Source organism: Callospermophilus lateralis, chromosome 8, assembly GCF_048772815.1.
Source record: "Callospermophilus lateralis isolate mCalLat2 chromosome 8, mCalLat2.hap1, whole genome shotgun sequence".
Taxonomy (NCBI): Eukaryota; Metazoa; Chordata; class Mammalia; order Rodentia; family Sciuridae; genus Callospermophilus; species Callospermophilus lateralis.
In genome coordinates, this window is record NC_135312.1 from 140115579 (window position 1) to 140187667 (window position 72089).

Here is a 72089-nt window from a genome sequence, read left to right on the forward strand (position 1 = left end):
TTCTGGAGAACATCAGTGGCACAGAACCTGCCACAGCATGGTTCTCACCTCAGCAGGACCATCCTCAGATGATCAACTTGGGGGAAATGGTTGCCTCCTACACATGGGTCATGTGGTCCCAAGGTGGAACTCCTTGGCAGTTCTAGAAGCACCCTAGTGAGCAGCGGGGCACTTCTGGACAATGTTAGTGGAATTCAGCTAACATCTTTCACAGATCCCCACCTGACCAGGTAGCTCCTCTGGGCCAAGCCAGGCTGGACTTTGCACTGTACCATCAGGACTGACCTCTTTGAGTTTATGAAAGGAAGGAAATTGGTGACTCCCTAAGACGCCCTCTCATTCATAGCCTAGCACAATCTACTTCCTTTATTTTTACTGCCCCCCCCATTAAGTATGCTGTGCCATTTTGCTAACCTAACTTCCCTCAGGGGAATATGAGACTGATGTCCACACCAAGACTATGCAAAGTCTTTCATATGGCAGCCTCTACTTGTTTCTTAGTGGTGTGGGCCAGGCCCCAATTGTACTGAAGCCTTCTTTTTGTCTTCAGAATGCTCCTAGGATGTGAGTAGATGTATATAAATGTAAGATAGGGATCTATTTATGTTGCTGTAGCCATACATTGAAGGCCAACATCATTCATGGACAGGGAGGGTGAAATACCATAACAGTCTTTTGGTGGCTATTTTTTTAAGCAAAATTTGTATAAACGTTTCTTTTTGTTGGCTTTGTTTCCCATTTGTACACCAGTCCCTAGAACAAGTGTTAAGAATAGAAAATAAAATAAGCCAAACCCCAAATACCAAATACTGAATGTTTTCTCTGATAAGCAGATGCTGATCCATAAAGTGAGGTGGGGGGATGAAGAAACTGTGGATTGGGCAGAGTGGAGGGAGGGAAGGGGAGAGGTGTGAGGTGTGAAGGATGGTGGAATGAGAGGGACTGTAATACTCTCTATACATGTGTGACTACACTACTGGTGTGACTTTGCACCATGTTCAACCAGAGGAAGGACAAGTTGTGCTCCATTTGTGTACAATACTGTCATGTGTAACTCATTAGAACAACCTAAAAAATTAAAATTAAAAAAGATAATTTTTTCTTAAAAGAATAGAAAATAAAACTGTCATGAAGAAATTTATTGGCTAATTCTGAAGCCTAATTTTTAAAAAATTCAATTTTCCCTCTTTGCCATTTTGCAAAAATCTCTAAGGTAGGACAGTATTCTTAACTTTGATGTGCCTTTACAGTTTTCACAGGGAAGGGTGTATATTGCTGTTTAGTCTGCAGCATTAAAACTCAGGAGTCAGGATGGCAATGGAGAATTGGGCTTCTCTCCATCCTGGGTTTGAGCAAGATGGAGAACATTTTCTTTCACGCGTCTCCATCTTTGGTGACTGAGGCATGGAAAGCTTTTGTAAGAACAGAGGGCACAGTGGAGAAAAAGGCAGGAAGTACCCAAGGATACATTTAGTTAGGCTGCAAAAATCTGTCTCAGTGCATGTTCCCCTTTGAAGTACCCATCAGGGCCTGGCAGTCCATCAGCCTCCATCCTCAGTATAAAGAAGATCAAAATTTAAAAATAATTTGAAGATTTCAAAGGTGGGGGGTCTGTTTCACAATCAGTTGTGGGGATTGTGGGAGCGACTCCCTAGACTGTAATATCAAGCACTTTATTGGTTGTGGGACTCTAATCTAGAATCTGCATTATTATGTAAGTATCCCAGGTGATTTTGATGCAGACAATTTAACACACTGATGATTCTGATACAGGTGGGCCACAGACCACAGTTTAACACACATTGTGCATGTCATTGAGTCACAAAAATAAATTTATTTAAAAACCTTAATTAAAAATATCATTCCACAAATTTTGAAATAAAAATCTTAAAATAATCCTTCAGAAAATTCTTGTGTTCTTTCACCTTCCAGAATTAAAATAAAGCAATTAGTCTACAGTTATTTCCTAGAAATAGTTCAAAATAAATACAAACAATGACAGAACAAAAACTGTATACATTATCAACAAAGCCACCACCATTACCAGCAGCAACAACAAAAGACCCTTCAATAGACCACCCTTGTAGAGACATGGCCACTCCTGTGGGGAGATGTGAAGTCAACCTGTGCTTTACACTTGGATGTTTTAAGGATTTGCATGAGTGATTTTGGCTTTGAAATACAGAGGAATTTGTTGGTAGAATTAGCTGAATGGTTGAAAACTTCCCAGACCCATTACTGAATTTAAAGATAAATCAGCCAATGGTAAGAACCTCTGGCCCTCAGTTTATTGCAGCAGCCTGAAAATTTTCTTCCTTTATCTCTGTGCTTCAAGGGCTGGTAGCCTTGATAAAATAATCAGTGATCACAGGACAACTCAAGTCAGTTTACTAAGTAGCAACTTTATGATGACAACAACATATTACCTCTTGTAAGTCTGAAAACTGGTGAATACAGTCCCCAGCTACTTTTGGAGAAAACTTTTTAAAGCTATTGTATTTCCCCTTTTATGGTTGTAGAAAAATAACTGTTTGAATTAATAATGTTTTAAAAGGTGACAGCAAAATATCCTTGAGGCAGATTCTACAGTATGTAATTTTGTATAAGTATATTCTTTCCCTTTGTGTGGCAGAAACAGAACTTATTCTGTAAAAAAGAAAAGAGGAGGGCTGGGGATGTGGCTCAAGCAGTAGTGTGCTCGCCTGGCATGCGTGCGGCCCAGGTTCGATCCTCAGCACCACATACAGAGATGTTGTGTCTGCCGAAAACTAAAAAATAAATATTAAAAAAAACTCTCTCTCTCTCTCTCTCTCTCTCTCTCTCTCTCTCTCTCTTTAAAAAAAAAAGAAAAGAGGAAAACCTCCAGTCTATATGACTACCATTGTCTTCCAATTTTCTCTAATTCAAATAAAATACATGGAGAATCCTGTGAGGAAAATAGAGTGAAAGTCCATAAAAGGGAACAGAAAAGAAAATAGAGCACAAGTACCTATTGTAGTGTAAGGGCCCAGCGAAGTGTCGGAGGAAGAGACCACCAAGAGACCGACTTTATGCAATAAGCAAGAGGGAGTTTATTGAGGATCCGATTTCAGCGCGCTCCAGGCTCCAGGCAGGCTCGCTCAAAAAGGGAGAGCAGCCCAGAGCCCAGAACAGAGGTCAAGCAGTGCTTAAGTACACTTTTTGGGGAGGGTGGGGGCTTTGCATACATCAGAACAAATCATCATGAGGCGCGGGAAAATTGAACAACAACTCTGGGACATGATTAGTACATTCATTGGCGGGAACAGATTGGACAGGGGTGATTGGTCACTTCTAAGCGGGGTACACATTCAAACTGATTGTTTTTAGGGCCTAAATGACTACATGACATACTACGCAGAGTCCCAAGTTACTACACAACCAGGGAGTCAGTGAGAACATTTACTGAGCAGTTCGGGTATTGTCTTAACAGCTACAGGGATTACAGTTTTGGGGGGTAGCAGGGGAATTTAACAATACTTGATCTTTTACTCTTTAACCCAAGCCTCAAAGCTTTACAATGCCCGGCCTTTTACACTTTAACTCAGGCTTTTCAGTTTACAATCAGCTTAGAAATTTTACCTTTACAGTAGTACTTAAAAAATATAACAGTATCTCTTGATCTGCTGACCTAAGACCTTCAGGATTTACAGAGTTCATCATGTCCCCCAGATCTCCTCACTGCTGAAGTCAGAGAAAGTAGCACTAGTGCTGATTTTCCATCGCTGTGGTAACAACTTTCCACAAACATCACGGCTGAGAACACATCTCATTATGTTAGAGTTTTGGTTAGGAATCCACCAGGGGTCCCACTGGCCTAAAATCACTGGGGGACACAATCACTTGTTTACATTGATACAATCATTGTATCACCCGATGGAGGACCTTGGGCACTTCCTGCTTCCTTGCTTTTTCTGGCTCTAGAAGCCACCCACTTCTTGGCTAGTGGATGCTTCCTGCACCTTCAAAACTAGCAACAGCTGGCAGAGTGTCTGATCCATCACGAGACTTCTTTATCGCCTCTTCCATTTTAAAGATACATGGGATTACTTGGATTTTGTCGATTACACCATGCCATCCAGGATGGTCTTCCCATCTCATGTTATTGAATTACACAACTAAATAACATTAAGTAAATCCATGTTTTGGAAAATCATTATCACTACCCATCCCCAGAAGCTTATCACCCCAAACTAAAATCAAACAGTAAGGTTTAGTTTCTAACACTAACTTCCAATCTTTTTCTTCCCCCCTGTTTTTGATAACCAGCATTCTATTTTCTTTATATATAAATTTATCCACTCCTAAAATCTCATTCAATTTGAAGAGACAGTGTTTGTTTTTTGGCCTGTGCTTCTTTTGCTTAGCATAATGTTTTCAAGAATCAATTTGTTTGAGCATGTATCAGAACTTCATTTCTCATTAGGGTCAAAAATATTCCATTTCATGTCTAGACCATAAAATGACATGTTGCCTCCAGGATAACTACCAGGAGATACATAACTGTGCATGTAAGAAGTCAGAAGGCAGTCTTATCGGGGTCCCTGCAGTGATTAGATGTAGTAAATCCACACAGATGTACCACCATGTAAACAATGACAAAGCTCCATGGGTGGGTAGACATAAAGGTAAGAACATATTTGTCCTGAATAAGCATCCAGGTTGTAAACAAACAGAAAAGAACTGATACGGATGTGGGACTGTTGTTGATCACTAGACAATAAGATTAAGTATCTCTCTCTCTTTCTTTCTCTCTGAGAACTGGTAGCTCCCTCCCCACAAAATGGATAAAAATTTAGTAATCGATGTCATTTTTTTGCCCATGTGATTGGTGAAGATAAATAGTGTCCATTTTAGTGACAGCAAAGTGAAATGTATTTCCCCACTGGACTACAATTAGGCAATATCTGACAAGTTTAAATACACACAGCCTTAACCTAGAACATCAGTTTCACAAAAAACATACTGGTGAACACAGAATTCATGCAAAAGATTCCCAGAGAAGCATAGTTTGCTGCTAATTCCATCTCTTCCACTCCTCTTAGCTCATTTGGCATTCCCTGAAGATTTGCGTGGGGCAGCCATATACTCATACCATGGCACAGAAGGCCTGGCACATGGGCTTCCACCCTGAGCAGCCCCTCAGTCCTTAATTTGTTCCTCATAAGTGACCTCTTACTGAAAATGACCTCAAATTTTCTACTAGCAACTTACCTGTTTCCTATTTCCTAGAAATATGTCATCAGCAAAGGTAAATTCTGCAGTGTTCTCTCATTCACAAGCATTTGTGGCATCTCTAGCCAATTCTGAACCCAGCATGTACCCAGTTTGATATAATACAGTATGGTATGTGGCATGATGTTGGAAGCATGGGGAAGAGAAAAAAAACATATGGACAGACACAAAACCAGAGTAGAGAGAGGCATTCATTAGATATACCATCAAGGATTTACAAAGGCAACACAGGCACATGGACAGGGAAGATCTTTAATATTTATCTTAACACTTTATTATTGAAACTTCCTTCTGAACCTCATAAATAGTTAAAATTCTTACATGTAAACTGAAAAAAGTTTCCCATGTGAGATGAGATGGAGTGGAGATAAGAATGAAAGCTGGAGCCATACATATTGGAATGAAGGAGAATGGGTGTGATGACCACATAGATAAAAGTAACATTCAAGAATTACACACACAGAGAATCTAGAGGGAGGCTGCATTCTCTGTCACTCCATGACCTGGGATTCAAGCAGTGGGAATAACATTTCTCTGTGAATTATTAGAGGAACCCCAACAGCTGCTCCCACACAGGAATCCCGGCCTCTGGGTCAGCCCAGGACCCCTGGATCCTATTCCTGCCTGGGACCCCCAATCACCACTTCTACAAAGGACCTCTGGCCACTGCTCCCATGTGGACCCCCTTCTACCACCATAGGGCTATTTGGTCATTTCCATCTTGGGACACTTCAATCACTGCCATAGTTACCTGCATCTGGGGACACAGAACAGCATTTGGAGAAAGCTGCCAGCCACAACACTGCATGCCACAGAGCTACAACTTCTAACATGCCACCCAATGCCACTACTCAGCCCAACTCAACCCAACACCCCAACTCTGAAAGCAGACACCTCCAGCTTGGGACACTTTTGTTGCCATCTTTAGTTGGGGCAACTCTCAGCTTGGGAAACTGGCTGGAGCCTAAACGCAATATCAAGTATTTATAGTACTCCAACTCCCCCTTCTCCCCTTTAGCCACTAACCTGGCACAGCACTTGCAGCTATGTGGCCAGTATATAGCTTGTGAAGACTAGTCCAAGACTAGTCCTGCCTGATTCAAAACGGCTCCCTGAGAAAGGTGCACAGGCCCCAGAGTGCAGCTCACAAAAACTCCAGAGAGAGGTTCCTGATTGAGAAGTAGAAAGGGAGGGGGTGATTGAGATACAGTTTAAAGGCTACAGGAATTGTGAGATCTACAGGCAAGATAAGAAGACCAGGTGTAGGCCCCAAAAGATATCTTTGGAGTGCAACCTTCCAACAAGGACTGGAAAGTGCTATACCCCACCTCCAAGACCAACCCTCCCTCCCTGATAACCTTCACCATCCTGAGGGTGAAGATACCAGCAACCAGCAGACAATCCCTCTCACTGGATACGAAGGGAAGCAGGAAAGATACGAAATTCCAACAGGAAAAAAAAAATCTTTATTTTTTTTTCAGGATTTTTCTTTCCTCTCTCTCTTTTTTTGCCCAAATACTTTTCATGGATTAGGTTACTGAGGACTGTGATGTCAGAATAGTATATTACAGTTGTGTTGTATATTCTTTTATATATTATTTTTATATTTTTTATATTTCTTAATTTTTGTTTGTTTGGTTGTTTTTTTTTTTTTTTTGGTACACTTTCTATTGTCTTCCCACTTACCTGTCTTCCCCAAATCACTTTCTCTCTTTTCTCCTGCTAACAGCCAACTTCTTTCAATTCCTCTTTCATGCTTCCTAAAATCTAGTACCTCTGTATCTTCACCTCCCACTATCTTACCATCTTATCCTACACCCCACCCCCAGTTCTCTCTTTGTCCACCATCAGAAACTGTAGACCCTTGGGCTGGGGTTGTAGCTCAGTGGTAGAGTGTTTGCCTTGAACATGTGAAGCACTGGGTTTGATCCTAAGCACCACATAAAAAATAAATAAATAAATAAAGATATTGTGTCTATCTACAACTTAAAAAAATAAAAAAAATTTTTAAAAACCCTATAGACCCTTTTGCAAACCTACTGTTTATATTGTAGATAATAAGTGAACTCACCATTTCTGTATATTGTAACAAAAACATAAATGTCTTAATAGGAGCTATTTGGTTTAAGGCTGTGTATTGTTTGAATTGGGATCTGTTAATATTGATCTGCCCCTTAAAGGACAAGTACTGAAACCCTACAGGGACAGTATAAATCTATAGGGTAAAAACTTTAACACCTCAGATCCACAGTGCCAGGAGGGAAGACACAAGACCAACATGGGGAAAAAAAAAAAAAAAAAAAAGGAAGAAAGTACCCCAAACAAACCAAGATACTACATTATTAGAATCCATGGCCAGCACAGAAGAAGAAATGTCAGAGAAGGAGTTCAGGCTGTATGTGATTAAAATGTTCCTTGAATTAAAGAATGATATAAGAGTGCAAATACAGGCATAAAAGATCATTTTGATAAAGAGCTACATAAGCAATATAGAAGCAAGGCATTACATTAATATGAAGATAGAGATTCTGAAAAAAAAAAAACAAAAACTAAACAAACAGAAATCCTTGAAATGAAGAAAACATAAACCAAATTAAAAACTCAACAGAAAGCATCACCAACAGATTAAATCAGTCAGAAGACAGAACTTCAGACAATGAAGACAAACTATATAATCCTTAAAATAAAGTCAACCACACAGTGAAAATGGCAAAAAACCATAAGCAGAACATTCAAGAATTATGGGATATCATAAAAAGACCAAATTTGAAATTATTGGAATAGAGAAAGGCATAGACTTACAGACCAAAAACAATCTATTCAATGAAAAATTTCTGACTAAAAAATTTTCCAAACATGATGAATAAATTGGAAAATCAAATACAAGAGACTTAAAGAACACCAAATGTACAAAATCACAACAGATCTACACAAAGTCACATTATAATGAAAATGCCCAGCATACAGAATAAGGAGAAAAATTTAAAAGCCGCAAGAGAAAGGAATCAGATTACAAATAGGGGAAAACCAATTATAATCTTTGCAGAGTTTTCAAGCCAGACCCCGAAAGCTAGAAGATCCTGCAACAACATATACCAAGCTCTGAAAGAAAATGGATGCCAATGAAGAATCTTATATCCAATAAAATTAAGCTTTAGATTTGATGATTAAATAAAAACATTCCATGATATACAAAAGTTAAAAGAATTTACAACTAGAGAGCCTGCACTACAGAACATCTGTGGCAAAATATTTCATGAGGAGGAAATAAAAACAAAGAAAATCAACAAAGGGAGGTATTACACTAAAGAAAAAATCAATCAAATGAGAAATCAAGTTAAGTTAAAATACAAAAATGACCAGGAACACAAACTAGGTCTCAATAAAAACCCTGAATGTTAATGGCCTAAACTCATCAATCAAGAGACATATACTGGCAGATTGGATTTAAAAAAAAAAAAAAAAAGACCCAACAATATGCTGTCTTCAAGAGACTCATCTCATAAGAAAAGAAGTCCACAGACTGAAGATGAAAGGTTGGGACAAAACATACCACTCACATGGACTGTGTAAGCAAGCAGGGGTTTCCATCCTCATATCAAATAAAGTAGATGTCAAGCCAAAGTTACTCAAAAGGGATAAAGAAGGTCATTTCATACTGCTTAAAGAAACCATACATCAAAAAGACATAACAATTATAAATATATATGCCCCAAACAATGGAGCATCTACATTCATCAAACAAACTCTTCTCAATTTCAAGAGTTAAACAGACCACAACACAACAACACTGGGTGACTTTAACACACCTCTTTCACCACTGGATAGGTCTTCAAGACAAAAGCTAAACAAAAAAAGTATAGAACTCAATAATACAACCAATAACTTAGATATAACAGATATATAGAATATTTTATCCATAAATGAGTGAATATACTTGCTTTTCAACAGCACATAGATCCTTCTCGAAAACAGACCACATATTATGCCACAAAGCAACTCTTAGCAAATACAAAAACATAGGGATAGTACCCAGCATTCTATCAGATCATAATGTAATGAAATTACAAATCAACAAAACAAACAAACAAACAATAGAAGCTACTCCAACACCTGGAGACTAAATAATATGTAATTAAATAAAGAATGGGTTGCAGAAGACATCAAAGAGAAGATTAAAAAATTCCTAGAGGTAAATGAGAACAATGATATAACATATCAAAATCTTTGGGACACTATGAAGGCAGTAGTAAGAGGAAATTCATTGCATGAAGTTTATTCCTTAAAAGAAAAAAAATATCAACAAACAAATCACCTAACATTACACCTCAAAGCCCTAGAAAAAGAACAAAACAACACCCAAAGCAATAAAAGACAGGGGATAATTAAAATCAGGGTTGAAATCAATGAAATTGAAACAAAAGAAACAATTTTTAAAAATTGACAAAATGAAAAGTTGGTTCTTTGAAAAAATAAGTAAAATTGATAAACCCTCAGCCATGCTAATGAATAGAAGGAGAAAACTCAAATTACTAAAACCTGTGATACAAAAGAAAATATCATGACAGACACTACAGAAATTCAGAAGATAATTAGAAATTATTTTAAAAATTTGTACTTCAGTAAAATAGAAAATATTGAAGACATCAACAAATTTCTAGAGTCATGTGATTTACATAAACTAAATCAGGACATTATACACAAGTTAAACAAATCAATTTCAAGCAATGATATAGAAGATGCTATCAAAAGCCTACCAACCAAGAAAAGCTCAAGACTAGATGGATTCACAGCTGAGTTCTACAAGACCTTCAGAGAAGAACTAATACTAATACCCCTCAAATTATTCCATGAAATAGAAAAAGAGAGAACACTTCCAAACTCATTCTATGAGGTCAATATCACCAATTCCAAAACCAGGCAAAAACATATCAAGGAGAGAAAACTTCAGATTAATATCTCTTATGAACACAGATGCAAAAATTCTCAATAAAATTCTGGCAAATTGAAAGCAAAAACATATTAGAAAGATAGTACACCACTATCAAGTGGGGTTCATCCCTGGGATTAAAGCTTGATTCAACATATGAAAATCAATAAATGTAATTTATGACATCAATGGACTTAAAGACAAGAGTTGTATGATCATCTCAATAGATACAGAAAAGGCATTCAACAAAACACAGCACTGCTTCACGTTCAAAACACTAGAAAAAATAAAATAATAAGAACGTATCTCAATATTGTAAAAGCTATCTATGCTAAGCCCAAGCCCAACATCATTCTAAATGGAGAAAGATTGAAAGCATTCCCTCTAAAAACTGGAACAAGGCAGGATGCCCTTTTCTACCACTTCTATTTAACATAGTTCTTGAAACTCTAGCCAGAGGAATTAGTCAGATGAAAGAAATTAAAGGGATATGGATAAGAAAAGAAGCAAACTATCACTATTTGCCAATGATGATTCTGACAGGATTTGAAAAATTCCACCAGAAAACTTCTAGAACTAATAAATGAATTTAGCAAAATAGCAGGATATAAAATTAAGATCCATAAAAAATGCATTTCTATACACCAGTAACAAATCCACTGAAAGAGAAACTAGAAAAACGAGTTACCCCATTTATAATAGCCTCAAAACAAACAAACAAACAAAACACTGGGAATCAATTTAACGAAAGAGGTAAATGATGTTTATAATGAAAATTACAGAATGCTAAAGAAAAAAAATTAAAGAAGACCTTAGAACATGGAAAGATCTCCCTTGTTCTCGAACAGGCAGAATTAATATTGTCAAAATGACCATACCACCAAAAGCACTATACAAACTTAATGCAATTCCAATCAAAATACCAATGACATTCCTTATAGAAATAGAAAAAGCAATCATGAAATTCATCTGGAAAAATAAGAGACCCAGAATAGTCAAAGAAATCCTTAACAAGAAAAGTGAAGAAGTGAGGCAGGTGGCATCACAATACCATTCCTTAAACTATATTATAGTACAGTAGTAAGAAAAACAGCATGTAATCACACCAAATAGACTTGTAGATCAATGGTACAGAACAGAGGACACAGAGACAAATCCACATAAATACAGTTATCTCACACTAGACAAAGGTGCCAAAAACATATATTGGGGAAAAGATAGCCTCTTCAACAATCAGTGCTGGGAAAACTGGAAATCCAGATGCAGCAAAATGAAATTAAATCTCTCTCACCATGCACAAAACTCAACTCAAAGTGGATCAAAGACCTAGAATTAGGCCAGAAACCCTGTGTCTTATAGAAGAAAAAGTAGGCCCAAATCTTTATCATGCCAGATTAGGCCACTACTTCCTTACAAGACTCCTAAAGCACTAGAAATAAAATCAAGAATCAATAAATGGAATGAATTCAAACTGAAAATCTTCTCCTAGCAAAGAAAACAATCAGTGAGGTGAACAGAAAGCTTACAGAATGAGAGCAAATTCTTACCACTTGCACATCAGATAGAGAACTAATATCCAGGATATATAAAGAATGTAAAAATCTTAACACTAAAAAACATATAACCCAATCAATAAATGAACTAAAGAACTGAACAGATACTTCTCAAAAGATGATATACAATCGATTAACAAATATATTTTAAAAAAGTTCAACATCTCTAGCAATTAGAGAAATGAAAATCAAAACTACTCTAAGATTTTCTTTCACTCCAGTCAGAATGGCAGCTATTAAAAATACAAAGAACAAATAGTGTTGGTGAGGATGTGGGGGTAAAGGCACATTCATACATTGCTGGTGGGACTGCAAATTGGTGCAACCAATATGAAAAACAATATGGAGAATCTTTGAAAAACTGGGAATGAAACCACCATTTGGCCCAGCTAGCATACTCCTTAGTTTATACCCAAAGGACTTAAAAACAGCATACTACAGGAAGGCAGCCACATCAATGTTTATAGCAGCACAATTCACAATAGCTAAATTGTGGGACTAACCCAGATGTCATTCAATAGATGAGAGGATAAAGAAATTGTGGTATATATACACAGTGGAATATTACTTAGCATTAAAAGAGAATAAAATCATGGCATTTGCAGGTAAATAGATGGAGAATGTCATGCTAAGTAAAGTAAACCAATCTCAAAAAAAAAAAAAAAAAAAAAAAGTAAACCACAGGCCAAATGTTTTCTCTGATACGTGTATGCTGATCCATAATGGGGATGGGAGAGCATGGGAGAAATGGAGGAAGTTCAAATGGGGCAAAGGGGAAGGAGGGGAAGGGGGGGCATGGGGTAGAAAAGATGGTGGAATGAGATGGAGATCATTACCCCAGATACTTGTATAAAGACATGAATGATGTGACTCTACTTTGTACACAACCAGAGGAATGAAAAATTGTACTCCATTTGTGTACTAAGAACTGAAATGCATTCTGCTGTTACGGATAACAAATTTGAACAAACAAATAAATTAATAAATTAAAAAAATTACACACACATTATTACTATTTCCACAGTTCTCTTGTCCAGAAAAGTTATCATTAGATTGCAATGTTTTATATCCAAGTTAATTTAAATGAAATCAAAGTTTGTGGGTGTTTTGTTGACCCACAGTGCTAACACATGGAGGAAATATAGGATAATTTTTTTGTGTTTTTGGTGTTCATTTGAATCAAATTTTGTGTGTTTCTGTGTGGAGACATGTGCTACTGTACCTGTAAGACCTAAAAAGGGACAGGTTTAGTTTATAATATAAGGACTGAGATGTACAGATGTACTGGGAAAGCATGCCATATACTATCTATCCTATAATCTGTAATAGCCCTTATATATTATAAAGTAGAATAAAAGAGGTCTCTAAAATCAAAAGATACCTAATAAAATAAACTGTAGGAGTTTTAAATGTATATATAATTTTAAACTTTTTTTCTGGTCATATTTCCTTGTGGGGTGTCTAAGACTAAACAGGTGGTCCTATTCTGGGCTGTTTTTCTAAATTTTTGGAGGTCAGTCAGGAGTTACTCTTATTTATGAGGAATGATTGTCTTCCTCAGTCTTTTTTTCTCTACCGAACATGCCAAGAGCCATGATAGGCCAGTTTCTTGTTGACCAAGGATTTCCCATGCAAGCACTGAGAATTATCTCTCTCTTCAATGACTCCTTTAAATAAAATATGCACTGTAGGATCCTAGTCTCTGGGGTGTTCATAATCCACCTGATTGGGAGATTTTATGACTTTCCAGAGATGCCCAGCCTTTAGGAGTACTGTCATTCTATAAGGTAAGATATTAACATTGTAATTCAAAATATAAAGATCTAGGGCTCATTTTCATATCTCTATATCATTCTTATAACTGTCTTAATATCTCCACAAACACAAACAGAAAAACTATAACAATTTGATTTATGCAAATTATATTTCCCAAATAAGTTTGATTAATGTGTTAAATAATTAAGAGATGTTACAGTACTATTTACCCAATAGTATGTCTGTTACATAAATCCCTTAGTCAAGTGGAAAATTATGATATCTTTGAGATAATGACGTGATTCAATACATGACAGTGTTAACATATTAACATTCACTTATATTCATTAACATGTTGCATACATAATGTGAATATAGGTAAAAATGCACTGTAAACTGGGTGTGGTGGCCCATGCCTGTAACCCAAGCACATTGGCAAGCTGAGGAAAAGTTTTCACAAGTTCAAAGTCAGCCTTAGCAACTTAATGAGGTTTCGGGCAACTTAGCAGACCCTGCCTCAAAATTTAAAAGGGCCAGGGGGGAAGACTGGAAGTGTGGTTCATTGGTTAAGCATCCTTAAATTTAACCCACAGTACAAGAAATAAAGTTTAAAACATTAAAATTTAATGTAAAGCCTCTTAAAATTGTTTTCTCCAGTATTCAAAAGTGCAAATATTCAGTAATCTTTGATTTATAAGAATTGTGTATCCTTTCAAAGATGAGCTATTTGCATTCTGGATGTATAATATTTACAATGATTTTGTTATTTCTCCATATCTCCTAATAATAATTAATAAATTTTAAGCAAATGTTAAAGCCAGTTGCTCATTTTCTATATTTAAATGATTTTCTCTTTTACTGACTCTCAAATATATCAAGTTATGAGGTATGGATAAGGACTTTACTATACTTCTTTTATACTTGTCAAGGTTTTTTTTTATTGTAAATATTTTGCTGTTATATACAACACACATTTTGGACAAATGCTGTTTAACCTTCACTACAGGTATAAGGTTTCAGACGTTCAATAAATTTGAAATTTAAATAAAGGCTTAAAAACATTATTTAACTTTTTAAGATTGCTAAGCACTATGAATTCTCCAAAGTTCAATAATGTCTGAGCAATGGCTATGAGTTTTAAAACAATTTTTTCCACTCATACTCTCTCCTACTAGTATGTTTTCTCAGGTGCTGAGTAAGGGGTGACCAACTGTTAGAGACATTTTTACATTGTCACAGTTTTTTCATTTGAATAATTTTTCTCGGCTGTAATTGCTCTGGTGTGGAATAAATTTTGACCCACTCTTGTAGAAATGGCATAATGTTATCATTTGTAGATTTTGTCTCCAATATGAATTCTCTGATGTCTAGTAAGGTTTGATGGATGATTAAAAGTTTTGCCACATTCTTTGCATTTGTAAGCCTCTCCAGTATGAATTCTGCTGTGGTAATTAAGGGCTGATTTTTGAGTATAAACTTTGTCACATTCTTCACATTTGTAGGGCTTCTCTCCAGTATGAATTCTGCTGTGGTAAATAAGGCTAGTTTTTCGATTAAAAGCTTTGCCACATACTTTGCATTGATAGGGCTTCTCTCCACTATGACTTCTCTGATGGCGAACAAGACTTGATTTTTTGCTAAAACCTTTGTCACATTCTGTACATTTGTAGGGCTTCTCTCCAGTATGAAGTCTGCTGTGGCAAACAAGGCTTGATTTTTCATTAAAAGCTTTGTCACATTCTGTACATTTGTAGGGCTTCTCTCCAGTATGAATCCTCAGGTGGGGAATAAGGTATGATTTTTTAATAAAAGCTTTGCCACATTCTTTACATTTGTAGGGATTCTCACCAGTATGAATTTTTCTGTGGTAAGAAAGATTTGATTTGTCATTAAAAGCTTTGTCACATTCTTTACATTTGTAGGGCTTCTCTCCAGTATGAATTCTGCTGTGGCGAATAAGGCTACTTTTTCGATTAAAAGCTTTGTCACATACTTTGCATTGGTAGGGATTCTCTCCAGTATGAATTCGCTGGTGGCGAATAAGTCTTGATTTTTTACTAAAAGCTTTGAAACATTCTGTACATTTGTAGAGCTTCTCACCAGTATGAATTCTGCTGTGATAAATAAGGTGCATTTTTTTAATGAAAGATTTGCTACATTCTGTACATTTGTAGGGCTTCTCTCCAGTATGAATTTTCTGGTGGTGAATAAGGTGTGTTTTTTTAATGAATGCTTTGCCGCATTCTTTACATTGGTAGGGCTTCTTTCCAGTGTAAATTCTCTGATGGCAAATAAGGTGAGATTTTTCATTAAAAGCTTTATCACATTCTTTAAATTTGTAGGGCTTCTCTTCAATATGAATTCTATGGTGGTGAATAAGGGCTGACTTTTGATAATATAATTTCTGATGTTCACTCTCACTTACAATTTTCCATATTTTTCTTTGTTGTGAATAGTCAAGTTCATAATTTCCATATTTTCCATTTATTACTTTTTGAAATATATGTTTTATGCCCTGTTCTTGTGAAAATTCTTGCATATAATGAGAAGCCATGCCTGAAATAAACCAATATAGAAATTATTTTACTTACTAGACTGGGATGAATATATTTTGCATAGATAAGATATGAAATTATCACAATGTAAGGAAATCAGTGGGATAGCATATTAGTAAATCGAAGGTCATCATTACTCCAGAAATATATAAGTAAAAATATACAGACAAAAATTACCTTGTGAAAATTACTCAAACTATTGTAGAGATCATAGTATCCAAGATGAGTATATTACTAAGGAGAATAATATAGTAGAGAGAAAAAAAATGTAACTTTTTCCAAATACAGCTATTGCTTCTCCACAATATAGCATTGTTCAATTAGAAAAAATCCACCAGCTACCTTCATTCTCAGTAGAATAAGAAAAATATAAAAGACACACAAGCATTTGTGGCTTTTTTGAAGTGTTTGAAAACTATTTTCCATCTACCATGACAGAGAGATCTGGAAATAACAGATTTTGGATGATAATACCACAGTTATTCAACAAGAGCAAAGAGACTATGGACTCTTAAAAAAATAAGGACAAAATTTTTAATAAGAAAAATACACACATATTCTAGAAAATTCTCCATGAAAACTAGTTTGGGAGGGAATAAAACCTTACACAGCCTACATCCATATTATTTGGATGAAGCCAACATGGCACTCAAAACTAATAAGTTGTTTTTTATGTTTTTAAATTTGTGTTATTTGCTGATTTGTTTTATTGAAAAATTCAACAATAAGTATACCATGGTATTTTAAGGTATATATATATATATAAAGCAAAATGACTAAATGAAGTGAATTAATACATGCATTATTTCATATATTTATCAGTTTTGTGCTTACAAAGTATTGCATTCATTCTATTAGTACTTACTAAGAACATAACATACTCACCATGTGATACAAAAATACTCTTGACCTTCTTATGCCCATTCAAATAAAAATTTCTAAACTTTGACTAACAATATACCAACACTCCACAAAACACAGTACCTGGTCAGCACAATTTTACTCTGTGGATTTCTGACTTCCACATGTTAGTCAAATTTTCCTGCAACTGACTTTCTGTATCTGCAAAGTCCTGCATATTCATCCTATGTTACTTTAAATGACAAGATATTTTTATATCTAAATAGCAATGGCATATAAATACCACAATTTTACTAACTTGGTCATTGATGGGCACATAGGTTGAGACCATATCTTGAATATTGAGAACAATGTTTTCACTGAACACAATAGTGGAGCTATCTCTTCCACATGCTGATTTCATTTCTTATGGATACGTATTTAATATTGGCATTTCTGTATCATGAGGTCATTCTATTTTTAATTATTTATGTGTTGTGCTTGGGATTAAGCCCAAGGGTTCTATATTACTAAACTACAACACAGCTTTTAAAATTGTTTCAGACATGATGTTCCTAAATTTCTGTGACTTGCCTCAAAATTGAAATCTTTTGCATGGCCTCCAATTAGCTAGGATTACAAGCTTGTAGCACTATACTTGCCTTTTAAAATTTATTTTAAAACTATTTTCCACAAGGACTATATAATCTACTGTTGTCTGTTTTTTTTTTAATGGACAAATCAATTAACAATAGTACAGCATATAAAGATAAAGGAAACCGTGATTTAATCAAAGTAAAAACAACAACAACAAAAAACCCCAAAACATTAGGAATTGAACATTAGGATAGTGAGAGTTATAAATTACCCAAACTACACTAAGTAAACATTTGAAGGGAGATTAGATAACTAAATTTAGACAAAGATTGATAATATAAATAAGCAGAAATTGTGAATGTGAATAATTCCTCAAGAAAACAATGTCTGAAAGAGGCATTCATGGTGTGTAAAGCTGTAATCTTAGCAATTTGGGAGAGGCTGAGCAGAAAGACCATAAGCTCAAGTCCAGTTTTAGCAACATAGTGAGATCCTGTGCAAAATTAAAAACCTATAGAATATATAAAGGGAAGTGGTAGAGAAATTCAAGTATGCCACTATGAAAAGTGATAAGCCACAAGTTAAAGCATTAAGCAAAGTAGGAAAAACAATTATAAGAAATATAGAAAACAACTTTCAAAGTAACAGTAGCAAGTTTTTCACTTTTAAAAACTCATTTGATTATTAATGCATTATTACAAGCCACAAATCAAAAGGAAAAGCTTTACTAACAAAATTAAATCTAAAAAGGAAAAAGGAATTGCTGAATTAATTCCACAGTGTGGTAAAAAATGGAGCATGGCCTGCTCCCTAGGGTGCTCTGGGGTGCTCCAGCCCCAGGCTAGTGAGGAGCTGGGGAGCCCATGAAAGCCTAAAGTTTCTGCCCAGCAGACCCTGGAGCTCCCAATGTTACTGTCCACTGGTTGGCCAAGGCTGTGAAGAACCTGAGAGCTCTCCCCCTGCCTGGATGACCTGATGGTGGCAATGATCTACAGAACCTCAGACCCAGGATCTCTGGGCTGCCAAGTCTTCTGGCCCAATCCTGTCCATCCTAGCCAAAGCCAGCACTGAGAAAATGGCAACTCTGTATGGTGGGGGCATGGCATGTCAAGAAGAATAGTGGCCAACCAAATGCCTAGAGGCCATCAGGGGCTTTAAGGGCCTAAGAAGGTGAGTGGATGATGAATTCTGCAGCCAATCAGCACAGACTAGGGCTCTCAGTGACCACTCCAGGAGGGCTCCACGAGAATACAACTTGTCCTGACAAGGAAAACAAAGGCCTTATCCATCCTGGAAGGTGAGTGGAGCCCTGGAGCATGATGGGTGGAAGGGTGAACACCCTTGGGTATTTGGTGTTTATTCAACCAAAGAGAGAAACTGTAGGGTAACATACCATATTTGATCAATTGAAAATGTCTACCACACTTCAGGTAGATTTACTGGCCTGTTGTACATAATATGAAAAAGCCGTTCTCAAACTTTTAAAACTTTTGCCACATCTGGACATTCATTCTTTTTTTTTTTTTTTGAGAGAGAGAAGAGAAGAGAAGAGAGAGAAAGAGAGATAGAATTTTTTAATATTTATTTTTCAGTTTTTGGTGGACCCAACATCTGTATTTTATTTTATGTGGTGCTGAGGATTGAACCCAGTGCCCCGTGCATGCCAGGCAAGCGCATCACTGCTTGAGCCACATCCCCAGGCCACACATCTGGACATTCTAAATGTAAATAGTTTGACAACATATAATAGAGTTACATAATAATGTCTTGAAAATGGCCATTTGTTTTAAAAAATCAGAAACATCTTCTGGAATTCACCTTGAAATGGAGTTTTTAGACCACAATTTTTTTCAGTGGGTTAGAAGACATCACGAAGACTTGGACCACAAGAAGAAATTGTCCTGTGCCAGACTGGTTATATGTAAAAGAAATTTTTCATATATTATAACCATTATTTTGTATGTGTATTTTACTCCTCATTACTAAGTACTAATTACTAATGCTAAGTGCTTTTTAAAAGAAATATCTAGACTTTCTAAATGTTCTAAAGTACTTAATATATGTCAAAAGTAGAAGTGGTAAAATATAACACATTGTATAAATTTTTTTTAAATTCATATGAAATTTTTTTGGGGGTAGGGATATAGCCAAAACCCCTGTTGAGTAATACATATTGTGTGCTGATTCTCTGGAGCACCATGCCAGTGTGCTTATAATGAGGCAAGAGTAACCACTGTTCCTATGTCTCTGGGTTTTGTTTTACTGTGCTGTGTACTTAGTGTATATAAAGGACCAACAAGTCCTAATCTACATCTAGCTTTTCTAGCTGTTAAAGAGGTTGCCAGGGTATGACAAAAGTATAATTAGTAAACAAATTTTGTATGTTTTGTGTTAAAATTCTTGGGAAGAATTGTCTTCTAAAAATGTGATCATTAGAGTTCATAGGGTTGGGGAAGGGCCAGAATGATCATATTTTGAAGACATTTTCAAATTAGGACTATTGTTACATATGTGCAATTTATTCAAGACTGTCATGTATGTAGTAGACAAATTGAGTCCTTAATTGAAAAATCTAGTCTGTATAGATGCTTAGAAGTGACTGTTGTGTGTTAAATATAGAGGAAGTAAAATATTACTTCATAAGACTGAATGTTATCTCTGATATGCAAATGCTTATACACAATAAGGTGGGCAAAAATAGAAGTTCATTTTGGATAAGACAAAGGGGAATGAAGGGAAGGGAGTGGGATGGGAATAAGAAAGAAAGAAGAATGAATCAGCTATAACTTTTCTATATTCATATATTAATACACAACCAGTGTAACTCCACATTTTGTACAACCACAAGAATGAGAAGTTATACTCCATGTATGTAAAATATGTCAAAATACATATATCTACTATTGTATAGCTAAAAAGAACAAATAAAAATTTCAAAAAATAAAAAATAATAAATCTGAAAGTAATTTAACTGTAAGTAATCTACAGGGAACTCTAAATCTAAGGAAAGAAGTAGATGAAAGCAAGAAAATATGAGTGTTACATACAAAAGTCACCAAAAAAAAAAAAAAAAAAAGCTGGGGTTGCCAAATTATGATACAGAAACCATTTAAAACAATAAGTTATATGGCATAAAATATATTCTAAATTTAAAAAAATTTTAAAAGAGGCAAAGTAGATTATACAAAGATAAAAAGAACTTTTCCCTAGAATACTGCCATGAGAATAGATATATTTTCAAGTCTTCTCAGACATTAAAAAGGTAAGATTAAAAAAAGTAAATACAGAAATAGAAAGCAACACTATAATACTAGGAGACACTAATCCCTATTTACTGTAAGAAAAAGTCAAACAAAATGGTAATCACAAAACAAAAACTTTGAAAAATACTTTAAACATATTTGACTTATATACTAAATGTTCTCAATAGCAAATAGAATATTAAACTGGATTGACCAACTGGTAAGGAATAAAACAAAGGTTAATAGGTATAAAAATAGTAAAATTATTTTGTAAATATCATAGCATAAAGTTAGAAATCAAAAGTGGAAGGGATGCTCAAAAATCTAGAAATATTTGGCAATTGGTTGAACAATCTTGAACATGGTCTTGTTCCAGAATTGAAAGATAAAATTAAGAGACCTTTGTACACCTCAGTTAGCTGGAGACTTCATGTAAATATCTATCAAACTCCCATTTCCTTTTGCAAACAGAAAAACATATTCCAGAAATTTTATGGAATCTCAAATTGTATGAAAAGCCCCCAAAATTTCAAAATATAAACAAAATTGGGAGAATGTTGTGTCATGACTTAAAAACATTATAAGTTACAATATTCGATGGGTAGTACTGACATCAAGTTAAACAGGCATATTAAATTGGGAGTGTAATAATCTCTTGCATATGTAGCAAATTAAAACATTTGCATGCCATTGTTTGTTACAGTATTATCTAAAAGAGCTACCATGAGAAAGCACACTAAATATTCCTTGAAATAAGTGGATGAGACAATTTGTAATATAGAAACTAGAGAATATTTTTCACGTTAAAAAATCCATAAATTTTTGCAAAATCTATAATCAGGATAAATCTTCAGTATATTAGGTTAACTGAAATAAGTCCCTACCAAAAAGAAAAATATGGCAGAATTCTTCTTATATAAGATGCCTAAAACAAAAACAAACATACAAACAAAAACTTTCTGAACAGAAATGAGAATGGCATTACTTAGGGGAGAAGATAGAAATGAGCCTTTGTTTACATAAGAATTTATGTATTGATTTTTGAGATGTAAACTTTCTACAGATATATTACATAAAAATTTGAATTAACATTACTGAACAATATACTTGATATGGTGGACAGCAAGTTTTGTTTTGTGGTTTTGATTAAAATTTCAAACAACACATAAAATATAAAAATAATTGCAAAATATTTTAAAGCTACCTTAAAAATGTCATTATACACACACACACACACACACACACACACACACACACACACACAGGCACGCATGTAATCCAGGTACTAGGAATTCTGAGGCAGGAAGATTGCAATTTCAAGACCATCCTCAGTAATTTAGTGAGAACCTTCCTCCAAAAATAAATAGAAAGGGACTGGGGCATAGCTCATTATTAGATCATGCCTGGTTTTATCCCCATTACATTAACATATAGAAAATTTACATTACTCTGTACATAGGGAGGATGAAAAACTAATACAGATAAAATATAAATGTCATTAAAAGGGAATAATATTTATGCAAGCAAGTAAAAGCACATGTAATTTTATTGGCAATAGAAACAAGGATCACGCATATCTTAACTTCAACTTACATTGTCCTAATTTGTGAAATAATGGAAATTGTCATCTAATCATAAAAAATGGATAAAAATAAAGCAGAACCAAATTATGTGAGAAAATCTTCTCCACAACATAAAACCTATTCAATAAAATGGAAAAAAAAGAAAATTTAACCAAAAAAAAAGTTGTATATAACCACAGATATTCTATTTTACAAGCCCTTTTATGTAACTACATTTTGCAACTGTGACTACAGACCCCAAAAGAGCATTCATTGAAAACCTTGATTCACTTCACAGAAAATCCATTACAAGTATTTTAGAGCTCTAATAAGAAAATTTTAATAAATAAATATATGAATATTATTAGAGAAGACTGCTTCATAATATTAGTTTATTACAATGGTTTGACCTAGAGTTCTCCAAAAATGTGCATCATACCACAAATAATGGTATATCTTTTAAACCATGCTGATCCTCATAAGCTAAGGGGAGTTTGGATGGTTAATTTGAATGTACTGGTACATCACTGGAGAAAAAAGGAGACTTTAAAGAATCTGAAAGCATGATAAACATAGAGCATATGTGTTCAATGATAACAAGAGAAATAAACCTAAGCTTCTAAAAAAATATTTTCTGGTGGATAACTTTTCCATCAACATTTGAAGTTTGACGTCCTCCTTGACATTTGGGCCTCTCAATGTGTCCAATGCTATGTGTAGGCCACAATATTTTACATCACTGAATTCGTCTAAGTACCACTTATGTAAAGTGAAGAATATATAACTAACCAAGAAAGGAAGAGATTAAAGACTCAAAGGAATATCATTAACACTTATCTGTACCAAACAATGCCTTTTTCTTGAAAGCACAATCTAAAACTCATTCTTGCAGAGAAGTTCCCAGAAGATATATATTCTGCAAAGGAAGAAAATTAAATAACAATAATTAAGAATTCTGAATGGAAGTTATACATACCCAGGAAGACCATGTTTCTGTAGTTCTCTAACATTACATCTCTATATAATTTTTGCTGAGCAGGCTGCAGGCATTCCCACTCTTCTTCAGTGAAATCAATGGCCACATCCCTGAATGTCAACAGTTCCTGAAACAAGAATAGGTAAATAAATAGCACATTGACCAAATGATAATCCACAGAGTTTGTGATCTAATTAAAGTTGAGATGAGAGTTTGTAAAAAGACTCTCATGTAAGTGATGACTTTAATTATTTATAAAGATACTTTTAAACACAGTGATACCATTATCTACCTCTGAAGAAAAAGTGACATAAGTCCAAAAAGAGTGTATATGCTCCACTTTTATGAAATAAAATATAAAAATTCAGGCATCAACACAAGAATATACATTTGTTATTTTATATCAAAATCTAAGTTGTATATATCTCTCAAATGAGAAAGTTATGATGATTAAGAAGGGGAATACTCAATTTTAATTGCATAACCATGAATCAGAGATTTACTAAAATGCAGAATATGATTCAATAGTTCTTGGATGGAACTGAGTTTTCTGAATATGTAGCAACCTCTCTAGTGATTCCAATACCAGTGGTATAAGACAAACTTTTGAAATGCAATGAAGTAGAAAACTAAAGGAAATATTTACTTTAGTAAATACTTTAGTAAATATTGAATTTGAATTCAAATATTTTATGGTATTTATGTATATTATTAAAATAACAAATAGCAACAACAATCTTGTTTGAATATTTGTTTTTTAAATTTAAACTTATTTTTAATAATAAAATAAAAATTGTACATATTTATGCAATAAAAATTTTGATACATGATATAATATGTGATGTTTCTTTTTTTTATTTTTTATTTTATTTTATTTTTTTTGGCAGACACAACATCTTTGTTTGTATGTGGTGCTGAGGATCGAACCCAGGCCGCACGCATGCCAGGCAAGAGCGCTACCGCTTGAGCCACATCCCCAGCCCCAATATGTGATGTTTCTAACAGCATAAACTTATCTCACTCTTCAAACAATTTCATGTTTTATTTAATTTTATTGGTTCTTCTTAGTTCTATATGACAACAGAATCCATTGTGATGAAATTATACAAGCATGGGATATATTGTATTCTAATTAGGATCCTATTCTTATGGGTGGGCATGATGATGGGAGAATATTGGGAGGGAGGATGGAGATAAAAGAAGGTAATGAGGATTTAAAGAGAGCAAATCAAATTGAACCTTGTATGATTTTGTCAAAATAAACACAATTAATACATATAACTATAACGCTCTAATAAAAAAATTCCTTTTTAAAAATTTTTTTTTGTAGTGGTGAGAATTAAACCTGGGATGTTGCACAAGCAAGGCAACTTCTCTACCATGGAGTCACATCTCCAGCACAAATGTATATTTCTAATCTTGATTATTTCTTTCTGTTAAATAATCTAATCTCACTCTTTCTTATATTTATTGTTTTATTGTTTTATACCATTATTATTGTTGAAATGATTTTTCTCATATCTTAAGTAATATCCTATTATTATAATCATCATCATCATTATTATTCTTGTTATTATTAATTATCTTCAATACACATGCTAAGAATTCCATGTGGTCAACCACAATCTTGTACTATTTTACACATATGTCTTTTATAATTGCCTGTGTATCTAACTCAAAATCAAACCTTGTTTCCCTGATCAGTGTCATCAATCTCACCATGTATTCAGTACTCTGGAATAGTATTATAGTATTATAGTATAATAGTATTATAGTCTCCTCAGTCTTGCATTGGCTCCAATCTACACTAGTACATAAGCCCTACCTTTGTATCTACCACACCTAGACACAAAACTGTGCTGGGAAAAACAAACAAAACCTACATCTGATATTCCTGTACTAATACAGAAGCAAATGTACAAAAGGGACAGTCACCTGCATGAGAAATGAGCCATATTGACAATAAATAATAGAAAAATGAAACCTGACTAATAAGTAGAACATAAAGAAGAGATCTAACATGTTATTTTTAGATTGTCCTTATGAATATTGTAGACATATGCTCATGACAAAATCCAATTTAGATAGCTACCTGATCATTTTATTACCAACATCACTATTTCAAAATCCAACTCCCACAGGTTTTCCACAGTTTTATTCCAAGTTCACTATGATATTTGTAGGGATTCTGACTGTGGAAATATACAGAAAAGCATTCCTCTGGGGAGCAAACTACTGAGGGATAACAGGCACCGTTTCCAACCCTTAGAATGCTCTGCAGTTACTCCCTGGAACTAGTCAGATAACTAATACACGTGCAATGCCTAGCTGCTGTGGTAATGTCCTTTATGAGGAGGCTCTGTGCTAGAGTCTATCAGCCTTGACCTCGATCTCAGGCACACACTTCCTAGAAATAAAGGATCTCTCTTGTTAGACACCACAATGTTTCACTGAGCCTAAAGCTGCCAACATAACAGTAACTTTTTACAATGGATTTTCTTGAGAGCTACACAAAGCTCATAACATTGCACATTGCAACTTATTATGTAACTGAGAGATAAGCTGCATAATGTTGCTAAGTCTGTAACCTGACTATGAACAATATGTACTAATGAAGCCAATGACCTAAAGTAATCTATTGATATAAATAAAGCTGGCATCTAAGGTGAGCAGTTTTTGCTTTTGCCTCTGCACTTCACTTCTGTATCCATTTGCCTTCCCTACAATCATATGAAACTGATTTAACACGACCATATCTACCTTTCAAATGCAAAATCAACCCTAATTTTAAGAAAACAAATGGCTTGCATTCAATCATACTATAGATATAATGGAAATAATAAGGATCTATAAGATATTTTGAGTAACAATAGCTGATCACACTTTATTTTCACCTGCTCATGGAACTCTCTTCAAAATAAATCATATTTATGGCCACAAATAAAGTCCTAACAAATAGAGAAAAGTAGAATCAATGCCTTGTATCTTATCAGATAATTATAGCCTAAAATCCACAGCAAGAAAAATTAAGCTAGTATTCAATCATATGGAGATTGAATCACACACTTTTGAGTGTATGTCATAAAAATCAGGAGATAAAAATCTTAGAATCAACCAACAGAAATACAATGTACCAGAACTTCTGGGATACTCTAAAGGCAGTTCTAAAAGGAAAATGCAGTTGTGTTCCTAAATAAAATACCAGAAAGATTCAAATCAAATAATTTACATGTCAATCTCCCAGTCTTATAACAACAACAACAACAAATTATCCCCCAAATGAGCACAAGAAAAGAATATGAATCAGAGATAAAATTAATGAAATAAAGAATAAAAGAATATAAAGGATTGATGAAAAAAAACTAGTCGGTTCTTTGAAACAATAAACAAAATGAATAAACCCTTAGACAAACAACTCAAAGAAAAGAGAAAACTCAAATTCATAAAATTAGAGATGAAAGAGCTCACATTATCAAATAAACCAATGCAATTTAGAGGATTATCAGGGAATTATTTTGAAAACTCATATTCTAATAATTGGAAAATCTAAAAGAAATGGTTAAATTTCTAGGTACCTATAACCTACCCAAAATGAACAAAGTGGATATTGAAAACCTAAAATAACAATAAAAAGCAATGTAACTGAAGCACTAATACCAAGCCTTCCAACACAAACACTTCTGGACAAGTGAATTCAATACTGAATTCCATCAGATAATCAGAAGAAATTAACACAATGCTTCTCAAGTTATTCCTTGATATAGAAAAATAAAAACCCTCCCAAATTTATTCTATGAAGCCAGTATCACCATGATATTAAAAACCAGCCAAAAGACCACCACCTACATGATCCAAAATTTGGGAGGCTGAGGCAGGAGGATCACAAGTTCAAGACCAGCCTCAGTAACTTAGCAAGACCTTCTCTCAAATAAAATTAAAAGAACTGGGATTCTACTTAGTGTTAGAATTGTCCTGGGTTCAATCCCCAGTACTATTTTTTTTTTTTTTTAAAGAGAGAGGAGAGAGAGAGAGAGAGAGAATTATTTTTTAATATTTATTTTTTAGTTTTCGGCGGACACAACATCTTTGTTTGTATGTGGTGCTGAGGATCGAACCCGGGCTGCACGCATGCCAGGTGAGCGCGCTACCGCTTGAGCCACATTCCCAGCCCCCCAGTATTATTAAAAAAAAAAAATCCAAATCCCGACAAGAATACTTCTCTGATGAAAGAAAATGACACACCAATATAATTGATGAACTTAGATAAAATTCCCTCAATATAGTAGCAATTCAAATGAAATTCAATAGCATGTTAAAAAGATCATACAACATGATAAAGTTGTTTTCATTACAGGAGTGCAACAAACACAATTCAAAAGAAATTCTATATATGACAAACCTAAAGCCAACATCCTATTTAATAGGGAAGAGCTGAATGCATTTTTTCTAAAATGAGGAACAATAGAAGGATGTTCTGCCACTATTCCTATACAATAAATACTCAATTTTTAGTTGAAGCATTTGGCAAGAGACAGAAATAAAAGGGTTACAAAGAGGAAAGGAAGGAGTCAAATTGTCTCTGTTTGCAGATGATATAATTCTAAACTTAGAAAATACTAAAAGTTCCACCAGGAGATTCCTAGTGATGATAAACAAATTCAGCAATGTTGCATAATAAATAAATCAAGATGTGAAAACCAATAGCTTTTGCCCACAATATGAATCTGTTGGGAAAAAAATGAAGAAACTTGTTTCATTTCAAATAACTAAAAAATTCTTAGTAAGCCAGCTACAGGGCTGTATGCCTGTAATCCCAACTTGGAGGATCAGCAGTTCAAAGCCAACCTCAGTAACCGTGAGGCACGAAGCAACTCAGTGAAACTCTATCTCTAAATAAAAAATATAAATAGGGCTAGGAATGTGGCTCAGTGGTTGAGTGTCCCTGAGTTCAATCCCTAGTACAAAAAAAAAAAAAAAAAAAAAAAAAAAAAAGTTTAGTAATAAGTCTAATAAGTCTAACCAAAGAAAGGAAAGATCTCTACAAGAAACATTACAAAAAAATTACTAAAAAACTTAAAGTCATCTACATATAAACTAAAGCCACATACATTAACTACATTAAATAAACTAAAGCCATCTGGAGATTAAATAAAGACATCATATTAACTAAATCCACCTACAGAATCAATACAATCTTCATCAAAGTACCCATATTATTCTATACCTAGAAAAAAACAATCCTAAAAATCACATGGAATAATAAAAGAACCAGAAAAGCAAGGAATTCTGTAAACTATAACCTGAAGGCTTCATTATACCTGACTTCAATTTATAATACAGAGCCATAATAACAAAAGCAGACACAGAGAAAAATGAAACAGAATAGGAGCTCACAGACATATGAACCTTGACTCATCTAATTAGTGATAAAGGTCCCCAAATATACATTGGTGAGAAGAAATCCTCTTTACCCAATTATACTGGGAAAATGGGATATCCATTTGTAAATGTCAACCCAAAAGGTATCAAAGGCCTGAGAATAATCCCAGGAACTTAAAAACTGCTAGAATAAAACCTAAGGGTAACACCACAACATTAGGAGTAGGCAGCCTTTTCCTCAAAAATACTCATATATCTCAACAAATAATATCAAGAACAAATAGCATGGGAGCAAAACAAAAATGCTTCTGCAAGGCAAAGGGGAAAAATGAACAGCATGAAGAGACAACATACTGGATGAGATTTTTTTTTGTCATTTACTACTGACAAATGATTAATATATAAATATATGGTGAATTTTTAAAATCTCAACATGAAAAAAAATTATTCATTCATCAACTTGGCAAATAAACAGAAACTTCTTAAAGAAGAAGTTCAAATGGCCAACAATTATGTAAAATATTTCAACATCTTTAGCCACCAGGGAAATGAGAATCAAACCCCTACTGTGACTTCATCTCTCTCTAGTCAGAATGGGCATCATCGTGAGAAATGGTAAGCATCTGGGGAAAGGCAACCCTGCAAAATGTTGTTGGGAAAATCATTATGTGTGAAGAGCGGTGACAGTGATTGGGATATCAGTGTCTGAGATTGGGGTCCCTAATGACTTCACGGCTGTAGCATGCTTGGTGCCTGGGAAAGTTTCTGTGCAAAGGTGCAGGATGCCTGGTTGCTATGGTAATGCTTTCCATGGAGGCTCTGTGCTTGAGTCTTATTATCAGCCTCAACTTGCTCTCAGGCACAGAGCTCCTGGGAATGAAGGAATTCTCTTCCTAAGACAACTGCAATGTTTCACCAGTTCTGCTGCACCTGAACCTGCCCACATAATAGTAACTTTAAACAATGGACTTTGTTGAGAGCTACACAATGCTCCTAACATTGCACATTGTAACTGTAGAATATAACTGAGGAATAAGTTGCATAATGTTGCTTATTCTGTAATTTTCATGAACACAAAGAATAATGCTTGAATCTGATTAATGAGAAATATATAATAAAGATTGCTGGTGTGATTCTTTAGACCTGCTTCTCCATCAGAGAGCTTCACTCCACCCAATCCCAGCTGCTTTATTTTCAAGACATGCATATGTGAGTCCTATTTCTTCCAATTTCCCATCACCCCTCATGGAACCTCCTAATTTGGCCACACTGGTAGTGGCAATTATGAATACTTCCCTAGAAAACTAAAAACAGAATTATCATATGATACAGCTAATGTATACCACTCCTCACCATCTAAAAGACTAAAAAACAGCACATTATAGATATATTCCTGTGGTTACAATAGCACAATTCACTATAACCAAGTCAAGGAATCTGTCCAGATGTACATTAATAAATAAAGGGATAAAGAAAATGTGGTATATACACACAATGAAGCTTTATTCAACCAGAAAGAGCAAAAATCAGCTGTTTGTAGAAAAATGTATGTAAATGGAGAGCAATATGTTAAGACAAATAAGCCATGACCAAGTAAATGTTGTACGTTTCCTCTCTTATATGAAAGCAACAGAGAAAAAAAGAAAGAAAAAAAGAATCTCATGAAAGTAAAAGATAAAATATTAAGATAAAGGAAAAGAATTGAGAGGGGGCATGGGGAGATCCTGTGGAGTGACACTGATCTAAAGGGGCATTCTGCACCTGGAGTGCTGACCTCTTCCAGGCTGGTGGCCCAGGAAGATAGAGCAACAGGAAATAAGAAGTTTAACTACTTTGAACCCTTTTGTAGACACTCTTTTGCTGATAGTCCTAAGGTCAATTATGGTGAAGATTTCTGGAGAAGCTTAAGATTTTCTGTGGAGAGGGGGTGCCACTACAAGGTGAAATACTTAGATTATGACTGCAAACAAATATTATAATTTTTACCAAAATTAGACTTTTTTTTTTAAAGAGAGAGGGAGAGAGGGAGATAGAGAACTTTAATATTTATTTTTTTAGTATTTGGCAGACACAACATCTTTGTTTGTATGTGGTGCTGAGGATCGAACCCAGGCTGCACGCATGCCAGGCAAGCGCGCTACCGCTTGAGCCACATCCCCAGCCCCCAAAATTAGACTTTTGATCATTAAATATTAGCTACTCTCACATTTGTTTCAATACTTTTTTTTTTGCATTTGATTTTCACCTTTACTTTTTACTTTTCAGTGGACAGATCCTAAATTTATTTATTATTTTTCCTACATTTGTGAATGGATTTGTGTCTCAATTTTTTTTTTTTTTTTGAGAGAGAGAGAGAATTTTTTTAATATTTATTTTTCAGTTCTTGGCAGACACAACATCCTTGTTTGTATGTGGTGCTGAGGATCAAACCCGGGCCGCACGCATGCCAGGCGAGCGCGCTACTGCTTGAGCCACATCCCCAGCCCTGTGTCTCAATTTTGACATTGCTCATTGTTAGAGTAATTTATATAATTTTATGTCGACTTTATAACCTATGCTTGTACTAAACTGATGTAGTTCTAATGTTTGTTAGTGTGTGAAAATTCCTTAGAAGCATTATATAAGATAATATCATCTGCATATGCTATTTTTTCTTTGAAGTATAATATACATGTTTAATATTCTCAGAATAATATTTAGTAGAAGTCAGAAAATCATACTTTTTTTTCCTTTTTCCCAAACTAAGTTGTGAAGCACTTAGATTTCTATTATGAAACATGATTACTGAAGGTAGCTCTCAGCTGCCCTTTAGTGGATTAAAAAAAGAGTTTTCCTCTGGTCCTAATTTGCCATAGATTTTACCATAAATTGGCATAAGATTTGCCAAAAGCTTTTCTATATTAAAATGATTTTTTGAACATTATTATAACATATTGCTGAGTTTGAGAGATGTCCCTCTTAGTCATGAGGTCTAATTTTCTTTTTTATGTTGTTACGTTCAGTTTACTAGCAGTTTTGAATATATTACTAAACATCCATAATGGCAGATAGCCTATAATTTTCTTTCTTGTGATGTGTTATCTGGTAAACCTGGCCTTATAAAAAGAATTGGTAAGGTCTGCTTGTTCTCTTTTTAGAAGTAATCATGAATTATTATTAGTGAGTCCTTATTAAAAGTTTGGTTGAAATCACCAGTGTCAGTGAAGGGACCTTTAAAAAATATTAATATGTGTGTTTAGTTTTTTACTGGTTGGTTGATTTTTGATCTAGGTTACTACTCTGTTGTCCAGGTTGAACTCAAATTCCTGCTTTAGCCTCACAAGTAGCTGGGCCTACTGGCACGGACTCCCATGACCAGTTTTTCAGGTTCTTATGAGAATATTTGTAATTAAGTTAAATTTTATTTTTGTCTTGATGGGCAGAATGTGCGACTTATGCAGTTGAGAGGGAGAAACAAAGATGTCAGTGTGCTTCTGCCTTTGTCAATGCTTTATTCACTTAATTCATTCAATACAATTTCACTCTAGGTTCTTAATCAAGAAAACGACAATCCTTAATGCTAGGCCCTGCAATAGACATAATCAATTAACAGCAAAAAATTCCAGATTGACTCTAAGCACTGCAAACACACTTAATCATGAGAGGCTCATGACAGACATTCCCTCTGCAGGCTGAGCTCAAGTGTCAGATCAAAAGTCTCCAGCCTTAGGCTTTAAGTACAGCAGATGCCCACTCACTCAGACCGTGGTGACCACGTCAGGAACCAAGGCAGGCTTCTCCTGGGGTGGAGCTGGCAGCCAGTTGAGAAGAGGGTCTAGGAAGAAGTTGCAGTACAGTTTGACAGTGGTGTGGGACGTGCAGAGGATCAGGCAAACAATGGAAGTGTTGGGACGTCAGTCCAGGTCCTCATCAGGCTCTCAGTGTGAAGGCGCCGTTTTCAGCTGCCAAATGTCTGTTCATTTGCTCTATTATTTTATCAAATTTTGGGGCTTTTGACTTCCCTTTTAATCCTCATCAGCTGCCACTGGGCCTCTAAGTGACATCATTCACCCCGGGGTTAAAACATCTGGTGGTCCCCACCTTGATCTGTTTGCTTTTCCCTCCTATTGGGTGCCTTTCCCTCTCCTTGGATGAGGGCAGCCTGCCAGAGACTTCACTCTGAGTTTATCAGTGTGGGAATGCCTTGTTTGTGCCTGAGGGCCAAAATGGAAGGCTCCGTTAGGCAGGCCTGTGAGACTGCAGGTTTCAAACTGAAGTTTTTAAAATGGAGTTGCTTAGGCTCAGGCCTAAGGCCATCCTCACAATTTTGTAGGTCTTTCATGTTATTTTTCTTCACATCTAAGTCTATTAGTGTATTCTATATACTCATGCTATCTAGTAATTTATCTATAAGCTGTTATTTTCCAGTTTCTAAATTTTCTTGGCAATTAAGATGGAATAATGAGAAAGAATAATGTGAGGAAATGAGGGTTCAGCATTTTGTGAACTAATGCCTTCTGTAGGATGGAGAATATATACTATTTAGCACTCATACTTCTGTGAGATAAATGAGACAGAGAAGCTAAATTATAAATTTGATTGGCATTTCTATAATGATTAATAATGCTTAGCACCTTCTACATACCTTTATACATTTGTTTAATTTTTAGGAAAATGTCTACTTAGGCATTTTACCATATTTTAATTATTAGTTTTCTTTTCTTGTTTTTATTTTTTGATGAGTTGTATGATTTTCTTATATTTTGGATATTAAACTTTCCCCAGATATGTGGTTAGCAAATATTTTCTTCAGTCCATGGTCTACTTTAAATTTCATTGATTAATTCTTTAGCTATATAGAAACATTGTTAGCTTCATATAGTCTCACTTGTTTATTTTTCATTTTCTTGTACATTCTTTGTCCTATTACAAACTATTACTAACACTAATGTCAAAGAATTTTTCCTATTTTCTTCTGGGAGATTTATGGTTTCAGGTTACATCACAATGAGCTATCACCACATGCTTGTTATGATGGCTGTTAGCAAAGTCATAGTAGATAACATGTACTGCAGAGTATGTGAAGAACAGCAGACTCCTGGATTCACTTGTCAGAAATATAAACTGGTACAGATATCATGGAAAACAATATGGGTGTTTTTCAAAAAATGGAAACAAGATATACCATATGACTCAGATATTTTGCTGAGCTTATGCATATCAGAGTTTTTCAGAAAAAACAAAACTAATAAAATATGCAATGTATAAGTGTACATAGAAGGGGATTATTAGATTGATTCACATCATTATGTAATAAAATTCCCCAAACTCCTTTCTGCAGGCTGGCAAAACTGGGGGACTGGTAACAGCTCAGTCCAAGCAATTGGAAGCCTCACACTCTAAGGAGGTCAATAAAGCACCTATAGTCCAAGATTAAGGGCTAGAAAGACACTTGAGGGATTCAAGCCCACAATCAAAAGTTAAAGAATCTGAAGTCAGATGCTCACAGGTGGAAGGATATGGGAAATAAGTCCAAACACATTTTTCCTAAGCTTTTGTCATTTAAAATCCCAGTATTCAGCCAGAGGGAAGAAACACAAAATGAACTCTACCTGACTGGCATCTGGCCCCAAATCCTAAAGGGTTACTTGAAACCAATACAGTAAGCCCCAGGAAATTTCCTATTCACATTCATGTATCACCCTAATGGTTCAGCAAGACCCCAATACAATGGACACCAGGAATTGCCCTCCAGTCCCACCCTAATGGGTCCACAGGACCCCAATACAATAAACCCCAGGTATTGCCCTCCTGTCCCAACCTAAACAAAGCCTATATAACCCAGATTCTTGCTTCAGTGAACCACCATTTTTTTTGTCCCCAAAATAAGCCACACCAGGGTTCCATCAATTGGAATAAAGAATGGCTTGCTGATCCGAGGTTTGCTTCCTGTCTCTAGACTTCATATTATGTGTGTCGTTTGTCCTAATGCAGGTAACACATCAGAAAAAAGGACCCTTTCAAGAAGCTTGGATCTCAAGCCAGTGACAGGTTCCCCTTCTGCATTTTTTAAAACATAAACCTGTTGGTTGGTAGTACACATTCATGAAGGTCTTTCCCACTGAAAGACCCAATCTTCTGAAAACACACCAACAGACACATTTACAGGTGTTCTATACCAATTTTCTAGACATACCTCAATCCACTCAAGTTGTAATTAATCATTAAAATAATTTAAAAAGATGAAATACGCCTTTAGAAATATATACTCTACCAAGTTCATTGCAACAATATCCAGAATAGCCATTTCATAAAAATGACCTAAATGTCCATGGAAGAATAAAAATATATATACACACACATAGATTTAGCTGTGTATATATACACACAAATTTTACATACATATATAATAATTTTTTTAGTTTTTAAAAATTATTTGGAGACAGGGTTTTTAAGATGTAGAGGGTCTCACTAGGATGCTGAGGTTGGCATCAAACTTATGGTCCTCTTTTCTCAACCTCCCAAATCCCTGGGATTACAAAAGGCATGTATCACCACACTTGGCTTATCATTCGGCTTTTAAAAGAAGGATGTTCTTGATGGGAGTGGTGGCAAAAGTTGAAGGGAACCCTCAGTAATTTAGGAAGTTTTGCTAGTTAGATTTCATCCTTAACCAATGTAATATAAAAGGCATGTATAATCTCTGCCTCTGAAGGCTGTAATCCCCATGGCTTAAGAGGCAGAGGCAGGAGGATTGCAAATTCAAAGCAACCTGCCTCAAATAAATAAATAAATAAATAAATAAATAAATAAATAAATAAATAAAAAGGGCTGGTGATGTGAATTAGTGTTTAAGCACTCTGGGTTCAATCCCTGTTTTTTTTTTTTTTTTTAAGGAAAAGAATGCAATCCCTGCCAGGAGGGGCCAGGAGGGGTGACACACACATGTAATCACAGCTACTTTGAAGGCTGAGACCAGAGGATCACAACTTTAAATCCAGCCTCAGTAATTTAGAAAGACCCTATTCCAAAATAAAATAAAAAGGAATGGTGATATATATTGCAATGCGCAAAAGTGCGACTTATGCATTCGAGGGGAGAAATAAAGAATGTCCACATGCACCAGCCTGTGCAGGTCCGAGGTGCACAACAGACCTGGTCCACCCCTCCCTCTGCGGGGCAGATACCCACCAGAGCCTAGCCTCTGGTGCAGGACCACCCCTTCCAACCAATAGACTACTGAGGGAGCTGAGATCCAGCCCAGACCACCCACACCATCTCTCGCAGGACCCATGCTCTCAGTAGGCCCAGTTCATTCCTCCCCCAGTGGGGCAGACACCTGCCAGACCCTGACCTCTGGCCCCTTCCTACCAACAGACTACCATAGGAGGTCAAGCCTGGTGGGAGTTCAAGCCCAGCAGCCCAGATCCACCCCACCAGCCGATGCGGGTCCCAGGTAGACAGCAGGCTTGGTCTACCCCTCCCCTGGCAGGGCAGACACCCACCAGAGCCTCGCCTCTGGCGCAGGACTATCCCTTCTGACCAGCAGACACTGAGGGAGGTCAAGCCCAGCAGCCCAGACCCACCCACACCAACTTGCACAGGACCCAGATCCAGGATGCAATAGCATTCACTGGAACACCAGTAGGGTCTGAAGTCCAACATCAAGGTGAGATACAGACAATCTGCTCAGGTACTACAAGAATATAGGAAAGAAACTGTAATATCTCAGATCCACACTGCAAGAAAGGAAGACACATAGACCACATGAAAAAACAAGGGAGGAAAGTGCCCCAAACAAACCAGGACACTATAATAATAGAACCCACAGAGAGTGAAGTTGATGAAATGTCAGAGAAGGAGTTCAGAAGGTTCATAGTTAAAATGATTTGTGAATTAAAGAATGACCTAAATGAGCAAATACAGGCAAAAATTGATCACTCCAACAATGAGAAAAGAGAGCAAATACAGGTAGCAAAAGATTACTTCAAGAGAGAGACAGAGACTCTGGGAAAAAAAAAAGTCAGAAATCCTTGAAATGAAGAACACAATAAATCAAATAAAAAACTCAATAGAAAGCATAACCAACAGACTAGATCACTTGGAAGAAAGAACATCAGATAATGAAGACAAAGTATACAACCTAGAAAATAAAGTTGATCACACAGTGAAGATAGTTAGAAATCATAAACAGACTATCCCAGAATTATGGGACAGCATCAAAAGACCAAATCTAAGAGTTATTGGGATAGAGGAAGGCACAGAGTTTAAAACCAAAGGAATGCTTCAATGAGGTAATATCAGAAAATTTCCCAAGCATGAAGAATGAATTGAAAAACCAAATACAAGAGGCTTACAGGACACCAAATGTACAAAATTACAACAGATTTACACCAAGACATATTATATGAAAATGCCCAGCACACAGAATAGGATACAATCTTAAAAGCTTCAAGAGAGAGGAATCAGATTACATATAGGGGGAGACCAATTTGTATCTCAGCAGATTTTTCAACCCAGACCCTCTAATGAGATCAGTCTCTTGGAGGCAGCATATTGTTGTCCCCCCCCCCCGCGCCATCCACTAGTCTATGTCTTTTGATTGGTGAGTTCAGGCCATTAATGTTCAGGGTGAGACATGATTTGTATTCCCAGCCATTTTTGTTTATTTTTGGGCATTTAACATGACTTGGTTTCTTCTCTGATTAGATCCACCCACACCAACTTGTGCAACATCGTGAAAGGTTGGGAAAAATCATACCACTCACATGGGCTGCAAAAGCAAGCAGGGGTCTCCATATTCGTATCAAATAAAGTAGACTTCAAGCCAAAGTTAATCAAAAGGGATAAAGATGGACATTGCATACTTCTCAAGGGAACCATACACCAACAAGACATAACAATCATAAATATATATATGCCCCAAACAATGGTGCAGCTATCATCAAACAAACTCTTCTCAAGTTCAAGAGTCAAATTGACCATAACACAATAACCTTGGGTGACTTTAACACACCTCTCTCACCACTGGACAGACCTTCCAAACAATACTTGAATAAAGAAATTATAGAGATCAATAACCCAATTAATAACTTAGACTTAACTGACATATATAGAGTATATCAACCAGCATCAAGTGGATACACTTTCTTCTCAACAGCACATGGATCCTTCTCAAAAATAGACCATATATTATGCCACAGGGCAACTCTTAGAAAATACAAAGGAGTAGACCTAGTACCGTGCATTTTTTCTGATCATAATGGAATGAAATTGGAAATCAATGACAAAATAAAGATGAAAAACTTCTGCATCACATGGAGACTAAACAATATGCTACTGAATGAATAATGGGTTACAGAAGTCATCAAGGAGGAGATTAAAAAATTCTTAGAAGTAAATGAGAACACAGACACAACATATCAAAATCTCTGGGACACTATGAAAGCAGTATTAAGAGGAAAATTCATTGCATGGAGTTCATTCCTTAAAAGAAGAAAAAGCCAACAAATAAATGACCTCACACAACATCTCAAAGCCCTAGAAAAAGAACAAATCAGCAGCAAAAGCAGTAGAAGGCAAGAAATAATTAAAAATCAGAGCTGAAATCAATGAAATTGAAACAAAAGAAACAACTGAAAAAATTGACAAAACTAAAAGTTGGTTCTTTGAAAAAACAAATAAAATTGACAGACCCTTAGCCATGCTAAGAGAAGGAGAGAGAGAACTCAAATTACCAGCATATGTGATGAAAAGGGCAATATCACAACAGACACTACAGAAATACGGAAGATGATTAAAAATTATTTTGAAACCTTATACTCTAATAGAAAATAGGTAATGTGAAACAAAATCACATTATATACATACAATTAAATAGTGTTGATGAACACATGGAATAAATGCATTCTCATAAAGACAGAGTTTAAGCTGTTATTATCCATTTGTAGAAACTACTTTGTTATCCAACATATATTATACACCCACACCAGGAATACAGATTGAACTTACAGCACCTGTACATATGAGGATATAACCATATTCCTCCAGAGTTGAAACCCAGGAGCATGGTTAAAGAGGATGTACAGTTAGGAATAAATAAACAATAAACTGTGAGAAATAATAGTTTCTAGAAGCCAGACATATTTTAGTTATGTTATATCCAACTGACAAATATTATAAAACACTATGTATGTTTTATATAGATGTCACATGAATGTTGCATTTCATATGGAAGCATATTTAAAAAGGAAATGTGCAGAACTTGAGAAAATAAAAACACAGAAAAGCAAATAAAAGAATCAATTACACACCTTATGTATAGATGGTAAAACTCATCAATATAAAGATGACCATTTTGCCCAAGTTAATCTATAATAATACCCCATCAAAATTTCACCATTTTACTTTTAATTAAAGAAGGGACCAAAACAAAAACTTCTAAAATTCTCCTGGAAGGTTAATTATATATGAAATTAGCTAAGAAGTCTCTGAAATGTTAGAGCAAAAATACAAGTTATCATTACCTGACACTAATGTGTGGTATAAAATTATAATATTACAGTAATTTAAAGCTAATAAATATCAATACAGAGAATTCCATAGGTAAATCCATATGTATGTAAATATCACTTTTATTGTTAAGGGCAATAAAAGAGCCTACATAAATCTAAGCACATCAAGGAAAGTATTTAATGTGAATAAATAATGCAATCCAATCTAAAGGTAGGTATTAGAACTATAGGCCCAGATCACTGGTAAGGCTTGTGTGCAGAATGTGACCCTGGAAATATACCCCAGCACTCCTCAGAAAGCAGATAGTAAGACAGAGAATTTTAAAAATACACCAGAATATGAGCCTCCTGACTCTCCCTCCATTCATGGATACACCAAATAAATTATCCACTCACTTTTGAGTCCCTCTTAAAGTTATAGGCACATACATTAGATAATTGAAAAAAATATTTACCATCAGATGAGTAGAAAAAGTTGGAGTATACTTGGGCACTAGCTTGCCTTGGGCAATGTGCCATTTAACTAGGACAGAATCCCCAAATCTCAGGGGAGGAGTTAAATCTCCAGGGTCCCAGTTTATCCCTAAAAGGGATTTGCCAGCATACTCTGCAAACTCTGTTGACAACAGCTGAGCTTTTATCTAGCCAGCACCAAAGGGTTCACAGGGGAGATTCAGTCCACCACTGGCAGCCCAGGTGGTAGTTCAGCACTTCCTGAGCCCTTCTCCTTGCTCACCTCACTAAAAGCCTAACAATTCTTTCTGTAAAGAATTTGTCACAACTTCATCTTTTTTCCATTCAATGTATTATACCCTAAACCTTCAAGATTTGGGAGCAATGGCAACTGTGTGTGCATGTCTGCCTAGATCACAAAGGAGTGGATTCACACTGGTGTACAAGCATTTCCATAGGCTATACAATCCCTACCAGGACTGGGGGGGTGGGGGAAGAGAGATTAAAAGTACTGATCCCCATTTCTTTCTTTTTTTTTTTTTTTTTAAAGAGAGAGTGGAGAGAGAGAGAGACAGAGAGAATTTTAATATTTATTTTTTAGTTTTCAGCGGACACAACATCTTTGTTTGTATGTGGTGCTGAGGATCGAACCCAGGCCGCACGCATGCCAGGCAAGCGCGCTACCGCTTGAGCCACATCCCCAGCGCCCCCATTTATTTCTATAATAGGTTTACATCACCTTTTTTTCAGTGAGTATACGACAGCCTGGATTCTAACAAAATTGCATCAGGAATTTATTCCAGCCATCAACTATAAAACCTTCTGCAGCCTGAGCACAGCTGTAGAAAATGGCTAATATGAAAAGCTGAAGAATAACTAGTACTCCAATTACATGAACTTGGAAGAAAGCAACACTTGTAAGGCAAGGATCACTGGTAAGGCTTGTATGCTAGAATATGAATTTAGTAGAGCCATTTTTTTCTTTCTAAAAAGCATTGGAAGTTGAAAGTTCTATAATATCTAATACAATAATAATAATTCTGGGTGCATTTCCACAGTAGTTGAAATCAGCATGTTAAATAAATGGTTGCATTCTCATCTTCATTGGAGCAGTATTCACAGTAGTCAAGAGAAGGGAACAATTAAAGTGCCTTTTGGATGCAGGGTACACTGGGAGATTTCTCCCAGTTTTAGAGCACTCAGCTACTTCCCAGGGAAACTATATTCCCTAATTTTAGACTGCCCTCTAACAAGATGAGACCCAAGAACTCATATTTCTAGACTCTCAGGAGACATTAGATGTGTTAGCTGTGGGATCTTCATATCAGACAGTTCTGAAACACAGTACCAGGAAAATACCAGGAGGGGAAATCAGAACCCTCTGACATAAATTCCACAAAGGGGACACTCAGCACAAAGACTGACAGGCTGTCTGGCCTTGAGAGACAAAGGGAGAATACAAACATATATTATTGCAAAGGTCAAGTGATTCTTCTCTACTTTTCTATCATGTGAAACGCTCATAAACAACAACAACAAAAACCTTTGCTTTGATTCTTTCTATAGTACTGGGGATTTGACACAGGGACATGTTAAATATGAGCTACATACACAACCTTTGTTTTAAAATTTCAAGACAAATCTTTCTAAATTGCCCATGGTCTCCCTAAATTCCTGATGTTGACCTTAAAATTGCAATCTTCCTGCCTTAGCCACCTGAGTCTCTGGAATTATAGGCATGTGATATTACACCCAGCCAGTGGGGGAAAAAAATCCTTTAAATAATTTCACCCAATTCTTGGTAAAACAATTAAAAAATACTGTGCTCATTTGAAATGTAATATGGGAAAAATGACTGACAATACTGAGGAGAGGGGAAGTTATCATTGGGAATGTGGAGAGGGAGCTGGAATTTTAAGATTTTATTGACATACACATATAAAGGTTTAGGCTGGGAGACCCGGTTCTGGATTGACATTTTGTTTCCATACACTGAGATCACTCAGGAGGACACAGGCAGAGTGGAACTCTCCTGTAATCCCAGCAACTCAGGAGACTGGGACACAAATTCAAGGCCACACTCAGCAACTGACTCAAAATAAAAAAAGAAAAAGAAAAAAGTACCAGGGATGTAGCTCAATGATAAAGGACCCATGGGTTTAATCCACAATAACACTATCCTCCCAGAAAAAAAAAAAAAAAAAGCAAGCTCATCAGGAAAGAAAACCCGAGCTCACCACAGAAAACACTCCCCTCGTGCAGGAAAACAATACACGGAGTTGAGATTTGGATGATCATTCCACTCCACAATCCCCCACAATCCAGGAAGGTGCTGGAATCCTGGTACATATGTGCTCAGATAGGACTTCAGGTAGGGGCAGGGATAGGACAGGACTTCCAGAGTCCACTGCTGATACAAGCCATTTGACTGACCAGTGGGGATTCAGGGCTGAACTTCCCAGAGGAGGACCCAGGCCTGCAGACACTAGAGACTACCACAGGATTCCAGGCTACAGCTGCCAGATCCCACCATAATTGGGGCAGCCAATTTCAAACAGCCTCACCCCCTGCCTCAGGATGCCACTGCACATTTTCCATTTGCTAGATTTTGAGGGGCCCAGTGTCCTCCATATAGATCTTCCAGCACCTGCAAATCAGAGGAAACCAGGTCCCCTCGACATAAAAGAGGAAGCTTAGAGATGGATACCAGCACTGGTGGCTCCAGAGAGAAAAGCCACGCCAGATGGTCAGAACCCGCTCCTCTTTACTGGCTGTGTGCTGGATTGGACAATGCTTACCTAAGGGGTCCTGAGTGGACAGGGCTTACCTCTTCACATGCTCAGACTGAGCCTAGTGAGTCTTCTGAGTGACAGGAGGTGACATTAAATGCAGAAATGAATGAGGTCACGATGGCAGGTCCTTGCCTGTAGCTTTTTTCTTTTGAGGTGCTGGGAATTGAAATCCATATCCTCAGGCTGCAGCTAACTGAAGGTAAGGTTTCCTTAGAGATGGGGGATCTAGCCCAGCCAGGAGGACACTTGTATTTAACCTTGCATATAAGGCCTTTCAATTTCTGGATTATATAAGTCTTATATTATTCATGGATGGAAATAACAAAGTGAAAATCCTGCAAAATTTCATTAACTTCCCTGCTCTCTTCTCTTGTTAGGAAAGAGATTGACCTGGGAAGAATCACCCTAAGGCAACAATAATCAATACTAATATGTGGTGCAAGGGTAATTAAAAAAATTTCTAGTGTTCACATAAAACAATAAACAGTAGAAATTGAGTTTAATAACATTATCCAACATACCCATTATGTAAATATTACCAATTTGTGACCATAATTACTAATGAAGTATTTTGCAAAATTTTGCAATTTGGCCTTAGACCTAATGGCCAGTCCATTACAATTTTTCCTTCCTATGACGAGAGCCCCTCAATAAGCAAGGGGTTTGGAATCAAGATGAATTTTGTTGCGGGGCTGGGATTGTGGCTCAGCGGTAGAGCGCTCTCCTAGCATGGGTGGGACCCGGGTTCAATCCTTAGCATCACATTAAAAAAAATAAATGAATAAAGGCATTGTGTTGTGACCATCTACACCTGAAAAATGAATATTAAGAAAAAAGATGAATTTTGTTGCCATGCATGTGGCACACACCTGTGATCCCAGCAGCTTGGGAGGCTGAGGTAGGATTGCAAGTTCAAAACTGAGCAACTTAGCAAGACCCTGTTAACTAAATAAAATATTAAAATGTGCTAGGGATGTGCCTCAGTAGTTAAGTGCCCCTGGTTTCAATCCCAGTACAAAAACAAACAAACAAACAAATTGCATCTAATTTGAAACCCAAATACCTCCACTACACATGACTCATCCAACTTTTCTTATTAATTTAGGAGTTGTTAGTGATATTTGTTCAAAAAAGCAGGATTTCTATGTACGAGTGTGTACATACTACTATGTAATATATACACTTATACATTGTACACTATATTTACATATACATATATATTGCTTGCTGTCTGATATATGGAATGGAATGGATCATGGCCAGCATTTGGTGGGAAAATGTCTACTTCTGGAAACTTTCTGGGTAAACCCCCTGCTCTCACACAGGGCAATATCTCTCTTTTGAACCTGAGAAGAAATATTGGTAAAGAACTGTATTCCTCACCTAAAAAAAATGCACTCAGTAGACTTACCTGCACCTATGTGTGTGTGTGTGTGTATTAAATATGTATATATTATATATAATATGCACATATGTAATATCTACATATAATATATAAACAAAACCTTTTCATGTACCTGATTGGTTATGGGGCTCCCTTTCCAGGACCCAGGAAAGTCCTGGTTCAATTTATAACAAGGACAGACACCAGCCAGAAGTATTCTCAACCCTCGTCTACAATCAGCAAATAATAAAGGTTTCTATGTCATTTTCTAAACATAGCTAAACAGTAATAGAGGCATAAAGCAGAAAAATATTTTGTCAGGAACACAAAGTAAAAAGACAAGGAGAAACACAATGAATTTTTGCCACCTTGAACACAAGAGAATTGGAATCTGGAATTCAGACAAAGAAGATTCAATCTTTTATATTAGGGAATGTGGATGACATGGTTGTCTACAGTGAAAAGATTATTATAACCTTTTGAAAGAAAATTCATGTGAGTGGCAGAAAATGGTTAAACAATTAGTATCTGCACAGTGGTTTGTTAGATGTGGGCCACAGCACATACATGTATTAGTAGCTCCATGAAGAGCATTATTCATCTGTGTCCCCTAAAATTATTCCCATTGTAAAGATGAGAAAACACAGGTTTCTGGACATTAAATGGAAACTCGGTAGCACACAGAGAACTACCCAGAGACAGAACTGTATGAAATCCCTTCAAAGTTCCTCAAAGGCTGGTTTGCTCCTGATATAGGGGATGTCAGTCTGGAGAAATATTTTCTCTCCATTTTGAAGAGAGTGCCTAGAAAAGACATCCCAGGAGCAACACAAATGTTTTTCCTTCTTTAAGGTTTAGGAACTCTTCACCAGCACAACTATCAACCCAGATTCCTTATGAGGGTAAATGCTTAGAGCTTTCAGGGTGCATAAAAGCACACCACAGGACCAGAGTCTGTCTCAGAAAAGAAATACGTCTAAAAGGCTTATAACAAATTGAAAAAAAAATGATGTAACTATTTCAAAAAATAAATATGTCCTTTTGTAGTTATCTCTAAGCACATCATTCAGTAAACAATAAATTATGGATGAATATTTCTAGGATTTGCCAAATCTTATCACATATGATTTTGTAGTAAATTCCAAAATCCAGATAATAAAATGCATGATTCACTGTCAAAAACATTCAAGAAGAAAAACCTTCAAGGAAGAGGAGTGGATGTTTTAGTAAATGTGTCATTCAACAATTTATTTACTTACTAAATAATTTTGAGGAAATATATTCATTTTTCTGCAGCCATAGGGAAGGGAGATTTTCCTTATTTATTTTTCCTGTTAGAATTTCCAAATATAAGGGCTGGGTATAGCTCAGTTGGTCGAGTACTTGCCTTCATGCACAAAGCCCTGGGTTCAACCCTCAGCACCACAAAAAAATAAAAATGAAAGAAAGAAAAAGAATAGAATTTCTAAAGATAAGGTCCAGAATTTCATTTGAAATAACCTGTAAATATAAAGCAGACAAGAAACATACAATATATAGTCAGGGGAAGAAAAAAGGTGATTTTTTTAAATAATTAAAAGTAAAATTATTGGTTTTTTCTTGAAATCAAACTCTATCTGCCTTGTTGGATTTATTTTCTTATTTTTGAAGTCAGAAACCACAAAAGAAATACAGGGAAGAGCCTTGAACTGCCAATTCATACAGAAGATAATCTAAGTATTCAATAAAATCATAAAAAATTCAACATCTTTAAAAATTAGAGAAATATAAAATAAAATCCCATCACAGACAAAATTAAATATTGATGAAGATATAAAACAAATGAATACTCATAAACTCAAGTGCAATTTAAGTAATTATTACCTGCTTGTGGAGACTGTATGTTATTGAATATATACTCCCCATCATAGACTGACTGAAATCACAGCATATGTGACTACATCAGAGGCTCAATTACACATCCATGTGTACATGATAAAACTCATCATTATAAAGATGACGATTTTTCCCAAATTAACCTACAAAATATATCCCCCACCAAAATTGCTATTACATATATGAATATATCACAGTAAATCGTAGCTTTATGTGTATCTATAAAGCAGTAATTTTAAAAACTATAAATAAATGGAAGAGAGGGAAGGGAGGAGGGAAAGGGGAATCACTGGGTAATGGAGTGGAGCAAGTAATATTCCATACTTGTATGAGTATGTCAAATCGAACCCAATATTATGTACAGCTATAATGCCATAACAAAAAAATTCAACATTCTTTACTTTTAATGAAATAAGTAACCAAGGCATGAAGTTCTAAAATTCATCCACAAAGTTACATATAACTTTAGCCAAGAAACTTTTTAATTATAAGAGCAAAATAAGTACTTATCATCACCTGACATCCATGTAGGTTATAAAACTACACTATATCGCCATGATATCAAGGAATCACAATTCAGCAAGATCGATATATGAATCCACAGGTATGTAAAAAATATAGACTTAACTGCAATAGAAAAGTCTAGATAAATCAAAGCCTAACAAAGCCAACCTAGCAACTTAGCTAGACGTGTCTCAGTGAACCAATTCGGAAACAGTACAGGGTTTACCTAGCTCAGGAGTATAAGGCCCGCAGCTCAACTTCCAGAAACTAAAGGAAAAGAACCCGAGCTAGCTCGGAAGAAGTGCGGTCCCCATAGACGGCAGCTTCGCTCCTGCGGGAAAAGAACCTGCGGGGATGTGACACCTGTCACCAGCGCTCGTCAAGCGTCGCACACCTGACGCAGGGGCTGGGGACGCGCTGCGAGGACATCTCCCCACCTAGATGGCCGGTAGGACGGGGGCATCCTGCCCCAGTGAGGGCTCACGCCTGCAGGCTCCAGAGACTGCCGGAGTCCCGTCTGCGAGCTCCCGTTCTGCCCCAGCCGGTGCCCGGCTTCCCAGCCTCCCTCTCCAGCCTCCCTGCCCAGGCTCCAGAGACTGCCGGAGTCCCGTCTGCGAGCTCCCGTTCTGCCCCAGCCGGTGCCCGGCTTCCCAGCCTCCCTCCCCAGCCTCCCTGCCCAGGCTCCAGAGACTGCCGGAGTCCCGTCTGCGAGCTCCCGTTCTGCCCCAGCCGGTGCCCGGCTTCCCAGCCTCCCTCCCCAGCCTCCCTGCCCAGGCTCCAGAGACTGCCGGAGTCCCGTCTGCGAGCTCCCGTTCTGCCCCAGCCGGTGCCCGGCTTCCCAGCCTCCCTCTCCAGCCTCCCTGCCCAGGCTCCAGAGACTGCCGGAGTCCCGTCTGCGAGCTCCCGTTCTGCCCCAGCCGGTGCCCGGCTTCCCAGCCTCCCTCCCCAGCCTCCCTGCCCAGGCTCCAGAGACTGCCGGAGTCCCGTCTGCGAGCTCCCGTTCTGCCCCAGCCGGTGCCCGGCTTCCCAGCCTCCCTCCCCAGCCTCCCTGCCCAGGCTCCAGAGACTGCCGGAGTCCCGTCTGCGAGCTCCCGTTCTGCCTCAGCCGGTGCCCGAGTTCCCAGCCTCCCTCCCCAGCCTCCCTGCCCAGGCTCCAGGTGCCACTGCACACTCACCATTTCCTGGTGCTCAGGAGCCAGGCTTGCTCCCTAAGGATCTTCAGAACCTGCACAGCAGAGCAACCCAGACTCCGAAGCTTGAGAGTGAAACTTGGAGACAAATGGCAGAAATGGCGGACTCGGGTGGGGGGGGGGCGGGGGAAAGGACCCGATTGCGGAAGCCCGCCCCCTCCTCGCTGGCTGCACACCGGATTGGACAGTTCTCACTAAGTGCTCCTGAACGGACAGGGCTTCAGACTGTGCCCCTGAGTTTGAGCCCAGTAACCTTCTTTTTGAAGGAAATAATACCCAGTCCAGTCATGCATAAGGCCAGAATGACAGATTCTTGGTTGCAGGTTCTTTTTTTCTTTTTCTTTGAGGTCTGGTAATTACACCTCAGAGCCTCAGGCTGATGCTATTTTATGGCAAGATTTCCTTCCAAACGTAGGATCTAGACCAACCAGCAGAACATTTGCATCTAACCTCGCATATAAGGTCATTTCAGTTTATGGATTATATGTGCCTGCATATGATTCATGAATGAAAATAATGCATGACAATTAGTATAAAATTTCATTTAACTGTTCTGGCCTCTGTTCTTGTTAGGAGACATTGAAATTTGACCTGGGGAGCAACCCCCAAAACAACAATGTCCAATGAAAACAAGATGTAAGGCACAAGGCTAATTTAAATATTTCTAGTATTCACATTAATAATGTTAAAAGTGACAGTTGAAATTGATATTGCTAACATAATTCAGAATATCCAGAATATTATCTTTCTGTGACTAAGAATACTACTAATGAAGTATGTGTGCTTTTGGAACTACATCCTCAAGTTTGACTCTCTCCATCATATCTCAGTTCACAGGAACCACATTCCAGATTTGAGTGCTATGGGTCCCCTAATATCAGCGACTTTAAGGGCATGGTCTATCTCTTTATATGCTAGAGCTGAGCGGTACAGTTTCTCACTAATATTTCTCCTCAAGCCCCCAAATTAGGAGAAACGATGCCCTGAGTGGAAGCAGGAAGCTCCAACCAGGAAGTGTCCAAAAGTAGATCACTCTTTCCACATCATACTGGTGTCAGGTTCTTTCCCATTGTAGGTATTCTTTCTTGGACAGCAAGAAAAGGAAGATGGAGGCTGGGATCGTGGCTTAGCGGTAGGGCGCTAGCTTGCACGGGCAGGATCCAAGTTCCATCCTCAGCACCACATAGAAATAAAGGCATTGTGTTGTGTCCATCTACACCTTAAAAAAAATAAATATTTTTTTTTAAAAAGGAAAGGAAGATGGGATCCCAGGAGGTTAGGAACACATAGCCTGTAATCTTCAGCAGTCTTTATTGTTTAAATACATCAAATGCAAACATATTTGGCAATTTGGGTTTACACCCAATGGCCAGGCTGTAATATATGTTTTCTCCTGTGGACAGACTCTCACAACTAATAATCAGGTGGGCCGGGACACAGAATGAGCTGTGTCTGATTCCGAAACTGAAACACCTCCACCAGATCACAAGACTCTTGCAACATTCCTTATTCTCATCAGACTTGGAAAGTGACTTATTCAAAAGAGCAGGCTTTGTGATATATGTATATAAAATGCTGTCCTGCATATTACATAGTGCCACACAGACAGAGCATTCTCATAGATCTCTGCTATCTTGGGGCTCCCATTCCAGGCTCCATGGAATCATGTTTCAGTTTACCTCAAGGGCAAACACCAGCTAGAATTTAATCAACACCCTTTACAAATGAAAATATAGGTTGATATCGAATATATGTAAGTTTAATCAGGGTTTATAAATTATAGAATAGGCTGATCTAGAGGGATGTAAAGGACCACTAAGCTCCATGTTTTCAAAGCACATTTCTTTTGTTGATGGCATAGAGCAAAAGGAGGCCAAGGATGACATATAATTATTGGCAGTACACGAAACATCAGGGAATTGGAATCTGGAGGTCAGACCAGGAAGATCTGAAATATTGTATTGAGTGCCCTGATGAATAGGTTATAAACTTCTGAAAGAAGACTGATATGGGGTCAGAGATGGTCTAGCAGCATCTACACAACAACTTCAAGGTGTTTTGCCAGCTGTGGAAGCACAGCACCTACTTATATCAAGAGCCCCCATGAAGCCATTATCCACCTGAGACCTCTAAAACATCCAGTTGTAGAGACGAGAGAACACGGGCTTCTGGTACCAAATGGCTTCTCAGCCGGCAGCTTGTGTCAGAACCGAGAGCTGCCCAGGGAAGAACTGCGTGACATTCTTTCTAAGCTTCTCAGTCTGGTTTGCTACTGATATAGGGGATGTTGCAGGTTTGTCTGGTTTGTCACCTCTCAAATAGAGAAATATTATTGCTTCTCCATTTTAAAGAGCAACCCTAGTGAGGATGTCCTAGGAGGTCCCTCTGACTTGAGAGACTGTGGCTTATCCTGCTTTCCTGTTAAGGGAAAGAGCTATGTCCACCCAGGTTCCTCACTGGGGCAACTGCAAGAGAGCACAACACAGGACCCAAATATGGGTTGGACTCAGGGAAGAAAAAAGTCTAAATGGTTGATAAATCAACTGAAAGGTGACTCAAGTTTTCAGTTGGGAAATTGGAAAAAAATAGAACAGTGTGAATTTAGTTGCCACATGGAAAAGAGATTAATCAAGAAAAATAATTTTTAAAATGCCAACACCCAGGGAAGCCTGGCTGCAGAGAAGCAGCTGCAACCAGAGATTTCTTGTGGCAGTGTAACTTCAGCAGCTCTTCTGTGCTGTAATCTGATTTTAGCTATTAAAATGTTACCTGTGCATATCCCTTCACTCAGTATTCCCTTTCCAGGAAGTCTGCCTTCAGCAGGAGACTAGTTTATGTTCTTAGCTGAATTGTGTCCCCTCCCCAAGTCTTATATATTGTGGTTCCAAATACCTAGTGCCTCAGACTGTGAATCTATTTAAATATATATTTTTTAAAGACATTATTAATGTTAATCTAGTTAAGTGGTGTAAAGTCTAATTCAATTAAATTTTTCTCCTTATAAAAAGCAACAATAAGGACACAGAGAAGCACAGAAAAATTTCATGCAAACTTAGAGACAGAAGATAGCAATAGACATGTCAGAGAGTGGACCTCAAAGGAGATCATTCCAGCAAGCACCTTGATATGGAGACTATGGAATTAGCTCAAATGAATTTCTGTTTCACCTCATCTGTTGCATTGCCATGACAGACTAGTGGTACTGATGCAATCCACTAGGACATGTATACTCTGTCCCTGCAGCGTGGCTGAATGAAGTCACAATCGAATCACATCACATTCCACCCTCACGGAAAGGCTAAATTGCTGCAAGAAATGACATTTTTTACTGGAGTATTATGAAGGCTTGTGAGAACACACTCCTTATCTGATGGGACCATAGAGAATTGTTTTGTGGTATAGTATATGAAAAACTTATCTCACCTCGTTTGTTTGTGAAACCCTCTCTCTTCTTTGTGCCAATACTTCCCTGGTAAAGGAGTTAGTTTTCAAGCCTTGAAAAGAAGTAGAAGTATAGTGATGACTGGTACATGCGCTACCTGGGGCAGGTAGCTAAAACAAAAAACAGTAGCATCAGAAAAGAAATATTTAGTGCACAGTAAACATTGAAAATGATGTGGAAATAGTTTCTCTGTTATTTCCACAAGTATGTAATCTAGAGTTTTACACCTATTAGGTTGCCAGGGGAAATAACACAGTCTAGATTTCTTTGGGAATTGGAATGTAAGTCTTTCAAGTGGTAAATTCCTGGTATAGGGTTTAGGGGAGTCTCCATATTTGGTATTTGTTCTGGACCTATCTTGGCTATCTCCAATTCCTGGCTGTGGAGACCCTTCTCCGGAACTCTAATCTAACCTTAGACCAGAGATATTGTTGGTTGTGTAGTGCCCTTGTTCTTTCCCTAAGATACAAAATGAATAAATAGCTCCAAGATGATCTACATAGAAGTCTGCAAAGAGATTGTTTTACATGTAGGAAGATAATTAACTCTGGTCATCTGGCTACCTCCACAGGGAGCACTTCCATTGAAACTTTTTATACCTAGATTAGCTATATACGAATATAGGACTCCATACATTGGCGACACTGGGTTACGGGGTTACTTGAGTTCCATTACCTCATTCCATTACATTGCTAGAGGAGCAGCCAGAGTAAAGTATTCACTTGTGAATATCCACCCTGATGGTAAACTCTTTGAGGTCAGGGTCAGTCCTCAATGCCTAAGCAACACTGACACATTCGGTCCCATACGAATGTTAATTTCTAGCCTGAATATTTAGGGGAAAACCCATCAAGATGATTTGGATTCTGCAAAATTCAGTGACATTCTTCTTGAATTTCACCTTCCATGAGGCAAGGAAGGCTAGGTGCACCTGGATGAGCTTCCAGGCCTGAGTTCCCAGGGACAGCTGGGTAGGACATGCAGGGCAGAGTTGGGTTCCCAGGCAGCTCTGAGGCTCTGAGTGGGGCAGGGACTATAATTGGGTTATATCTTTCTATATTTCTACATTGCCCCACATGCTCATTAATACCACCACAGTTGTATAGGCTTCAGGCATTTTTCTCAAGAAATGCAGCATCAAATAGCACAATAGTAATCTCATCATACATGCAATTTACTATTTTTTACATTTATTTATTTTTTTAAAATATTTTTTTAGTTGTTGATGGACTTTATTGTCTTTATTTTTATGTGGTGCCAAAGATGGAACCCAGTGCCTCATGCATGCTAGGCGAGCACGCTACCATTGAGCCACAATCCCAGCCCCAATTTTTTTTACATTTAGCATTACCTGAGTTACTCAAACCATCCATATTTTTGAACCATTGTTCTTAACTCTGCAAATGTTGTAGGACAGCTGTACCATGGTTGATCTAGCCATCTTGTTCCTTTTTCAATATTTGGGTTCCTCCTAGTTTTTAGCTATTATAAAAATAATCTATAAAATATGAAGAACTTACCCAAAATAGTAAAACCAAAGAGTGAGGGTGGAGGAAGTATTTTTGGTTTGAGGGAGGATTTCTGTTCTCTCCCATCATTATCCCACAAGACCAGCCTTCCTTGGAATTCTGTTTCTTTGGTACATCCTCTGCCCTTAAGTTGTTCGCACCCTGTCCCCTTAGACTCCTTCTGTCTCTCATGCCTGCTCAGCTCTCCATCTGTCTAGCTGTGCTGAATCTGGGCAGGCGAGAAGCAGTACCCCCTCATGCCATCCTCCACCCACAGTGGGAGAGGAGCCAGAGGTGGCCAGACTGAAGCTCAGTTGAGGAAAAGGGCTGAGCAGCAGGGAGCAGAGTGGCCTCCTGTGAGAAAAGCACCCACCCCACAGCCTAAGTCTTCTAAGTCCTTTCTAAGAAAAATGGAATTTAATCTATATGCTGGCTTGAGCTTCTCCACCCATAGAATGGGAAGTCCTGGAGTCTTCAGGATGGGAGTGGGTGGGTGGCGCTCTGTAGATCTTTTTAGGTGACCCAAGCCTCTGATTTCTTTTTCATTATGATCATTAGAGTCTATCAAGTCATGTGGCTCATCTCCCAGGTGAGAAAATGTCTTTGTGACTACATGGGCGTACCACAGAGCCTAGATTATTCTAGAGTGAGGGGTTTGCACTCTCTGTCCTTGAAACCATGTGTTTAATGTAATTTGGGTTGGACATATTGTCATTTTAATAAGTGATAAACTTATGCCAGCAGTCTGGGGACATTGATCCAATACAGATCTGTCTCAGATGATTGTGCAAGATTGGGAGACTGTAAGGGTCCGGCGAAGCGTCGGAGGGAGAGACCACAAGAGACCGGCTCCATGCAATTGGCAGAAGGGGTTTTATTGATTCAGCATGCTGAGGCTCCAGGCTCATTCAGGAATATAGAGCAGCCCAGAGCCCCGTGCAGAGGTCAGGCAGAGCTTAAGTACACTTTTTGGAGAGGGCGGGGGCTTTGCATACAACAGAACAAATCGTCAGGAGGCACGGGAAAATTGGACAACAACTCTGAGTCATTCATTGGCGGGAACAGATTGGACAGGGGTGATTGGTCACTTCTAAGTGGGGTGAACATTTAAACTGATTGGTTCTGGGACCCGAGGTGCCTACGTGCCATTTTACACAGAGTCCCAAGTTATCAGACCACCAGAGGAGCCAGGGAGAATGTTTACTGGGACAGCTCCGGTATTGTCCTAACAGCTACAGAGATCAAAGGCTCCAGGGTAGCTGAGGAATTTAGCAATAATAAACATATCAATGGTCTCTTACTTCATAACACAAGCCTTGCAGTTCAGAAACTTCACAGTGTCCCGTCCTTTACATTTTAACTCTGGCTCTGAGGCTTAGAATCAGCTTAAAATTTTACCTTTACAAGACAAGGGCCATTAGGACTTGGCTTCCTTCTCCGTACAGTGAACTCGCTCTCTCCCATGCTCTCAAAAACTCTTATTGCCTTTGGAATTGGTGGGTCCTCTATAGTCTCATGGAGATTGGTCTCTGGCAGACATTTTAGCAGCAGCTGAACAGAAGGACAGTGGGCAAAGATATGACTGTGCTCATCCTCCTACTGCCTGGCTTCCTGGGGACACTGTGCAAACCCTTCCCAGAACACTTAACAAGTAATAATGACAAAAGAGGTAATTTGGGAGTTATATGACTAAATTTTCATGCAAAAAGTGCCAGAAGGTGCCAAAGCTCCTGAATATCATAGGTTGGCAAGGGTATGTGGTCAGAAACTAAGAATGCAGTGACCAGAACCAGGAGCCTGGTGATGCGGCCACATTTGGGGTGGAACATCCTGGCCTCCTCAATGAGACAAGCTGGGACTTCCCTCATCTGCTCTGAGAGTGCAGGGAGACTGCAGCATGCCTGAAGGTGGCTTGTGGCAGAGGAGCACAGAGGTCACTTATGTTCTGGTGTGACCTGCTAGCTCTAATTTTCCAAAATGAGCCTGAAGACTCTGCAACAGGTGCAGGGTGATTTTGAATGGTGCACAAATGGGACCACTTTATAGAATTATTCTCTTAACTTCATGTACTCACAACTCACATCTCTCTGTCCCCTATTATTTAGGAGGAAGCAGTCTTGCTTTAGTCACACTATGGTTGAGAATGGGTTTCCAAGAGTGGGTTCCAGACCAACATGGTTTTCACCAGGAAACTTGATAGCAGTGCAGATTCTCAGGCCACACACAGACCTACAGTTATCGGATGCAGGGATCCTAATTTTCATGACCCCTCCAGTGCACACTTGGGGATTACCTCCTGTTTTGGTCTTTCCTCCAAGAACACAATCTTTTTCACCACTTAAAAAATAGCCTTTTTGTGATGGCCTAACACCCCAGCCAGACTGTGTTCCAGAGTTGGTCAGTTCCAGCCAAGACAGACAGACCCTGAGATTCAAGGGGCTGCACATGAGGTTCCCATGTGCCCAGGAGTCCAGAGAATCCTGTCGCAGTGTCCCCTTTAAGACTCACAACCAGACCCAAGCCTAATAGTCAAAACCCTGTAAACATTTTGACCTTTACTTCTCTTCCAGAGGTGGAAGCAGTACCTAATCTGTTGTTTAGGGCCTGAAATCCATGTCACTCTTTGTCCATGATTGGGAGGACCACGTTTTTCTTATGGAAGATCCTGGGTCATGGTGTGGAGGTCCCGCAGCTGCCCCTCGAGACCACTGCAGGGAGAGAGTCACTTTTCTTCTGGTAACAAGGAGCACTTCACAGCCAGGCCACTGACTTCCCTGAGTCCCATCAGATTCCCTAAAGTGTCATGTGCTGAGGGCAACTTTATCGCAGTGTCCAGGAGGTGATGTGCAGCTAGTGGCATGGAGCAGAGGCAGCAATGGCCATGGTACTGTAGCAGGAAAATCCATTAGAATTTTACTGGTTGTAGTCCCTGTGCAAGACAGGCTGACCATTTCCCACAGTGCTGAGTCCTGAGACTGGTCGAGCTCTGGTCACAGGCCTGATCATACCAGTCAGGAGGAGGAGGTCATGAAATCAAAACAGGCTGTTTCCTTCTCATGGGAAGTCTAATCTGATTGTAAGGACACCCAGAAAAGAAAATAACCTGCTTTTTTAATGCTTTAAAGTGTTCATCGGAAAGGTAATTGAGAAGGTGGGAAGAAAACTAGCATTTAAATCTTGGATTCAAGTCTAGCTCTACTTCAGATTATTTTGTCTGCTCCTGTGCGTCTTCTGTGACCTAGCTAAACTGTAGCACCAGAGTTGGTCAGGAGGCAGAGAGTATGGTAGGTGAGGGAAAACATGGGAAAGAGACTTTCTTTTACTTGTGCAGGAAGAAAAGATGAGCAGATTTAGGTATGTTTGTAGCCATGGCAGAAGAGAATTTGTACAACAGAAATAGTGCTTGCACAATTCCCACATTCCAGGTGCAGCAGCCTTCCTCCCCTCCCACCTCCAACAGCCCTTCTTATTTCTCAGCTCTCTAATGGGGAGGGCCCAACAGAAATCAGAGGACTGGGTGCACCCCCATGACTCAGGCCCAGGGGTCCAGGGTATGAATGCAATTGACCTGACCTTTTGAGAAGCTTGGCAAGTTTGGCCTTGTTGTAAGGGTACCTTGGGTGTGTTTCAATCTAGTATGGTAAGACTCACAGAAAGAGATTGGACTCACAGATTTCTAGTTTCCTCAAACAGTTGTAACACACCATACAGGAAGCACCAGGGTTGGTCAGGAGGCAGAGAGTGTGGAAGGTGAGGAAAACATGGGAAAGAGACTTTCTTTTATTTGTGCAGGAAGAAAAGATGAGCAGGTTTAGGATTATTATGTTTCAACAATTTCAGTGGACTCTAGGGGACAAGGCCCATCTCTGGTTCTCTGGCATCTGGACCTGTGCTGCAGTCTGGCTGGGCACAAATCACGAGCCATTCAAGCAGGAACAAACTTTATTTCCGAACTCCTACAGCACTCCACGCACACTCCCCGGGAACTCTCCCAAACACCACCCATGTGGCTCCTCCAGGAACACACCACACACCAACTGGAACTCCCCCCAACCCCAACTCTCCTGGAACACCACCGGGCTGCGCACACTCTCTCTGCACATTCTCTCCGACCCTGCGAGAACTCAACGGGAACTCCAAAGTAGCGGGCGCTGGAGGCAGCAAGAGCTGCCCTATTGCCGGAGAGTAAAGGTCATATATACAATTGAATACACAGCTTAACATAACCATCATCATCTCAATGGCTCACTGGTTCACCTCTCAACCACTTGCTTCTGGCAAAATGCCATGCATCATCCCGACTTGGCTGTGGCCCTCAACAGACCTGGTATGATTAGAGCAGTAGGATAGTGGCCCCGGAGGGTGGGAGCCCAATAGGGAAGAAACTGGTGGTGTGAGAACTGGATCAGTTTGGGTAAGAGGTACATGCTGGAGAGAGGGCAGACTCTCTAGGAATTAGCTATCTTCAGGAAGGAATACCCTGAGTGCATAGGTAAATGTCTGTAATCCAAGTGACTCAAGGGCAGGAGGATCACAAATTTGAGGCCACCTGAGACCCTGCCTCAAAATAAAATTTAAAAAGGGGCCAGGGATCTAGTTCTATTGTGGATGAGTTGTAGAATGCTTCTGGGTTCAAGCTGAGTACCCACCCCCAATGTACACCTACACACTCACACACACACGCACACACACACACACACACACACACACACATTCTCACACACACATTCTCACACACACAAAGCAGCCTAGGAGGGCAGACCCTTCAGGGTCAAAAAGCCCCAGAATCAAATAAACAGAGTACCAATGGTGAATGACACGGTTAAGGCAAGCACTCTCCATCTCCTGCAGGTGCTCCTAGCAAGCCTGCTCTCTGGTCTCTCCAGGCCAGGGCCTGTGTTCAAGGTCTGTCAGATCACATGCTTCACAGACACCAGACAGACTTCTGGGGGACTGCAGAGCAGAAGGGCTCTTTGTTTTAATGGAGAAACTTCCAGTTTGAAATGAAGCTTGGCCAGCAGAGCAGAGAATGAAGATGCCGATCAAGAGTCTGTCCTTTGATCTTCAATCTGTCACCAAGAGACGCCTGTCTGGAGAGGGCTCAGCATGCTTGGGACAAGGACAGCTTCTCAGAGAGCAGAGGGCAGTGACTGGCTTAGCAAGGTTCTGGTTCTCACTGGAGCATATATTTTCTCTGATGGCAACTTGTAAGTGGAAGTGGAGCACTGCACAGAGCACTCTGGAATGCCTGCCACCAGCAGTCAACAGGTTTTCCTTGCAGCCGGGATGAGACCTTCCCAGTCACCAGCCCCAGCATGGAGCAGCGAATTCCAGTGACCCTGCTTGTTGATTTTGAGGTTCGCATGTGTGTGTGTGTGTGTGTACATGCAGGTGACTCATTCATTGTACATGCTTGGGATAGAGAAGGAGGAAAGACGACTTTCTCCACTAGAGGAAGGTCACTGTTGCCGAGTATTAAAGGAGGGACATCTGGCTTGACATCAACAACTGAACTTGGACTGGAAAACTTTTAGAAGTATGGTCAAACTGTTTGACAGAGAGACTGTAGCACAAGAATCAGGCTCAAATTAGTAATTCCCCTGCCCCAGGCTTTAAGTTTCTCCTGAGACTATGCGGTGTGTCTCCCTCTCCCCTTTCTTTTCTTTTCTTTTCCCCCCTGTTTTTCCTTCCTCACCTACCATGAGAAAATCACTGTGCTTGAAGCACTGGGGACAAAACAATGAACTGGAAAAGGCCGAGTGTCTTTCTGTGTAGCCTGTATGATCTAGACCAGGGTTCCTGAGCCTCAGCATGTTAACATGAGAGACCCGATGCTTCCCTTGTTGAGGGGCTTCCCTGTTCATGATGATGTGTTTAGTAGCATCCTTGGTTCCTGTCTAATAGGTACCCTAGCATGGTCCCCTACAATTTTTGACAACCAAAAATGCCCATAGACAGGCCCAATGTTCCCTGGGTGTGACCACTGCCCTGATCGACAATTGCTGACCACTGAGGCAGACAGCTAGGTTCATGCCTGCAGTGAAGTTTGCACAGATGTCTCTATGCCTACGTGGGGTCTGCTCAGGAATCTGCTACTGCTCAGAGTCTGGGTTAGTGGGACTTGCTTTGGTGTCAGTACATGCCTGTTTTGAGACAGTAATTGACTAGAGGTTACCAAATAAACCTCTGGTGAAGAGAGGTTCCACCTTAATATCATGGTGGGTTGTCATGAAGACATTTCAGTGACAGCAAAAATCAGTAAAGTTCAGTGAAGATATCTGCAGGTAAATTAAAAGTTAAAATGGCCTTCCCTGTTATTCCCTCTCAGACTTTCCTTCACCTTGAAATAACTGCAGGGTGGGAGAACGATCCCCCTGGTGGCAGACCTGCATCCTAAGTTTTTCTTTTCACATAAAACTCCAAGTCCTCCAAGTCCTGTCTCTGTGGCCTCCTAAATAGGAGGCAAACAGTGTAAATGGCTTTCTTTGTGCCTGATATAGGGGTGAGCCTCAGCGCTGCCAAATGCTTGACCCTATATGACACTTGTTGAAGGCTTATGTGTCTGTTTCCAATGACATCTCACAGAAGGTACCATTTGATTCTGGATTCCAATACAAAAGTTGCTGTCAATACCCCTGCTGTTCCTCTCCCTGTTGAGCTGAGGTTCTTTCTCTGTTCCACTCTACAATGTTGATAGGTAAGTTAATAAAACTATCATGATTCAGATATGAGATGTCTCCCAAAAGCTTATGAGACAATGCAGGGAAGTTTAGAGGTGAAATGATTGGGATTTGAGAAACTTAACCTAATCACTGGATTAACCCACTTGAAAGAAATCATTGGTTGTGTTTATGAACAATTCTTTCCTATTCTCTTTTAATGTAGGGAGCATTCATAAAAGTAGGATAGAGAGTTCTACCAGCAACCTCTCTGTGCACGAGTGTGGACATTGCATTATTTGTTATCCGACTGAAGTTTGTGACCCCCTTTCCTTCATGGCAATTCTCAAGGAAGTAACTGCTTCTCTGGTGTTCTCCTGCTGCTTTCTGCAGATAAATTTTATAGCACTATTTATACTTTCTGTAGGTGTCCTTCTCAGTTTGCTTATATGTTCTGGAAGGCTGTGGTTTCCTAAAGAGGACAGAATAAGTCATTCCTCTCTGTGAGTTTATTGCTAAGCGAAATATATAAAGGCTGATTTTTGAGTTAAATATTTCCCAAGTATAAGATTAAAAGTGTTAGATTGAGGCTACAATGTTTAACAGTGAAATAATGTGTTTTAGATGTTATCAGACTCAGATGTAAGTGCTAGGATATGTTGGCATCCAGGCCTCTTCCTTTTAGTCTTCTTCTGGTGTCACTATCCTTTCCATCTTAATGTAAGGAAGTCTGTGTGGCCCTGGGTTGCTTGGCCCTCCAGATTTCTACCTGACAACATCTTCTTTGTCTAAGGGAAGTTTTGTGTACAGTCAGAACTGTCCCCTCTCTCTCTCTTTTCTTGGTACTGGGATAGATCCCAGGGGTGCTGTACCATCGAGCTACATCATTAGCACTTTTTTTTTTTATTTTTTATTTTTTAAGTATTTATTTTTTAGTTGTAGTTGGACACAATACCTTTATTTTACTTATTTATTTTTATATGGTGCTGAGGATTGAACCCAGGGTCTTGTGCTTGCAAGGCAAGCACTCTACCGCTGAGTCACAACCCTAGCCCCAAGCACTTTTAATTTTTATTTCAAGACAGGCTCTTACCAAGTTGGTGAGGCTGGCCTCAAATTTGCAATCCTGTTACCTCAGTTTCTGGAGCTGTTGGGATTGCATGCATGTGTCACAGTGCCTGGCAAGGAGAGCTGTGTTACTTTTGGAAGGTGATTTTGCAGTAGCTAGGCTTTAATGGCCTATTGAACATTTCAGTGCTCCATACCATTAATAACAAAATTGGTCCTGATGAAAACTCGGCGGAGCTCTGCCATCTTACAGCGTCTCATTGTTGCCCTTCCCAATGGTACTGAATGATACACAGAGTGAGTGAATTGCTTTGTTTACTCAACTTGGGTTTGCAGTGTGAATCAACTGACTGCAAAATAATAGTGTGTTTATACAAACTAATATGAAAATGTACTTCTTCCTCCTTCCCTTGCTCTTTGCACACATCCATCATCCTCATTTTAGAGATATGCAAGTCTGGTTTTGGGAAGCTTTCATGAAGAAGAAGATTGCATGTGGCCCCTAGTTACCAGGTCCCATCCCTGGTCTATCTGTGCATAAACCCCTCAAGGTAAGCATTATGGGATGGAGTGGGTGAAGCCACAGCATTTGCCCATGTGCCAGCCATTCACCCTGAGTTAGTAAAAGGGCACAGTGAGGCTCCTTCCACAGCTAACCCAAGTACCCATTAAAAACTGAGAATGTTCAAATTAAGCCACAGGATTTTAGATCTTTCCTCTTTTAAGAAGAAAAAGGAAGGAGGTGAAAAGCATTCCATAGGACAGAAAGGAATGTGCCAGTTATTTCTGTCAGATTAACTCTTGCCCAAACTGCCCTCAAAGCCAAAGAAGAAATAGAAATACCTCTATCAAACAAGAACACAAGGGGAGCTAGCTGACCACTGATCAAGTCTGTTTGTGGCTTTGCTGAGGAAACTTGTAGGGGAACATCTGTGGGACAGTGGCTGCCTGAAAGGTGACGTTCAGCAGTGCAGAGCAGGCCAGAGGCTGACCCCTGGAGCAGACCTCAGAGAGGAGCTGGACCTCCTGGGCAGGAGGAGCAGGCGCAGGCTGCAGCTTCTCGCTCCAGGGTCCACACTCAGTGCCGTCTTTTCAGGCATGTTTGTGGCTAGTGATTCTCATCTTACTCATGTTAGGGATGCACATGAAGAAAAGCAAGCTGGTAACAAACACTTTGGAGCATCTAGTTTGCTTCTGTGGTTGTTACAGGAGAACTGGTTACAAGCCTCTGAATTCTTTTTAAGGTTCCTCCTCTAAAATGCTACCAGAATACCACTAAGCTGTCTTAAAGTGTTAAAAATATATGTATTATTAACAATCCCAATGAACCTAAAAGCATTTATTTGTGAAATTATTATAGTGCAGAAATAATAGTTAGTTTTCCTCTTCTTCAGAGAACTTGTCTGGTGGCTAATACTAAACCAGCTTGAGAATAGATTCTCAGTATGCAGTCCAGATGAAGTGTGGACTCACCACAGTTACGATGATGCAGACCCTCTCCCAGACCTCTCACTCCACTCATTTCATAATTGGAAATGAATACAGGGAGGTCTCTCCAGGGGCAGAGGAGACCTGTCCTCAGACCTCCCAGACTCTTGTCACATTGCAGAAAATGATTCATGAATGTACCGGCTATGAGTAGAGGAACAAGAGACTTATTGTAAAGGGGTGGTGCTCACTGGAGCTGGGAGTGCAGGAGATTCCAGAGACAGAGAGGGGGGCTGAGATACTAAAATGTGCAGAGCAGTTCAGGGGCTAGGCTGGAGGTGGAGTCACGGTGGGTTATACAGTTTTGCTATGGTTTCAAAACCAGTAGTCAATTCCCTCACATGCCTGTGACAATCTTACAGTTGTGTTGTTTTCTATGAGTGTAGGTTTCCAAATTTATTGTTATAAAATCCATTAACTTTAAAAATGTTTTTAGGCTGAGGACTAAGCTCAGTGTTGAGTATTTGCCTAGCATGAATGGGTCCCTGGGATCAAACCCCATCATTGAAAAACAAAAAACAAAAAACAACCATGTATCTATAATGATATCCCCACTTTCATTCTGTTTCTTTCATTTGCATACTTTTATTTTTTATCACTCTCACCAAATTCGTCTAATATTTTTAAACAACTACCAACACACCAGGCCCACTAGCCCCACCAACACTCCTACCAGCTGCTCCTGCCAGTGGTGACATTCATTCAGGGCAACGAGGTGCTTTCCTGCAGGCCTTCTGCCAAGGTCAAAAGCTGCTCCTGTCCAAGTCTGACCCTCAGAAGGAGGTCAAACTCTGCAGCTGACCTGGGATTCATGGGCTTCTCCCTTGTCCCTCACTTCCAGAGGGGTCTGAGGGGCACTCTTGTCTTATACGGCTCATGGACAAGCTACATTTGGGCCCAGTCCCCAAGATCACCATTCCAGTAGAACTGGTACCAGCTAGAAAACCTCTAACTTCACTGGGGTCATCGTGGGCTATAGCATGAACCCTGTGGACATGCCCAAGGACAAAACCTGCCTGATGGTGGGCTTATGATGAAAGAACAGGTCTGGGGCATGTGAGTCTCTCTCCACCATTTCTGACTCTGTGTGCATCTGCAATCAACTCAATGTAAGACATTTAATCCTTTTAAAAAGCTCAGACTTCAGGAAAAAGCTTAGATGACTAGGCAAGTCACTTTCCTGCTCACAGAGTGAAAAAGATTGAATTAGTAAGAGATGAATGGACCAGGTACAGAGCCTGGCACAGTGGAGGCTCTGAGGTGGCTGTCAGAGATGAGTAACACTCAGCCTCAAGGTGCTGGGTAAGGAGTGAAAAGTCAGGTCTAGCGAAGGCCATGTGGCTGGCAGCAGTGGGCCACACTCAGCCTCAGGGCTGTGGGTGGGTAGTGCAGAGCCAGGGCATGCAGGTCTGGTGAGGGCCAGGAGGCTGTCACTGATGGGCAGTGCTCAGCCTCAAGGTGGACAGAGTCAGGGCATGCAGGGCATGCATGTAAAGCTAATATAATAACTGCTCTGTGGTTTTAATACTCTTATAATGTTCATAGTACAGCATGTAAAATTAATGTAAGTTGCTTTCTTATGGCCTTTAATGTTAATATAATATCCATGCTGTAGCCTCCAAAACTAATATTATAGCTGCCCTGTAGCTTTTAATAGTATGATGATACCCATAGATAGCATTTCAAGCTGATATAATAACTGTCCTGTGGCCTTTGATACTAATGTTTTTATTAATATTGTAGCATTATAAATCAATATAATAGCTGCCATATGGCCTTTAATAGTGATATAAATCTATATGGAGCATCAAAATTGATATAACTGCCCTATGGACTTAATAAATATTATCCTTATTATAACATCAAAAATTGATGTGACAACTACCATTTGACTTTTGATAGTAATAAATTATTTATATTGTAGCATCTAAAACTGATAAATTAGCTGCCCTATGACCTTTACTACTAATATAATGTCAATACTGTGGCCCCTAAAACTAAAATAAAGTTTTTCTGTGATATTTTAAAGATATAGTATCTAAAACTAAGATAATACCTGCTCTGTGGCTTGTAGTACTAATATAATATCCATAGTACAGCATCTAACTATAATATAATGGTAGTCCTCTTACTTTAGTACTATCACGGTATCCATAATATAGCATCTAAACTAATATGATAGCTCTCTTGTGACCTTTAATATCTATGATATCCATACTAAAGCACATAAACCTAATAAAATAGCAGCATTGTAGCCTTTAGGACAATGTAAAATCCAACTTTATCATCTTCAATAATATAGTAGCTGCCCTGTTGTCTTTAATACTAATATTATATTTATACTATGACCTCTAAAACTGATACTATTGCTTCCCTGTGACCTTTGATACTAATAAGGTATCTATGACGATTCATCTAATACTAAAACAATAGGTGTCTTCTTGCCTTTAAGTTATCATATAAAACTGATATAATAGGTGTCCAGTAACCTTTAATATTAATATAATATTCATATTTTGGCCTCCACATCTCATATAATAGCTGCCATGTGGCCTTTAATATTAACAGAATATGCATATTGTGACCTATAAATAAGTATAATGGTTGCCTTCTAACCTTTAATGCTAATACGATATTCATACTATCACTTTCCAAACTAATATAATAGTTGCCATCTGGCGATTATAATTAACATATAACCTATATTATAGATTCTAAAACTAATACAGTTGTGCCCTGTGGCATTAAAGACTAGTAAGATGTGCATATTCTACAATCTAAAACTAATATAATAGCTTCACTGTGGGCTTAAATAGTAATATGATATCCATAATGCAGCACCTAGAATCAACATAATAACTGTCCTGTTTCCTTTATTATTAAAATAATTTCCATACTGTGGCCTGAAAAACTAACCTAATAACTATTCTGTGGACTTGAACATTAATATCATATCCATAGTGTGGTCTCTAGCACCAATGTAATTGCTTTAATGTTGACTTTTATGCTAAAATGATGTTTATAGCTTTATAGCTTCTAAACTAATATTATAACTGTACTGTGACCTTAATACTAATATAATGCCCATAGTATGGAATCTAAAATTAAATAAGTAACTGCCCTATGGCCTTTCATACTAATAAGATCTTAATACTATAGCATCTGAAATAATGTAATATTTTCCTTGTGGCAATGTATACTAACATAATATCATAATATGGCATCTAAATGAAATAGAATAGCCACTCTGTGGACTTTAATGTTAATGTTATATTGGTACCATAGCCTCTAATACAAATCAAATTGTGCCCTGTGGTTTTTAATATTAATGTAATATATATATATATATAATATTAAACTAATATATATCCTGTGGTCTTTAATACTAATATGATATTCATATTGTAACATCTAATTTTAATATAATACCTTCTATGTGGCCTTTTTTACTAACACAATATTCATGCTGTGGCATATAAAACTAATATAATAGATGCCTGAAACCTCTCTTATGCTGAAGTAAAATGATATCCATGCTATAGCATTTCAAGCTCATATAAGCACTGTGGCCTTTAATACTAATGTAATATCCATAATGTAGCACTTTAAACTAATGAAATAGATGCCTATGGCCTTTAGAGCTAATGTAATATTTATACTTTAGCATCTAAAAATGATAGAAGTGTGTTCTATGGTCTTTAACTTAATGTAATATTCATACATTACATCAAACTAATGTAATTCATGCACTGTAGCCTTTAATATTATTATGATAGCAATAGTATACCATCTGGAACTAATATAAGAGCTGCCCCATCACCTTTATTACGATGTAATATTCATACTTAGAGCATCTAAAAGTAATGTAATATCTTCCCCATGCCCTTTCTTGTTCATATAAAATACATAGTATAACATCTTAATCTTATATAATAACTGCTCCAGGACCATAACAATAAGGCAATATCTATACTGTAGCATCTAAAACCAATAAAACAGCTTAATTGTGGTCTTTAATATTAATATAATATCCATACTGTGGCCTCTAAGACTGCTATAATAGCTGACCTTGGAATGCAGTATTAACATGACATCCATAGTATAACATCTAAAACTAATATAACTGCTCCTTTTGTCCTTTAAAACTTATATAATGTCTATACAATATCATCTAAAGTTTATATAATATCTACCCTGTGGAGAGGCCATTCTTGTTATATTCTAGCTAAGAAGCTGTCTACATTTTGCCTGTGTTTGAGACTGTGAGGCTGAATTTCAAGGTAATGGATTAATTAATCTTTCAGAGGCAGTACAGCATTTGGGCAGTGACATGAATATTGTTGGAAGCTTTTACCCAAGTTTACTGTGATAATCAGGATCAGAAAGCAGAGCAGAAAGATTTGAACACCTTGCAGTTTGGCTAGAAAAGTGTGAGTAAAACTGGGATGTGGAAGTTTTGGTTGCTAAAGACATTACAACCACTAAATAGAGGCCAAATACTTTACTCAGAAACAATAGGAAAGATGGCTTAAAAGCATCTTAGAGTGCTTGCCTAGAGCACATGAGGCACTTGGTTTGAGTTTTAGCACCACATAAAAATACATAAATATATAAATTTTTAAAATGTGGCAAGACCACACCCATCTCAGGCTCAAAGTTATAAAAGAAAAAATTCCTTTGAGAAGAGAGCATTTGTGCACCCTACTTGCACAAGGAGGCCTAAGAAGTTGCTTCACCATGCTAAGTTGTCTAGATCCTCAGAAGCTGCTGCAGCTTTGATCCCAGGAGGTGCAACTATGGTTCAAAACGGTAGCAGACCTTGGCATCAGCCATGTGATGCTTGTTTTGTTGGAGAGCAGGATGCTGAAGTTATGGGGTCATGGAGGCTCCACTGAAATTTCAAAGGCAAACCTTGGAGGCCAGGCAAAGTGTAGCAGGGTTAGAGTCCCTTCAGGCAGCCCCTGAGAGGGTGATGCATGAAGAAATGAGAAGAAAGCTGAAGATATAGTGGGGAATCCCTGAGAATAAGAGATGACAGGATCATGGAGCATCTGCCAAAGAAAGGATGAGGAACTGAGCAGACACAAGCCAAGAGAGAGGCTACCTGGCCTGCAATCAACATATGGGTGGAGCTGCACAAATTCTTTGGAGAGAACATCACAATGCCATGTGCCCCAGATATGCCAGATATGGAACTGCAAGATAGAGGTGTACCTGGCTATGTCCAGGGCCCATAGGACATGCAGACAAAGGATATGAGCTCCTGAGTGGAGTTTCAAAGTGTTTTCATCCATAGGGGCATAGTTTTTCACCTGGAGCTCCTGTGGCCCTCCCAGAAGGGGTGTGCAGACAAAACACTGGATTAGCCTGGTAATCTGCAGCTCACAAAGACCTCTGCAGTGAAGACTGCATTATGGAAACTGGACTGCAATACCCCAAATCCTGGGGAGTATGTGTTATTGCGGCCTCCATAGGTTTCTGGGGTGAGGGCTACATGGGCAGGACACCAGACTGCATTACCAGTATCCTCCATGGTTCCTGGGCAGTGCACAGCTCCCATGGTCCTGATTGGTAAGTGCTGTGTGGGCAGAACACCAGGCTACATTGCTAGAATCCTCCAGGGTGCCTGGGCCAGTACATGGCACACAGCTCCCATGGCCCACTACGGCAAGGGTTTTTGTGAGCAGAGCACCAGATTACATTGCCAGGATTCTCCACTGTGTCTGGACCAGTACTTGGCACCCAGCTGTGTGGGCACAACAGCAATTACACTGTCTGGAATCCCTGGAAATTCTGAATGAATGTATAAGATGCAGCTCCCAGACATCCAAGGCTACAGCTATTTAGGCAGGACTGAAGCATTATCTAGAATGCCTAAGAGCAGAGGGTTAGTGCAGCCTGCAACTTCCAAAAGCTGCTGAGGCTTGGTCTGAGTTCAGGTTTTCTCAACCTTGGGAGTGGCCACTATGAGCTGGGATTTAACTGCTTTTCTTAAAACCCCTGATCCTAAACTGGAATTATGTCACACTGTGTCAAAGACTACACTTCACAGAAGCACCTGTGCTGGCCCCTTTCCTGCCTCTTGCCTTTGGGCACTGGAGTGAAGCTAGGCTCCACATGGCTGCCTTGCCCCTAGCCACAGAATGCCAGACGAGGTGGAGGACAAGCTGGGGTGCAGGGAGGTGGCTCCTGGACTCCCTTTTCTGCTCTCTAGAGATTCCTGTCCTTCTGGTGCCACAGACAGCACAGCCAGACCTAGTTACAGCAGTGGGAATGGATTTCACCGAGTAACTCCTGGGGTGGAGGAAAGACCAGAGTCCTGGGGTGGGGATGTGGCTCAAGCGGTAGCGCGCTCGCCTGGCATGCCGGGTTTGAGCCTCAGCACCACATACACACAAAGATGTTGTGTCCGCCAATAACTAAAAAATAAATATTAAAAAATTCTCTCTCTCCCTTTAAAAAAGAAAAAAGAAAAAGCAGAGTCCTCAGGAAGCCCAGGCGGCTCTACTCCCAACAGAGTGGCTCCCAGTCACAGGAAGGCCTCTGGGGGGGGGGGGTCTACCGTCAGGAAGGGTGTCTCCACTCCAAGCAGGGAGTCTCTCTCCCAGTTAAAAAACTCCCCACCATCCAGCTCCACTCCAATCAACCCAGCTCCCGTCCCAGAAGGCAATTCGCCTCCTAGCGGCAGGACTCCCCTCAAACGGGGCTTCTAGGGGGGCGGGCCAGGGGGCGGGGCTTCTAGGGGGCGGGCCAGGGGGGCGGGGCTTGGGCGCCATCTTGGATGCTGTCTCTCGGCCTCAGGCTGAGGAGGGAGCTTTCTCCTCAGAGCTGAGCAGAGGAACCCTGACTGCTGGACAGGGTGGGTCATTCCCCAAGGAGGGCAGAGTTCCCCTCTCTTCACAGCAGCCAGAAAAGATGCCAGGCCAGAAAACCCTCGCGGGCCACGTCTTTAGTGGTGCCCGGGGGTTCCCTCCCAGAGCAGCCTGGGGGAGACGCCAGGCCTGGGGACCCCGGTGGGCCTCATCTCTAGGGTTGCCCGGTTCCTTCTCCTTAGAACAACCTGGGGGAGATTCCAGGCCTGGGGACCCTAGTGGGACTTGTCTCTTGGGAAACCCCAGGGTTCCCACTCCACATAGCAGAATGGGGAGACACCAGGCCTGGGGACCCTCTTGGCTACATCTCCAGAGACGCCCTGGATTCCCCTCCTCAGAGCAGCCTGAGGGGGGTGTCTGGCCTGGGGACACTCATGACCACGTCTCTAGGGACGCCCTGGATTCCTCTCCTCAGAGCAGCCTGAGGGGGGTGTCTGGCCTGGGGACCCTCATGACCACGTCTCTAGGGACGCCTGGGTTCCCTCTCCTCAGAGCAGCCTGAGGGGGGTGTCTGGCCTGGGGACACTCATGACCACGTCTCTAGGGACGCCTGGGTTCCCTCTCCTCAGAGCAGCCTGAGGGGGGTGTCTGGCCTGGGGACCCTCATGGCCACGTCTCTAGGGACGCCTGGGTTCCCTCTCCTCAGAGCAGCCTGAGGGGGGTGTCTGGCCTGGGGACACTCATGACCACGTCTCTAGGGACGCCTGGGTTCCCTCTCCTCAGAGCAGCCTGAGGGGGTGTCTGGCCTGGGGACCCTCATGGCCACGTCTCTAGGGACGCCTGGGTTCCCTCTCCTCAGAGCAGCCTGAGGGGGGTGTCTGGCCTGGGGACACTCATGACCACGTCTCTAGGGACGCCTGGGTTCCCTCTCCTCAGAGCAGCCTGAGGGGGTGTCTGGCCTGGGGACCCTCATGGCCACGTCTCTAGGGACGCCTGGGTTCCCTCTCCTCAGAGCAGCCTGAGGGGGTGTCTGGCCTGGGGACACTCATGGCCACGTCTCTAGGGACGCCCTGGATTCCTCTCCTCAGAGCAGCCTGAGGGGGTGTCTGGCCTGGGGACACTCATGACCACGTCTCTAGGGACGCCCTGGATTCCTCTCCTCAGAGCAGCCTGAGGGGGTGTCTGGCCTGGGGACACTCATGGCCACGTCTCTAGGGACGCCCTGGATTCCTCTCCTCAGAGCAGCCTGAGGGGGGTGTCTGGCCTGGGGACACTCATGGCCACGTCTCTAGGGACGCCCTGGATTCCTCTCCTCAGAGCAGCCTGAGGGGGGTGTCTGGCCTGGGGACACTTATGGCCACTTCTCTAGGGACGCCCTGGATTCCTCTCCTCAGAGCAGCCTGAGGGGGTGTCTGGCCTGGGGACCCTCATGACCACGTCTCTAGGGACGCCCTGGATTCCTCTCCTCAGAGCAGCCTGAGGGGGGTGTCTGGCCTGGGGACACTCATGGCCACGTCTCTAGGGACGCCCTGGATTCCTCTCCTCAGAGCAGCCTGAGGGGGGTGTCTGGCCTGGGGACCCTCATGGCCACGTCTCTAGGGACGCCTGGGTTCCCTCTCCTCAGAGCAGCCTGAGGGGGGTGTCTGGCCTGGGGACACTCATGACCACGTCTCTAGGGACGCCTGGGTTCCCTCTCCTCAGAGCAGCCTGAGGGGGGTGTCTGGCCTGGGGACACTCATGACCACGTCTCTAGGGACGCCTGGGTTCCCTCTCCTCAGAGCAGCCTGAGGGGGTGTCTGGCCTGGGGACCCTCATGGCCACGTCTCTAGGGACGCCTGGGTTCCCTCTCCTCAGAGCAGCCTGAGGGGGGTGTCTGGCCTGGGGACACTCATGACCACGTCTCTAGGGACGCCTGGGTTCCCTCTCCTCAGAGCAGCCTGAGGGGGTGTCTGGCCTGGGGACCCTCATGGCCACGTCTCTAGGGACGCCTGGGTTCCCTCTCCTCAGAGCAGCCTGAGGGGGTGTCTGGCCTGGGGACACTCATGGCCACGTCTCTAGGGACGCCCTGGATTCCTCTCCTCAGAGCAGCCTGAGGGGGTGTCTGGCCTGGGGACACTCATGACCACGTCTCTAGGGACGCCCTGGATTCCTCTCCTCAGAGCAGCCTGAGGGGGTGTCTGGCCTGGGGACACTCATGGCCACGTCTCTAGGGACGCCCTGGATTCCTCTCCTCAGAGCAGCCTGAGGGGGGTGTCTGGCCTGGGGACACTCATGGCCACGTCTCTAGGGACGCCCTGGATTCCTCTCCTCAGAGCAGCCTGAGGGGGGTGTCTGGCCTGGGGACACTTATGGCCACTTCTCTAGGGACGCCCTGGATTCCTCTCCTCAGAGCAGCCTGAGGGGGTGTCTGGCCTGGGGACCCTCATGACCACGTCTCTAGGGACGCCCTGGATTCCTCTCCTCAGAGCAGCCTGAGGGGGGTGTCTGGCCTGGGGACACTCATGGCCACGTCTCTAGGGACGCCCTGGATTCCTCTCCTCAGAGCAGCCTGAGGGGGGTGTCTGGCCTGGGGACACTCATGGCCACGACTCTAGGGACGCCCTGGATTCCTCTCCTCAGAGCAGCCTGAGGGGGTGTCTGGCCTGGGGACACTTATGGCCACTTCTCTAGGGACGCCCTGGATTCCTCTCCTCAGAGCAGCCTGAGGGGGGTGTCTGGCCTGGGGACACTCATGGCCACGACTCTAGGGACGCCTGGGTTCCCTCTCCTCAGAGCAGCCTGAGGGGGTGTCTGGCCTGGGGACCCTCATGGACCACGTCTCTAGGGACGCCTGGGTTCCCTCTCCTCAGAGCAGCCTGAGGGGGGTGTCTGGCCTGGGGACCCTCATGGCCACGTCTCTAGGGACGCCTGGGTTCCCTCTCCTCAGAGCAGCCTGAGAGGGTGTCTGGCCTGGGGACCCTCATGGACCACGCCTCTAGCAATACCCAGGGTTCCCTCCTCAGATCAGCCTGGGGGAGACACCAGGCCTAGACACTCTGGTGGGCTACATATCTCTCCCCAAGAGTGGGGGTCTCTGCCCTCCCAGCAGGGTGTCTCTCCTCCCAGCAGGGTGTCTTCACGTCTAGGGGGTGGCTCCACTCCCAGGTATCTCCTCTGCTAGCAGGGTGTCTCTCTTCCCTAGGGGGTTGTCTGGGTTCCTGGGGTCAAGGATCTCCCCTACCATCAGGGTATCTCCCCTCCCATGGGTTGACTTCCTTCTCAACAGGTGTCTCTCCCCTAGGGGGAGAGTCACCCCTAGAGGGGGATGATTCCCCTAGAGGGGGGTGACTCCCCTAGAGGGGATGTCTCCCCTAGCAACAGGGTTTCTCCCCTCCCAGGGGGCATCTCCACTCCCAGCCAAGCTTCAGGTGAGTAGCATAGTGGGGGGCTGAGGGCGGGGCCCAGGTACTACCTTGGATGCTGTCTGGCCCTCAGCTGAGGAGGGAGCTTTCTCCACAGATATGAGCAGAGGAACCCTGACTGCTGGACAGCGTGGGTCATTCCCCAAGGAGGGCAGAGCTCCCCTCTCCTCAGAGTAGCCCCAGGAGATGCCAGGCTGGGAAACCCTCATGGGCCTTGCCTATAGGAACAGACCTAGGTTCCCTCCCAGAGAAGCCTGAGAGAGATGCCAGGTCTGGGGACCCTGGTGGGCCAAGTCTCCAGGGTTGCTGGGGTTCCTCTCAGAACAGCCTGGGGGAGATTCCCAGCCTGTGACACTTTTGGCCATGACTCTAGGTATG

General features: G+C 39.8%; 1 protein-coding gene across 1 annotated transcript; it reads right to left on the bottom strand.

The window, feature by feature from the left end:
• Positions 1-14133: 14133 nt before the first annotated feature.
• Positions 14134-47411, bottom strand: LOC143406018 (uncharacterized). The gene is made up of 3 exons (XM_076864541.1): positions 47319-47411; positions 23264-23390; positions 14134-16047 (listed from the first exon to the last, which is right to left on the bottom strand). The coding sequence occupies exons 1-3, from the start codon at positions 47319-47321 to the stop codon at positions 14819-14821; spliced, it is 1359 nt and encodes a 452-aa protein (XP_076720656.1). The 5' UTR covers positions 47322-47411; the 3' UTR covers positions 14134-14818.
• Between the last annotated feature and the right edge of the window lie 24678 nt (positions 47412-72089).

Coding starts and splice junctions, on each gene's coding strand:
- LOC143406018 (XM_076864541.1), bottom strand. Junction 16,048..23,263: donor CAGAAACATGGTCTTCCTGG/GTATGTATAACT, acceptor GGTTTATTTCAG/GCATGGCTTCTCATTATATG.